The sequence below is a fragment of the Pseudorasbora parva genome, chromosome 20 (assembly GCF_024679245.1).
Source record: "Pseudorasbora parva isolate DD20220531a chromosome 20, ASM2467924v1, whole genome shotgun sequence".
NCBI lineage: Eukaryota > Metazoa > Chordata > Actinopteri > Cypriniformes > Gobionidae > Pseudorasbora > Pseudorasbora parva.
This window is the reverse complement of record NC_090191.1, coordinates 13,930,858-14,002,946: the sequence shown is the minus strand read 5'-3', so window position 1 is coordinate 14,002,946 and position 72,089 is coordinate 13,930,858. Positions and strand designations below refer to the sequence as shown.

General features: G+C 41.7%; 3 protein-coding genes and 1 long non-coding RNA gene across 7 annotated transcripts; 2 read left to right on the top strand and 2 right to left on the bottom strand.

Annotated features, from left to right (window-relative positions):
* Positions 1-21,045: 21,045 nt before the first annotated feature.
* LOC137049081 (uncharacterized) lies at positions 21,046-22,170 on the top strand. The gene has a single exon (XM_067427468.1). The coding sequence runs from the start codon at positions 21,046-21,048 to the stop codon at positions 22,168-22,170; it is 1,125 nt and encodes a 374-aa protein (XP_067283569.1).
* Positions 22,171-30,180: 8,010 nt separating this feature from the next.
* On the bottom strand, positions 30,181-46,768 carry LOC137049723 (uncharacterized). The gene is made up of 3 exons (XR_010899688.1): positions 46,505-46,768; positions 30,398-30,527; positions 30,181-30,293 (listed from the first exon to the last, which is right to left on the bottom strand). It is a non-coding gene; the product is annotated as an uncharacterized lncRNA (long non-coding RNA).
* LOC137049919 (uncharacterized) lies at positions 36,488-41,191 on the top strand. Its single transcript, XM_067428665.1, has 2 exons — positions 36,488-37,609; positions 40,921-41,191. The coding sequence occupies exons 1-2, from the start codon at positions 36,488-36,490 to the stop codon at positions 40,921-40,923; spliced, it is 1,125 nt and encodes a 374-aa protein (XP_067284766.1). The 3' UTR covers positions 40,924-41,191.
* Positions 46,769-60,565: 13,797 nt separating the features above from the next.
* On the bottom strand, positions 60,566-70,864 carry LOC137049680 (protein NLRC3-like). 4 transcript variants are annotated; one of them, XM_067428283.1, is made up of 8 exons: positions 70,796-70,864; positions 69,173-69,303; positions 68,921-69,031; positions 66,065-67,951; positions 65,755-65,928; positions 65,485-65,658; positions 64,214-64,260; positions 60,566-61,333 (listed from the first exon to the last, which is right to left on the bottom strand). In XM_067428283.1, exons 2-8 carry the CDS (start codon positions 69,220-69,222, stop codon positions 60,801-60,803), a joined length of 2,976 nt encoding a protein of 991 aa, XP_067284384.1. In that variant the 5' UTR covers positions 69,223-69,303; positions 70,796-70,864; the 3' UTR covers positions 60,566-60,800. The 4 variants fall into 4 exon arrangements, with proteins under 4 accessions (XP_067284384.1, XP_067284385.1, XP_067284386.1 ...); XM_067428284.1 differs by lacking the exon at positions 70,796-70,864 and adding an exon at positions 69,938-70,071; XM_067428285.1 differs by lacking the exons at positions 68,921-69,031; positions 69,173-69,303; positions 70,796-70,864 and adding an exon at positions 68,542-68,862.
* Positions 70,865-72,089: the final 1,225 nt, after the last annotated feature.

The following is a 72,089-nucleotide window of genomic DNA, read 5'->3' as shown; positions in this document are numbered from 1 at the left end:
TCATGCATTTAGAAGAAAAGAGGAACTAAGAAATGAAATGTCAGTCATAATACACAATACCAAGTAGGTTTATTATAGGAAATAATAATAAAGTGCTAAAATGATTACAATTAAACAAGATTTTGACACACACAATTCTTATTAAATCCTTGTATTCCAGAGAATCACTGCAGTTAATATAATTTGATGACTAATACACAATAAAACAATAAGATTCGTTAACACCTGGGAGTTTGCTGTTCTTAAATGAATCCGTGAGTAGGGTACAGTTTTTACAAACCCGTGCGTACGAATTGTGAAAGCATGTGCACGGATTATGAATTTGTGGAAACGGATTTAAAAACCTAGGGTACTGTTTGCAAAATCTGAGCGCACGGATTGAAAATTTGTGTGTACGGTTTGTTAATCCGAGGAAACAGTTTAAGAATTCGTGATCACGGTTTATAAACTGAGGGAACGTATTGCAAAACCGCTGGCACGGATTGTTTTTTTCTCCTATAGGTGACGTGCAGGGCTCCGTACAAATCCTCACAAGCTGTTGGAGGAAAACACAGAGGGGGGGTTGCAGATCGTCAGCAGTCACGGTCTGAAAAGTTTGGGAACTCTGTTTGGTACCATAGTGAATGAACTGGGCTTAGTGGGCTAAGCTAAATGTTATCAGAGCGTCAGAGTGATTAAGTGCACGCACTGAGACAAGAGAGGTATGTATCAACTCGTCTTAGTTAAGGGACTAACATAGTTTAATTTGAAAAAGAGGTGAAGTATCCCTTAAAGGAAATCCTTGTTTTTTGTAAAAACCAGAGATTCGTCAAACTGTAGTGAAAAATATTCACAGCGTGACCAGTCCTCGACCCTTCTGGTCACTGATGCAGGAGTGAGATGTACAATATGGTGCGGTTTTTGTCGTCTTTGTTTTTGAAATCCTTGAAAATAATGTCTGCAGTAAGACCATTGCTGCCTTTAATGAATCGCCATCTGTAAAAGGCTTTTTGTTTTTAGCCAGAAAGGGACTTGCATGAAACAATGCTTCAGTGGCAGCCTTTGGCGGAAGCCGTCTTTAAATTTTGGGTGGTTAGTGTTGGGGTGCCGCTCCAGATTTCCTTGTTCTTTGTGGCACAACATGCATATAAACATAGCTTTCGCCAAAGACACACATTTGCACATACAAAAATGCTACAAAGAATGTTTGAGGATATTTAACAAACTATGATTCAAACAATGGATGAACAAACAAAAATGTTTTTATAGTCACACTTAGTCAAGCAAATTAGGACTTGAGAGATCAACTGTTATAAATTGTTAATACACAAATGCTAGAAAGAATGTTCAAGGATATTTACCAAATATTAACTACATAAACTGTGCAAAAACACTCTCAAGCACATGTAAGGACACTTAAGCAAATTATGACCCATAAACTGGATTAACTATATCCTCTACAAACAAAAGTGCTTTTATGGATACACTGTACTTACCACTACAAAAGGAAAATATTTAAGTTCTTGCTTGTAGCTTGTAGCTCTGTCTCAAATAATAAAAGATGATCAGTTGTTTCTGGCATTTCTATTTACCTTCAAAATGGACACAGCATTAAAATGTGACTCGTCTGAACTTCCTAATGGAAAATTAGTTGATGGTATCTTCAAATTATATTTTACTTGAGACCTCTTGGTTGATGCTCATCAGTGCAAGTCCATTGAGGCGTTCTTGAATCATTGTTGACCTCAGGTAGGACTCAGCTTCTTTCAGCAGAAGCAACTGTCACAGGTAGATTGACCACCATTCTTAGGGCCACCCACATATTTAGAAAAACTTAATTTTTCTTCTTCGAGTAATTCAGAATTTTCATTGTCGTCATGCCAGCTTTTTGCAACACTGGGACATTTTTCAACTCAAGTGCCAGTTTCCTCCCGTCAACTTTATGGTCACCGTGGCTCAGTGTTTCGCAGTCCTTTGCAAGTTCTTCCTCTGGCAAGTTAGGAAAGTTCACCAACACTCCAAACTTGTCCTTAACATCACCCGAGAGCTTGAAGCGCTCTTGCAGTGATGTAACTGACACATCAACAATGACATTGAAAAAGGAAATTTCTCTCTCTTTGGCTCATCAGTCTTTTGTTTTTTCTTAGCCTCTTCTGCTTTAGGAAAATGTCCACATTCATCTCCTCACAGAGATCTCTTGCTTTAGGATGGTCCACCTTTGTGTGGAGACAGAGAATAGTGTAAAAATTCTCTGTTGGTAATTGCATCTGTGGAGCTTTTTGCTGCATCAGCAACGAGATTTAATGCATGTGCTCTGCATGGGACAAATAAAGCCCTGGCAATTTGTTTCAAAAGTCTGGCTTGGATGCCTTTTGGCAAGTTCTCTGGAACCTCTTCTGTATCAATACAATTGTTATTCCTCTTACATCTTGCGTTTTTACTATTCCTTCCTTAAAATCAGTCAACGAACACTGACAATGTTTTCAACTCTTGTGTGATTTGAATGTGCCATAGACATTTTCTTTAAATGAGCACATAACAAATTTCATAACGTTATAAGGTGTATAATCTCTTAACATGTTTTTATAACTGTCACAAGCAAGAAGGATCCAAAAGCAAAGGTGATATAATTCAATGTCTTTAATGTCCAAAAACAGTCTATAGACAGACAGCTTAGAAATAGAACTCAAAACGGTGCTCTCAGGAAGACGGCTCCTCCGTGGATCATCTGCCACAAGTGCTAATAACAAACAGAAAACTCCTCTCAGTGAGAGGGACCCCAGACGACGGCAGTAGAGCGGATAATTCCACAGGTGAGGCTAGCCAGGGCGGGCAACGGGAGACAACAGGGCGAACGCTGCTTCACAAGGCAAGACACAGGTAAGATGTACAGTTGACACAAAGAGAGAGCGTTACTCACATAACTTGAACAATACTCCGACACAGAACAGAGAGAACAAACACCAGAAGTAGACTAAGTAATTAGACAAGACACGACACAGGTGTGGGCACAAAGCAGCGAGAGCGCTGATGGTGATGAACAACAGGTGAAGACAGAGTGTGACACATGACAGTATGTGTGTGCGCTGGGGAGTGAGAGAGATGGGTGTGTCAACGAGTGTGCGACAGAGTGTGGTGGTATGAATGAGGGGAAACAGAGAAGCAACCCAGATCCTGACAGTACCCCTCCCTCAACGAGCGCCCCCTGGCGCTCCTAAGGAAGAGGCCTGGCGGGACCGATAGAAATCCTCGATGAGCGAGCGATCCAGGACGTCCCGAGCCGGAATCCACCGCCTCTCCTCAGGACCGTAGCCCTCCCAGTCCACCAGGAACTGGTGGCCACGCCCCCGAGGACGAACATCAAGCAGCTTACGAACTCTGTAAATGGAATCCACCTCGTTGAGAGGAGGAGGAGGGGCGGGACGGGTGGGAACGCGAATGACAGGCTTGATACAGGACACGTGAAAAACAGGGTGCACCCGACGTAACTGACGAGATAATTTTAGTTTGACTGCAACCGGACTGAGGACCTTTACAATAGCAAATGGACCAACGAAACGGGGCATAAGTTTCTTAGAACCCTCGTGTATCGGTAGATTCTGGGTGGAGAGCCACACCTTCTGCCCGCAAACGTAACGAGGGGCCCTAACCCGACGACGATTAGCCGCTCTACGAGTGCGGGCTCTAGTACGACATAACGCAGATCTCACCCTCTTCCAAGTACGCTTGCACCTCTGGATAAAAGCCTGTACGGATGGCACGGAAGTCTCAGACTCCTGCGACGCAAAAAGTGGAGGTTGGTAACCCAGACAGCTCTCAAATGGGGATAACCCAGTGGCGGACGAGGGTAGCAAGTTATGGGCATATTCGGCCCAGGCTAACTGGTTGCACCAGGATGCTGGGCTCTGTGAAGTCAAACTGCGCAGCATCCGTCCGAGAATCTGGTTGGTCCGTTCGGCTTGACCATTGGTCTGGGGATGGAATCCTGATGACAGACTGGGGGATGCCCCAATCAGTCGGCAGAACTCCCTCCAGAACTGAGAGGCGAATTGAGGCCCTCTGTCAGACACAATGTCCGAAGGGAGACCATGAATCTTAAATACGTGATCTACCATTACCTGCACGGTCTCTAGGGCGGACGGTAGTTTAGGAAGAGGAACGAAATGTGCAGCCTTGGAAAAACGGTCGACTATAGTAAGAATAACCGTGTTACCGGCGGATGATGGAAGACCGGTTACGAAATCTAAAGCAATGTGCGACCAGGGGCGTGACGGAATGGGAAGTGGTCGGAGGAGACCCGCAGGTGGGGCATTGCTCGACTTAGTTTGGGCACAGACAGGACAAGACGCTACAAATCGACGGATATCACGTTCTCTAGTGGGCCACCAAAATCTCTGACGAATAGTAGCCAAAGTACCCCTAACACCAGGATGGGCGACTAATTTAGAGGTGTGGCCCCACTGGAGGACGGATGAACGAGCGGTCGTGGGAACAAATAGCGTTCCGGTCGGGGCGCGAGGGGGGTTGACCGTGAGCGCAAGAGCCCTCTTCACCGTCCGCTCCACCCCCCAGACGGCAGCTCCGACCACGCAGTGTGGAGGTACGATTACCTCATTGGTCGAAGCTGCCTCTGTGGAGCCAAACAGTCGCGAGAGGGCATCGGGCTTAATGTTCTTAGAACCTGGCCTAAAGGAGATGGAAAAATCAAAACGACCAAAGAATAAAGCCCAACGGGCCTGACGAGCATTAAGTCTCTTGGCGGAACGGATGTATTCGAGGTTCCGGTGGTCAGTCCAAACGATAAATGGAACACTGGCTCCCTCCAACCAGTGCCGCCACTCCCCCAATGCTAACCGAATAGCTAAAAGCTCTCGATTACCCACGTCATAATTATGCTCCGCCGGAGAAAGGCGATGGGAAAAGAAGGCGCACGGATGAACCCTGTTATCCAAAGCGGAACGTTGCGACAAAATAGCCCCAACCCCTACATCGGAGGCATCGACCTCGACTATGAATTGTCTCTCAGGATCCGGGGTGACTAAAATGGGCGCGGAGGTGAACAGCCTCTTGAGTCGATCGAATGAGTCTTGTGCCATCTCTGACCAAACAAACTGAGACTTAGTCGAGGTGAGGGCAGATAGGGGTGCGGCAACCTGACTAAAGTTACGGATGAACCGTCTATAAAAATTTGCGAAACCTAAAAATCGCTGGAGAGCCACTCGAGAATCCGGGACGGGCCAATCGAGAACCGCCCGCACCTTCTCGGGATCCATGCTGATACCCTCAGCTGAGACCACCGAACCAAGGAAGGTGACCGATTGAGAATGAAAAACGCAATTCTCTGATTTAACGAACAGACGGTTCTCGAGTAGTCGTTGTAAGACCCGACGAACGTGTTGAATGTGTACTTCGAGTGAGGGTGAGAAAATGAGGATGTCGTCCAGATACACGAATACGAAGACATTTAACATGTCGCGCAAGACATCGTTGACCAACGCCTGAAATACCGCGGGAGCATTGACCAGCCCGAAAGGAAGGACGCGATATTCAAAGTGACCAATAGGAGTGTTAAACGCGGTCTTCCACTCGTCTCCTTGCTTAATGCGAACAAGGTGGTACGCGTTACGCAAGTCCAACTTAGTAAAGATCTTTGCGCCCTGCAAGATCTCGAAAGCCGACGACATAAGGGGCAAGGGATAGCGGTTCTTGACCGTTATGTCGTTCAACCCCCTATAATCGATGCAAGGGCGCAAGGATCCATCCTTCTTCTTAACAAAGAAGAAACCAGCACCAGCTGGCGAAGAGGATGGGACAATAATCCCAGCGTCGAGCGACTCGGAGAGATATCTCTCTAAAGCCTCTCGTTCGGGCGCCGAAAGAGAATATAATCTACCGCGGGGTGGCGTGGTGCCAGGTAGGAGATCGATGCTACAATCATAAGGGCGGTGAGGCGGGAGAGAAACGGCCCGGGAACGTCTGAAGACCGCCCGCAGATCGTGGTACTCCTCCGGAACCCCAGTCAGATCACCAGGCTCCTCCTGAAAAACAGACACAGAGGAGACCACAGGAGTAGCAGACACCAAACAATTGACATGACATGATAGACTCCAAGACAAAATGGTATTCTTGGCCCAGTCAATATGAGGATTATGCCGGACTAGCCAGGGATGGCCTAACACAATGGGGGTATAAGGGGACTGAAAAATGAGAAAGGACATAGTCTCTTGATGGTTCCCTGAGATTGTGAGACTCACCGGACTGGTGACACGGTGGACATTAGAAAGCATACTACCATCCAGGGCAAAGACGGTGGTGTTCCCCTTTAAGTCCACCAGAGGGATGTTATGCTCCCGAGCCCATCTCTCGTCGATAAAGTTCCCCTCAGCCCCCGAGTCGATCAATGCGGGGCAGGAGATGGTAGAACCGGCCCAACGAAGGACGGCGGGCAAGGTGGTACAGGAACTTGATGGAGAGGACGTAACAGTCGCGCTCGCCAGTACTCCTCTGTCTACTGGCGAGCTCTGGCTTTTACTGGGCAAGACGCTGCGAAGTGGCCAGCCGTGCCGCAATACAGACAGAGTCTGTTGGAGATGCGGCGTTGTTTCTCCTCTGGCAGAAGACGAATGCTACCCAACTGCATGGGTTCAGGATCAGGTCTAGCAGTGACAGGCATAGAAGGGTCGCGAAGAGTGGTGGAGCCGGCGCGAGCCCGACGCCGTTGCTCAAAGCATCTATCCAGGCGAATTGCCAGCTCTATCAGTTGGTCGAGCTGGGTCGGTGAACCGCGAGCATAAATCTCCTCCTTCAGACCCACATTCAGACCCTCCAGGAAGCGTGCGACCAGAGCGGGCTCGTTCCACTCAGCTGTGGTAGACAGGGTGCGAAACTCAATCGCGAAATCCGCCACTGTTCTCCTCCCCTGGTGGATCGTGGTGAGAAGACGCGACGCCTCCTGTCCGAAGACCGATGGTCGAAAGTGGAATAGCAGGGTTCATGTACAGTTGACACAAAGAGAGAGCGTTACTCACATAACTTGAACAATACTCCGACACAGAACAGAGAGAACAAACACCAGAAGTAGACTAAGTAATTAGACAAGACACGACACAGGTGTGGGCACAAAGCAGCGAGAGCGCTGATGGTGATGAACAACAGGTGAAGACAGAGTGTGACACATGACAGTATGTGTGTGCGCTGGGGAGTGAGAGAGATGGGTGTGTCAACGAGTGTGCGACAGAGTGTGGTGGTATGAATGAGGGGAAACAGAGAAGCAACCCAGATCCTGACAATAACAGATTCGAGGTAAATATAGCAGCAGGGTATAAATGTCCACAGAGGGAGAGGAGGAGCAGGTGATCAGATAAAGATGTCATTCAATCAATAACATAAAATAGGAAACAGTATAGAAAAAACACTGTAGCTTTGTAAAATTAGGTTATATGTAACATTGTCAATGTTTTGTTGTTTAACATCATATAGTTCCCTTCAGCAGGTGTCTTAGAGGGTTTTAACAAAGAAAGGGAAGAAGACTGGTATACAAAAAATAATCTCAATTTATTATCACTACAGGTATGATTAAAATATTGAAGGTTGGCAAACAATACTGTTCAGCGGCACAACGGCAAGGCCTCACTATCAAACGAACACACAGTGCATTAAATACTTCAAACTTAGTTAGCACCAGAGGTGGGTAGAGTAGCCAAAATCTGTACTCAAGTAAAAGTAAGGTAAGGTAAATGGACAAGATGAACAGCATCACATAATAGGAAATGATGGGGGGGGGAAGCATCTCAGGATTGAGATAGATAGATAGATAGATAGATAGATAGATAGATAGATAGATAGATAGATAGATAGATAGATAGATAGATAGTCCAATAACAATACACATACAAAAAAAATAAAAAAATAACAGGCAACATACTAACGTTCAACCCCCCAATGTTCAAACCAAATCAACGCCCCTAATCTTATGGGTCACTTATTATTATCAAATAATACTTTTGCTCTGTTACATCAAATATAATTTTACTATTTTAGACTATGTGGACACCCTGCTGAAGATACTTTTTGAAGATGTTGTTTCCAACCCTGGCTCATACCAGGAACATATGAGTGAACTGAATGTCCCTGACAATCTGTGTGCTGTGTAACCGTGGCAGTTGGTATCCTTGGTAATGTTCAGAAGGAAATGTAGCACTTTTCCCCAGGTAGCCCCAGAACCACCTCACAAATGTCCTGTAGGCGGTGTGACGGTATTGTCTGAAAGTGGAATAGTAGTAAATTTGTCAGCCAGTTATGATTAGCAAATTGAGATGTGAAATGTACATTTCTGTCATCATAATCATCATCGGCATAGTACTTGAGCATTGATGCATACTCAACTTGCAGAACCCATGGATTGAGATGGACTGCTTTCGAACCCACGGTGTGGAGTCATTCATCCAGGTTGGGGGTGAGCTTCCAAAAACATTTGTCCATAACCTTTAAAACGGGGAACTAACTAATTTGCATATGTGTTTGGAACAGAGGGGAACATGGTCGCATTTTCAGCAGATATATGCTGCCCATCTTAAATCAAAGCACGAGACAGACAGGGGTCTGAGGAGAATAGCAGAAAAGGTGACAGAATGGACAAACGCAGCCGAAACCCACCCAATTGCAACTCATAAGTAGCCCAAAACAAGCCCAATCACGTTTTGGCAAAAGTGTGCATTTCCGGGGCTAAATATCACATAATTGGGGTCGCTTCAACCCACGGACATGAAAAACAGCCCGTGGCAAACGTGTTAAAGTAACCCACTTGTGGGAAAACACTCCAGCTTCCTTCCAGCGTGTGTGGTTTGAAACTGATCAGCAAAACGTTTCTACGGTCAAGTCAGCATGTCAAGAAAGGAATTATTTCACAATATAAGATAGTCCTTCAGGCAGGGCAGTGATACATTTTGGTAGCCCGACTGGAAAACACCGCCCCGGGATGTCGGGCAGGCAATTTTTGCTAGCCCTGTTACGCCGCATTCACACGGGGCGTAGGCGTTAACGCTTGACGGAGGGCGTGGCTGAAGCTGGGTGCTGACGCGATCGTCATAGTGACAACAGCCAATCACATTAACTTGCCGCTTGGACCAAAACACAACACAAAAAAGCGCCTTTTTATGACAGCTAGTCTGTGAGACGAAATGGATGCCGATTTTGTTGTATGTGCGAGTGCGATTGCCCGTTTAGTTGTTGTCAGCGCACTGCACAGGTGCACGAAGCTGTTAAGTACATTAAATCCTGAAAAAGCGCAGGGAAGAATATCACGTAGTGGTCAAGGAGCTGCGTCTGGATTTTTAACAGTCTGGATGGTTCACGGAGCAGTAATGAACGCAATTGGCTAGCGTCTGCTGTAGGATATTTGCATACGGCGATCTGATTGGATGACGCCTGCGCTGGCGCTTGAAAAGTTGAGAATTCTTCAACTTCTGCCGATTGCAACGCGAGTGAAGCGCCGCGACGGAACCCACAATTCAGTTCGGCAACGGATGATGTCACCCATTCAAAGTAAATGGGAAGCGTTAACGCCTACGCCCCGTGTGAATGCGGCGTTATTAATATGTTTTGGGGGAAATTCTAGTCAGAGCTGGAGCTTAATCAGCTCCAACCTTGGAGAGACTGTATCTTTGTATGTGTGCAATATTCTGTTACAGATCAGTGTTGAGAAGGTGTACAATGGACATCCTAAGCCAGGGTTGCTCAACCAGTCGATCGCGGTCGACCAGTCGATCGCAGGCTGCTTTCCAGTCAATCGTTTTGCCCTTTCTCTCTGTTCACCGTCCCACGTCTCAAGACTTATAAATATTGAGTAAAGAAAATGCTGTGCTTGTTTTAACAACAGTTCTTTATTTACAAGATCTGTGTATTATTATACGTTCAGCTCTGCGTTGCGCTGTGTGTGTGTGCCGGCTGCATGCGGGAGTAAGGAGGGCCAAAGCTATGAGCTGTGAGGATTTGCGTGACAGTCCAGTGGCTCTTTATGAATGCTCATTATGAATGTTTTGTATTGGTTGTTAAAAAACTGTTAAATCCACTGACAGACATAAAGGGTGACCAATAGCTTTGCTTTATGAAAAAATGGTAACACTTATAAGGCACTTACATGTTGTCAACATTATTATTAGTGTTACTATTTTTGTCAATTATGAACTAATGTTACGTCCCTCGTTAAGTAGATGTAAAAATGTCTAGCATATTATCAGACATAACACAATAGAGGTGTGTGCGTGACAGATAGTGAAAGGGAACATGCAAATGAATGAGCGACACTTCTTCAATCTCATTTGAAAAGTATTTAATGTGAATATTATTGTAAAGTAATTTAGTGAAAAGTAAGGATATAGAAAGTAAATTAACAAGTGTACGAGCAGTCAGGATCAAACAGACATCAAAAGTGGGGAGAGAGAAGGAGCAAACGAATGGTGCTTAAATCAAAGAACCAAACATAACAAAACTTCTCTAACTAAAGATTCAAAGCAACTAAACTAACTAACAACAAAAGATGTGAAAAAAAACATCTTCGACGTCCGCAAACGCCATAACTAAACTTCCTAACTAAACCAAAATCAAAACATACATAACAGCACCACTCCTGTGAAGGGGGGAGTTGGCCGACACCCTTGCCTCTTCATCATATGCATCTTCATCATATGCATCTTATCCTTTTGAATGATTTTTAATAACCTCATGAATTTAATAATCAGTTATTATCCTTTCAAAATAATGAATTATATTGACAATCAATTTTATTTGATCATTAATACATTTAACTATTATTTAATATGATTTTGACTCTATGTCTGCTGTATGGTGTCTAATTTGCTTTCCAGAGACAGTCTGACCCCTATCTATGTGCCCTGACATTGATAGCCTGACCTCTATCTCTGGGTCCTGACCAACAGGGCCTTGGAGAGAAAGTTAGAACTTCCAAGAGGTGAATCCTGCCTGTTGTTAGTAACCCCAGGACAGGAAGGGGTGGGAGGATTTGAGTCTCCCAATTTTGATTTCTTCCCATTTATATAGTGTGATTTTTCCCATTGATAGAAGTACATTTTTGTCTTTATATTTCTTTATATTTCTTTATAGAATGAGGTAGATGATATTAGTCATACTTTTCTTTCTGGAGATGCGTTTGTCATGTGGTGTTGATATCTTGTTCTGTTGATAAGCTCACTGCTGCGCTAACCTTGGAGGAGAGATGTGCCCTAGAGTCTTGTGTGTGTGTGTGTGTTACATGTGCAGGTCTATGGAAAGGATTGGACCGCTTTTCTCACACCCTAGACCTCTTGGCGTCTTTCTAGGACTCCCCTGAAGTCAACACTACCCCAATCTTGGGATTGTCTGATGTATACATCCTGATTAACAACAACAACATCTCCTATCTATTCTCGTGTGACACATTGTTTAGACTTTATGCCAATCAGTAATATTCCACGTGTTTGTAATGATGTAAATCATGCCCTTGAAATTGGTATAACTGGTGTGGTAATTTTGTGTAGAGTAGAGTCTGGCCTGACACCGCCCTGAGAGACTCTGAAGCTGACTCTACTGATGAAACTGCAAACTATTCTTCAGTAAAATTCTCTCCGATGATTGAACATCCTGACTCCTGGTCTTCATTTCGCATATCTGGTCTATGGGTCAAAACTGTAACCCCTAACACCTGAGCCTGGTGTGTCTAATACATGATTTGAGCTACGTGTGTGTGAATGTAGGTCGCGACCTGCTTACTGGCTCACAACCTCTCTTACCCCTTTCACTGCGGGAAGTGAACAGATGACAGAAGACTCAGAAACTCTTATTAAGTAACCAGATTTGATTAGACTCTCGGACTGGACTCTCGAACGAGAGACCGTCGTCACCGAGCGTGCTCTCTCTCCCCAAAGTCAGAGCACCCCGTCTCTTTCAACTTGCTCCATTCATAAAGAGCCTCGCGACCGCTGATTGGTGGTATCCGCCTGACGTCAGCGTGACGTCCGTCGATTTACAAGCGATCGTCCACTCACGTTCCAGCTCTGAAACAAAGGCAGCTGATACAAATACATACTCACATATCAGGCCCAGCGTGATCTCAAGACAAAAATACGTAACCATGTACGTAACACACAACATGTATACCTATGTATAACAAACAAAAAAAACTACGTAGCACTGCGTACGTAACACTCACCCTCTTAAGATTTTTCCTAAGGCAGCTATTTCATGATTTACAATTTTTCTAAGATAACTTACAGCACATTTGTAAATCGTTAGTACACTAATAATTTATTAACACTCACGTTTTGTAAATGATTAATTCATCAAAAATTATTTATAAATGTCATAACTAATAAAGCATTTATAAATTGTAATCATTTATGAATGTATGTTTTTTAAACTATTAACTCAGAAGCAGTGAGAGTAATATGCTAGTACACCAATCTGAATTTAGCCAGGGTTTTAGCTAGGCACGTTACGTTACGTTACATATACGTTGTTATTATTAGGGACTCGCTGTTAGTGGAGACATTAAAGGACAACTCCGGTGAATTTTTAAGTTTATCTTGATCGTTATATCTTTGTGAGTACAGTCTATAGAAGAAAAAAAATTGAACCGGATTGGTGCTTGCAAAATGGAGTTATTACAGTTAATGCCCAGAGCCCCCCCCCCCCCCCCCCCCCTCAGCTAAAACGGCAGCTTTGGGGGCATACATGTAAAGGGTGTCTTTGTGCCTCTTAACAGACACAAAATGCATTAAAATGTCTGTCCAACATGAACAGATACTGCACATCTTTCCTCAAGCCGTGTGTGCCCAAATGGAAGGATAAATAAAGTTTACATTACCTCCACAGTGGCTGCACCCGTCTTTAACCACGGAATGGCATTATTCTTCAACCGGCCCGGCTGTGTTGTGTCTTTGTAAGTTAGTCAAGTGTTCGCTGCAAATTTATACAATTCGGAAAGGCACAAACGCGAACAATTTCTTCTTCACTCGTGAGCCAGATCGAATCATCAATCTAGTATGTCCAGAGATCACGTGACCCGCCGGTAGAAATGGCAGTGTAGTTTGATCGCTCCCTGACTCGGTATCCTTAATATATCTATCCTCTCAGTAAAACAGTTATTTTGGTTAGTGTTGGTTGATCCGCTAACGGTGCACCGAATGAAGATGGCAAAACGCCAATTAACGCTGGCTTCCCCGGAGAAAAAACGAGTTAAAGATCCGAATGTTGTTCCTGAGGGAGATCTTCGCTCCATTGTCGCGGACGAGCTAAAGATGCACCTTAGCTTCGTTAGGGAACTATTCAAGGAAGAATTCGCCCCGATCGCGGATAGACTTGGAGTCCTGGAAGAGGACGTTCGGCTGATAAGAAACAACTTTGACAACATGCAGGCAGCTCTCCGTAACGCAAAAAAAGACACCATGGAGGTTAAGCTGGCAGTGGACTCCCTTCAGGAAAAGCTGGCGAGAATGGAAGATAAAAGCCGTCAGTCTAATATCCGTTTAGTGGGGTTTAAAGAGGGTGTAGAAGGAGATGACCCTCTGAGATTTATACAGAAGCATCTTCCCAAATGGATCCCATCTCTTTCCGGCAAGCTGATGGAGATTGAAAGAGCTCACCGTATCTACAGCGGGGAGCGCTCCAAATCTACCCCGCGCACATTCATCTTTAAGATGCTGCGGTATCAAGACCGGAATGCGATCCTGAATGGAGCCCGAGCTGCTGGACAAATTCTTCACAATGGATCTCCGCTGCTTTTCTTCCCAGATTACAGCACTCACACTGCGTCCAAGAGGAGAGCGATGGCTTTGGCGAGGAAGAAGCTAATTCCGTTGGGAATATCGTCTTTCCTGATTTATCCCGCGGTAGTGAAGGTAACTCATCAAGGGAAGATTTCACTTCTCGAGACGCCAGCCGAGGTTAAAAAATTCGTTCTCAATCTGGATCCCGTCGCAAAACCTTCACCGAAGGCAGCTGTAGCGATTGTGTCACCAGAATCCGAGGTGAATGAGCACGAGTCTGAAGTTCCCATGGAGGATCTTAACGAGAAGTTCTGATCGATCTTTTGCGTCCGAAAAATGACCGGGTCAGGTGTTGACGCATGAGCCAGACTGCTAGGTTGGCCGCGTATCCAAAGTCGGTTACTTTAAGGGCAGATAGAAGAGAATGTTCTAACTCTTTGCTTACTGCCTGCTTTGTTACTGTTCTTTTTTGTTTTTTTCTGTTCCATGCCCAAATTCACCCACTTTCTTAGGGATCACCCCCCCCCCCCACACACACACACACACACACACACACACACACACACACTCACTCACACACCCACGTTAAATATGGTTAGTCTGGATATTGAGGTTACGCAATAACAATAGATATGGCTATAAACATATTGTCATGGAATGTTAATGGGCTGAATAGCCCTGTTAAGCGTACTAAATGCTTAGATTACCTAAAAGGTAAAAATGTTTCTATCGCCCTTATACAAGAGTCGCACTTGAAATCAGCTGACATACATCGCTTTCAAAACAGACACTTCAAAGTGATTTCCTCCTCGTCGGCCGCCAATAAAACGAAAGGGGTGTTGATACTGTCTAAGCGTCAAACGGATTTTTCAGTTATACGTTCTGGTGGAGATACAGAAGGCCGAATCACGTATGCTGTTGGCTCTTTAAATAATACCAAATACGCCTTTGTGTCGGTATATGCACCCAACGATGGTGATCCTTTATTTTTTCAAGAAGTATTGCGTTTATTGGTGAATTTTGAGGACTGTGTCGTGGTGGTAGGGGGCGATTTCAATGCTGTGCTAGATCCTGAGCTAGATAGATCTCATGTCTCTAAGGCCGATTCAATAATTTCTGGTTGTTTCAAGTCATTTTTGCAACACTCTAATTTATGTGATGTTTGGCGTTTGCAAAACGATGGTGCTAGGGATTACACATTTTTTTCAGCTCGTCATAAAAGCTTTTCAAGAATTGACTATCTATTTATGTCCCCCTCTCTTATTCCTTATATTAGTAAAATTGATATTCTGCCACTTCTTTTGTCTGATCATTCCCCAATAATTACTACTTTAATCCCTGTATCGTTGGGCCCCAGACGCAATCGCTGGAGATTTAATACTTCCTTGTTACAGGACAGTACATTTGTGGCTGAATTGCGCAGGTCTTTAAAAGAGTTTTTGGAAATTAACAGTGGTTCAGCCTGTAACCCTCAAGTATTGTGGGAAACCACTAAATGCTTTATTAGGGGTAAATGTATAAGTTTTTCATCCTTTAGTCAAAAATGTAGAGAGAGACGTAAATTCGAATTAGAAAAACAAATTAGTTTACTAGAGAAGGAGCTAAAAGATACATTTTGTGAGATCAAAATAAAAGAAGTGAATGCTCTTAAATCAGAATTAAAATCTATATATTTGCATAGAGCTGAATTTATCATACATCGTACTAGACAATCTTATTATTTTTATGGAGAACGCCCCTCTAAGCTATTGGCTTTGAGACTGAAGGAAGGTGAATCTAAGGCCAGCATTTCTGCTGTAAGGCATGATGGGTTGATATACACTCAGCCTAAGGATGTAAATAAAGTATTTGAATCTTATTATCAAAGTTTGTATACCTCTGAGTTCAATACTGACCCAACACATATTGACATATTTCTTAAGCATTTAAATCTTCCCAAATTAAATGATTCTCAACGGGATACACTAGATAGTCCTCTGACAATCGAGGAATTAAAATCTGCCCTGGATTCAATGAGTCATAATAAAGCCCCAGGATTAGATGGGATTCCCCTAGAGCTATTGAAGATATTATGGGACATAGTGGCTCCTTTATTACTTAATTCCTTTAATTTTGCTTTAGAAAAAGGTGCCCTGCACAGGGACCAGAATACAGCTTTAATTACTCTTTTGTTGAAAAAGGGGAAAGATTCCCTGGAATGCTCTAGCTACAGGCCAATTAGCCTTCTGTCCACAGATTCAAAGTTGATGGCAAAAGTCTTGGTTTTAAGATTGAATCAGTGTGTAGGAGACTTGATCAGTTATGATCAGTCAGGCTTTTTACAGGGGAGATTTGCTGCTGACAATGTGCGTAGGCTTCTTCATATCGTTCAGCAAGCAGACTCCTATACAGCTTCCTCTCCAGTCCTTTCTCTGGATGCAGAGAAAGCTTTCGACAGAATTGAGTGGAATTTCTTATGGTCGGTTCTGGAGCATTTTGGGTTTGGCCCCTTTTTCTTACAAGCGGTCAAAACTATCTATTTTGAATGTTCAGCCAGAGTACTTACTGGTTCTCATATTTCAACTTCCTTCTGTCTTGGCAGGGGTACTCGTCAAGGATGTCCCCTGTCACCCTTACTATTTAATTTATCATTAGAGCCTTTGGCTCAAGCAATTAGACAATGTTCTGCGATAGTCCCTATAAACTGTATGAGTACGTCTCATAAAATCTCACTTTATGCTGACGACATTCTGTTGTTTTTGTCAAACATAACAAATTCGGTTAATGAATGCCTACAACTCTTTGATACATTTGGTAAAATGTCTGGTTATAAAATTAACTGGAGCAAATCCATACATTTGCCCCTTAATTTAGCTGCTAAAGCAGAGGTTCAGGCTTTACCCACTATTATTCCAGTCTGCGATCAGTTTAATTATCTGGGGATTAGAATTTTTTCTTCTTTATCTCGCATTTCTAAATGGAACTATCAGTCTCTTCTTGATAAGATTAAGAGCAATCTCTTGTGCTGGTCTCCACTCTGTTTGGCTCTTCATGGCAGGATGGCCACTATTAAGATGAATATACTTCCGAGGCTAAGTTTTTTATTTTCAACATTACCTCTGGCACCACCTTTGGGTTTCTTTAAAGAGCTTAATACAGCAGTAACAAAATTCTTATGGAATAATAAACGGCCTAGAATTCGTCTCAAATCTATGCAAAGGTTGAAACCTCATGGTGGCTTATCGCTACCAGATTTCTGGTCCTATTATTTGGCGTACCAAATGAGATCGCTTAGGGCTTGGATTGAGGCCGATTCCCCCGTGCCATGGCGGGCTTTAGAAAATAATATTATTCAACCATTACGTCTTCAGGATTTACTTTTTACTGGTATATCTAAGAAAGTTTTGGAAAAGTTTGGTCCAATCATATGTCATTCTCTTAAATCCTGGAAAGCGGCAGAAAAGATCATGGGAGCATTAGATTCTTATAGTGATTCCACCCCGATTTGGCATAATAGTAATCTCCGCACAGGTAACAAACCATTTGTTTCTAATTGCTGGGCTGAGTGTGGTATTCATACCCTAAAAGATCTGTACAATGATAGTGGGCTTAAGTCCTTCCAGATTCTAAAAGATGACTTTTCTCTCCCGGGATCTTCCTTTTTTCTCTATTTAAGATTGAGATCTTCGTTAAAAGCTTATGGTGTACCCTGGTCGACTAAAATATCTCCTCATCTTTTGAAAATCTTGAGATGTACCTTTATCTGTAAGTGTGTGTATGTAGGTATGTATATTTTGCTTATTTGCTTTCCTTCCTTTTATTTGTGTCACATGGTATACTAATCTTTCTAAATGGATCCATGTTAATAATTTCAAGTCTTATTTTTACGTCTTGTGATCGTGGGTGTATTTTGGGCTCTGTTGTAAATAGTTAAAATGTAAAATGTCTAATAAATAAAGAATCAAAAAAAAAAAAAAAAAAAAATCTAGTGATGTCCGGTCATGAATGAATCGTTCTTTTGAACCAGTTCTTTTTAGTGAACCAGGCAAACCAGTTCACCAAATCGGACTGAATCGTTCTAAACGGTTCGCGTCTCAAAGCAGCGCTGATCGCACAAGTTACTTTAGTTGCTCACTTTCTGACATGAGTGATAGTCCCTCCAAATATAAATAAACGAATGTCTTGAATTATATGTTGTAACTGAACGTCTGAAGATGTTTTGCGGAGAGATCTGATGAACTCACAAGCCACTGATACTGAGCATGCACGAGTAACTGAACGAGCAGCGGTCCTCAGGATCAGCAGTACAGAATCGAAAACTTTCTCTCGGACACGTTCAATACTGAGAACTGTCGAGCCGATGAGCAGAGCCTCTTCATACACACGACGCTCTTCCCCATTGGACTGTTTTTCCGTCTACCGCAGGACTTCAGCGCGAGACACAGCTAGCCGCCTAAAACAGGTGAATTTAAACAATGGCTAAGTGGCTAAATGCATCTTGTTGTCATGTAAGGGACCTGTTCATGTTGGACAGACATTTTAATTGCATTCTGTGTCTGTTAAGAGGCACAAAAGACACCCTTTACCTGTATGCCCCCAAAGTTGCCGTTTTAGCTGAGGGGGGGCTCTGGGCATTAACTGTAATAACTGTGTTGCAAGTACCAATCCGGTTCGTTTTTTTCTTCTATAGACTGTACTCACAAAGATATAACGATCAAGATAAACTTAAAAATTCGCCGGAGTTGTCCTTTAAAAGAGCTGTGACTTCAGCAACGCAAAACACAACTATGACAGAAGCCAAAAAAATGAAAACATATCATTTTCATTCATTTTCATGCAGATTACCCGGCTAAATCAGCTCTATGCACTCGAAAAGTCCGGGAGTTGAAGGGGCAGTTAGCAGCACAGCAGTCCATTTTTACAAGGCCAAACACGAAGGGTAAGGCTGCAACTATAGCATCTTATTGCGTCAGTCACGTTCTTGCAAAACACCAGAAGTCTTTCAAGGACAGCGAAGTTGTGAAAGAAGCTGTGAAAGGCTCTAGACGCATGTATTATGTGACTTTAAGAATAAAAGTTGAGATCATTAAGGATGTGCAATTATCCCGTGGCACTGTTACACGGCTAGAGGACTACCAGTGGCTACTGGATTTAGCGATCCTGACTGATCTCACTGGCCTGCTGAATGATTTTAATTTAGAGCTGCAGGGTAAAAACAAACATGTAATTAACATGATCAGTTCAGTGGACACATTTAAAAGCAAGCTTCAACTGCTTTCAAGTTGGCTGCAACACCATGACCTTCAGAACTTTCCTCACATGCAGGCAGAACTTCAGGGTCAGAGCAAAGCTCAATTATGGTGGTAAGAATGGATAGGAACGGGGCACATCAGATATCTGGTGTCTCCTCTGAATTTGCCTCACCGGCACATCATCCTCAATAAACTCGCCTCCGGCGCATTAACTTCGATCTTTAGTATTCACATTCTTGTGTAATCGGTGCGCCATCCTAAATAAACCCATCTCTTGCGCGATACCCAAAATTTTGAATATTCCTATCTAATATGATTTATGACCAGCAAGGTTGCCAGAATAATAATGATACACTGTTTAATAATAGGCCAGAACTGCCACCCCAACTGAGTCTGGTTTCTCCCAAGGTTTATTTTTCTCCATCATGCCCTGATGGAGTTTTGGTTCCTTGCCACTGTCGCCTTTGGCTTGGCTTGCTCAGTTGGGGACACTAAAATTAAGATCCAAGTTATTCAAATAAATAAACAAATAAAATTGATTAATTAGGTCATATTTAATTCTATAAACTATCCAAATCAAACTATCCAAATCAAATTGTGTCCTGTTTAACACTGTGAAGCTACTTTGAAACAATCGTCATTGTAAAAGCACTATATAAATAAAATTGATTGATTGATTGATATACCATCTTAATCTCCTTAAAACAAATGGACTGAGGTGAAGTCAGTGATGTTGGTATCTAGTGAGGAAGATCTCGGGCATGAAGTGAGCACCAAATGTCGCTCTGGCCCCAGGAGGAGACCACTTCTCGCCCTCTCAGCTCACTGATATGGCCAGGTTGCAGGCAGATTTACCTGATGTGTTCTTGACATTACCCGGTCAAACAAACCTAATACAGCACCATATTGAGAAGGAGCCAGACATTGTTGTGCGCACCCAGCCCTATCGATTCCATGAACACAAGAAAAAAAAAGTTTTGGTAATACTGTGGCGATTATCGCAAGGTGAATGCTGTGTTGAAATTTGACGCTTATCCAATGTCGAGGGTTGAGGAGTTGTTTGATTGGCTGGGTATGGCCAGATTTTATTCAACGATGTTAATTAACAAAGATTCGGGAGGAGGGCTTTCAGATAATTGACACAGGTGGATAGCACCAGTGACATCCAGCTGCCGCTGGACATTGGAATCGAGCCCCAGGCTTCTTCGCGCGGCCGCGCACCTGCTCGATCAGGCTTGCGCCCGCCAAGACGCCGAGGCAAATCTTCAGCACCCCCAGCAAGACTTCCATCCTCCTCCCCAGCCTCCTCCTACCGCTCGGCCGTCCCGACAATCCCACCTATCGGGAAGTGGACCGTAGCAGGATTGAGGCAGGCGCTGGGTAACGCGGACATACAGGCTTCGCGAAAATTAAACAAAGCAGAACTGTATAATCTTTATGTGTCTTTGCAAGAAACTAACCTCTCTCCTAAGCCCAAGTCGGCCCAAAAGCGGAGCAGAGCCCGCAGAGTGCAAACACCACCATCGGATTCCCGCACAAGATCCGGCTCGCTCTGCCCTGCGAGCCGCGACAATAGGCATTCAGCTATCCCGCGGGAGCTGGGCCTCCCCCACTGCCCGACGCGACTCAACTCTTCACCGCGGCTTCTGCTGCCGCAGCGCCGTATGCAGCCGGGCACGCCGGCCTTCCCACAGCTTCTCAGGTCTATGCTCCCACAGTTCATAACACTCTTCCTTTCCAGTGGCCTCCAGCGCCTGTAGCAGATGCTACCGCTAGGCGAAACCAGCTAGCGGCACAGGCCCAAACTTTCCAAACATTCTATCCAGCAGGTTTTAACCCCGCCCACAGCCAGTGGCCCGCAGCTCCGGTAGCGCAAACAAGCGCGAGCACGCCCCCGCTTGCAGTTCAAGCGCACACTTCACTCTACCAACCATCATTTCCTTCCTTTCCTCCGACTAACTTTTTTTTCCCAAGCCACAGAGGGTAATCAAAGCGGGAGGCTGCCGCCGGCGTATAACCATCCCAACTCTTCCTTGCAGGCTAAATCACAACACACTCTATTCACAGCAACATCGATGCCCGTGCCATCCAACGCACTCGCCTTGGAACCGCCTCCAGTGGCACAAAACATCCGTGCACAGATCCTTGCAGGAATTCAGGACGCTGGCTCCAGAGGCGGACAAATTCCCAACTCCAGTACCTCACTATTCGCAACTAATATTCCCTTAACCCACCCGCTAAAACCCCTCCTCAACCCATCGCTCAACGCCATCCACCAAACGGTGTCTCCTAGGACCCTCCAATTCTACGTGACCGCTTGGAGAAATTTCAGAGCATTCCACATTTCCTACAACATACCGTTCCCCGATTTCACTCTCCTTTCAATCACCTCGTTTATTTCCTACCTCAATACCATTAAAGGCCTCCAAGTTGGGTCTATTAAAGGTTACCTGAGCGGCATTCAGTTTTTCCACAAACTGATGTATGGTGCTCCTTCTCAGGAGATAAATAACTCACAAACCTCCCTCCTGATCAAAGGGATTCAAAAATCCCAGCCCACCCGTCCTGACACCAGACAACCCATAACACTAGACATCCTCAACAAATGTATCCGTACCCTCCGCACAGGCTACCAACCTCTCCATACCGCCCGGACACTCGATGCCATGTTTATCCTAGCCTTTTTTGGGTTTCTCAGATGCTCAGAACTCGCTATCACTTCAAAATTTGACCCCAAAAGCCATCCCACCATCTCAGACTTATCAGTACTAGATGGAGAAACAATCTCCTATTTGATTAAGCGAAGTAAGACTGACCAAACCAAAAAAGGCCATTTTATCTACATTTTTAATCTCTCATCACCAATTCATCCATACCAGTCAGTTCTGGCTTATCTCCAATGGAGAAATTCCCAAGCTAAATCTCCCCTGGAACCTCAATTCACAGACGAATCAAACAAACCCGTGACACGCTTTTGGTTCCAAAAACATCTAAAATCCGTTCTCCAGCAGTCAGGTGTCCCAGCAAAAAACTTCTCAAGCCATTCATTCCGCATCGGTGCTGCAACCACAGCAGCTCAAAAAGGCCTCTCCCAACAGCAGATCCAAGATCTCGGGAGATGGTCCTCAGACGCTTTCCAAAGTTACATCAGGACCAACCGTTTCCACATCAAAAAAGCCCACCAAACCCTTATCAGCTAAAACCCTCCGTGTCGCCCACCGGCCCAGCGGATGAAGCAATTAATCTCCCAGTCAAACACTCATGCTGTTCTTTCATGTTTTTCAGCGAGTCACCGGGAAGTTCCCACGCAGCACAAAAGAGAGTGGAAAGTTTCCACGCAGCACGAAAGAATGGAAAGTTTCGACGCAGCACAAAAGAGAGTGGAAAGTTTCCACGCAGCGTGAAAGAGTGGAAAGTTTCCACGCAGCGTGAAAAAGTGGAAAGTTTCCACGCAGCGTGAAAGAGTGGAAAGTTTCCACGCAGCGTGAAAGAGTGGAAAGTTTCCACGCAGCGTGAAAGAGTGGAAAGTTTCCACGTAACGTGAAAGAGTGGAAAGTTTTCACGTAGCGTGAAAGAGTGGAAAGTTTCCACGTAGCGTGAAAGAGTGGAAAGTTTCCACGTAGCGTGAAAGAGTGGAAAGTTTCCACGTAGCGTGAAAGAGTGGAAAGTTTCCACGTAGCGTGAAAGAGTGAAAAGTTTCCACGCAGTAAGGAAATGTTTTATTGTTGTTGTTTCTCTCATATTTCTCTTTTCCCGTTTTTCTTCTTTTAGACAATCTACCACCTACGCACACCAAACTAACATCAGGGGCCCCCTGGTCAAGCAACCGGGCCCTTTCCCGAATGCCAGCCCGCCAAGCTCAGCTTTTTGGGGGGTAATTAGCCAGGCGGCTGTCCTATGCTCTCAGCATTTTGGGGGGTACTCTGGGTTCGGGCCAAGTTCGAGCTCGAATCCCTCCCCCCGGACAGCACGCCAAATACGCATTTATATTACTCTATATAATTATATGTAAGTGTGAACTCGTGAAACGATGTTAATTAACAAAGATTCGGGAGGAGGGCTTTCAGATAATTGACACAGGTGGATAGCACTCAGCTAATCAACGAGAGGTACATATATATACACAGCAGTCTTACCTCCATTCTGTTGACAGTTTATCAGCATCCCTCCTCCACCCCTTCTCCACATTTTGCTCTTTTAGTTCTAACCACTTACACGAAGGGGGGGGTACTCTGGGTTCGGGCCAAGTTCGAGCTCGAATCCCTCCCCCCGGACAGCACGCCAAATACGCATTTATATTACTCTATATAATTATATGTAAGTGTGAACTCGTGAAACAGTGGATTTAACTAAAAGGTATTGACTGACGCTGCGTACTTGGATGATATAATCATCTATAGTAATAATTGGCTTTGCACTTGTGTCACCGATAGGCAGTCCCCAAATTAGTAAAACAGCAGCAATTGCAGCCTGGCCACGACCGAAGACCAAAAAGGAGGTGAGGTAGTTCCTGGGGATGGCAGGATATTATATAAGGTTTGTACCGAATTAGACCTCACCAGCTCAAAGTTGATTCAAGTGATTCTTTGCCCATATGGATGTAATAAACATTCCTTCTCAATGGTGCTGTACTTGGTCTCTCTCTTTGAGAGCTTCTTACTCATGTACAGCACCGGCCATTCCTCTTCCTCTATGTCCTAAAACAGGACGGCACCTGGTGTTTGACTGGCTCACTAAAAAGAAAACACCAGGTGCCGTCCTGTTTTAGGACATAGAGGAAGAGGAATGGCCGGTGCTGTACATGAGTAAGAAGCTCTCAAAGAGAGAGACCAAGTACAGCACCATTGAGAAGGAATGTTTATTACATCCATATGGGCAAAGAAAAGACCTAGGTTGTGGTATAGTGTGTTGTGTTACCCTTTCAAGACAAGCAGCCTAGCAGTTCCAGGCTTTTCAAGGTATTTGCTGGCTACGCAGTCAAGATTTCTTTTGGAATCGTTCATAAACGATCCTGATTTCACATCGATTGAGTGTGAGGATGCAACATTAAATGGGATTCCACTATCTAACTTGTTATATGTCACCCCCTTGGGGAATATTATACAGAACATTTCTATCCTCCATTCCAACAGATAAAGAGTAAATGTGCAATAACGTTTATGTCCAAGTACCTGCAGGGCTGGAATTAAATTTTTTCTCAAATTAAGAGAATGCTCAGGTGGCTTTGGAACCTCACCTATTGAAACTTTAATAACAATTTAATTTGGCGTGTCTCACAAACACTTTTTGGCAATGGCGCTTAGTCATAACGAGTTGTCTGAGTCTATTATTATTTTAAACAACATTGTACAGTCACCAAGTACAATTACTTCACTTGAATCAACTTTGAATGATTAGGGAAGTAATGTTTCCATAAATAACAAGGCTGAAATTAGAAATGTTTTGCGTTATCAGACTCGCCAACGGTTTGGAGCCTGGCATGAAGAAAAAAGAAATAAAAAGAGGCGAGTTCTGGCCAGCGTATTCTTGAATATTAGATTATATGTACATGTGTATATTTGCATATATATGTCATTTTAATGTAGTATGTGAGATTAAAGTAAAGTTAATTATTCAATACATGTAGTCAACCACCTGGATTGACCCTTGTGTATCTGGATATATAATAATTTTCCCTTGAACGGATCGGAGTCAGAATTAATCTGGTCCGTTTTAACCTTACAAATACCCAAATAAAATAGTAAAAACAAATTTTACTGGAGTTAAAATATAACTCCAATAAAATAAGTAGGTGAACTCATTTTAAAAATTCCTTGAGTGAAAGTACAACAGTTAATAAGTTATGTAATTAGAAAGCATTTTTTTAGTCATCCACTAGTACTAATAAGACAGATAAGTGCAGACATTTAATATGTATCCTACCTATTGATCTGCAAACTGTACTTACTGTACAGTAAACTTGACACATTTTTACAGCAGATTTATTTCACAAATAACTGAGTCATGAACTAAATTAGATTTTTATTTGCAATAATAGTTATTATATTTTAAACTTTTGCACCATTCAAGCTCTGGCAATATCACGGTAACCTAATATTTGACCGGATCATTGAATCAGTGCGTTGTTGACGTGAGAGCAGTTGCAATGGATTGTGAATAAACATTCATTGTGATTTGTGAACAACTTTATGGAAAAGTTGAGTTCATCCTGTTGTATTGTGTGGGAATTCATTTAGTTTGAAATAATAAGGGATGATGTTTTTTTTATGAAATTGAGATGATAGGATTTATAAATTGAAGTGGAGTAAACATATCATGCTTTGGAATGTAGTGAAGTAAAGGTTTCCACAAAAAAAAGTAGCCTACAGATAAGCCCTCCTTCTTGGTGTGATGGAAAAGTATGATTCCTTGCATAAAAACAAATTATTTTATTTCTAATGTTATGATCTCGGGGCAGTAAAGTAAAAAGATATAACAAGTTTAATTTTAAATAATCAGTAGGATACAAACAAGACTTTTAGAAGGGGAAACGGCCCACTTAAATTAAATTCCTACTAATTCTTACTTCAATTCTTAAGTAAAAGACAAACAATTATTCCTTCCTCTCCATTTAAACACAAGCGAAGACATACATACTCAAATTAAATGGCATCCACCACCCTACAAGTGATTCCACAAGAAAGAACCAATTAAAGAGTGAATTTACTTAAAAGAGAGCCTGACCACATTGGCTACTACACGGAAAAAGAAAACCAATGAGGTTACTTTAACACTTCAAGTAGTTAATGGTAACTATAAACTAGGGGTGTAACGATTCGTTTTAACGATTCGATTCGTATCACAATTTGAGGTTGTCAATAAGATTTTAGGACAATATTGGTTCATTTAGAACGATATGATCTGAAACGATTCAATGACTTGAAAACTTTTTAGCCAAAATTTTAAATCAGTGTGACTGTTTTATTGCAGTCGAATCGAATCGTTACACCCCTACTATAAACACAGAGTTACCATAATCACACAGAAATTAGCATACATATCTACTTTAGCATTCACTTGACCACTACAAGCTACATAATGAAAGTGACAAATGCTGGAACTGAGCAATGACATCTTTGGGTTCTTATCCGCTTGTTAAGTCGTGACGTAAGGAAAGCCTCAACTCGTTTCACTTAGGAATGCCATTGACGCCCGTTTATGAGCGCGATTTATTCATATTAAACATCAAACTTTAAAAAAGTTTTACATTTTAAATACTTACAGTCTACACAACAGTCTCTGTGCTCACAGCGTCACATACATTAATATTTTAACGATTTAAAAAAGATGAATCACTGTCTGGCCATCTAGAATTTTGGTATGGAGAAAAAGGTTATGATTATAGCTTTTTTTGTAGTATCACACCACATTGTGTGTGTATATTTGCACCGTTTGTAGTTTTTCTTGTGGTATAAGATAGAGCATTTGGACCCGGAAGCGCTGCCGCGTGAGGTCAGCCTTAACAACCGGATAGACTGCTCCACTCACACCTTAATGAGCTGGAACACAGATCAGGTGGCACTTGAGTGGAAAGTGGGGGGAGCAACAGGGAATCCCAAATAGAAGCTGTTACTAAATATGCATTCTTAAAGGATTAGTTCATTAAAAAGTTAACAATGAAATACTCTACTCCAGGCCACTCCGCAGTGCAGGAGGTAGACAATATGCACAGCCGTATTGAAAAGGCAATGGCAGTGTCTGAATTCTATTTACCACTGTCTTTCTTGCGCATTTTACTGAAAGTGAACAGGAACAACCGATATGAAATCATACAGATGACGAGTATAGATTTCGATGACTTTCAGGCATGTTCCAAGCTGTTTCAGTACAACCAGGTTCCATATTTTGAAGTGTCACAGCTTGTGTTTGATCAGTGTCCATAAACTTTTCATTACAGAAAATCACATGCAGAGCCAAGAGTTAAAGTAGACATGAGAGGACCAAGGAAACAAACTGAGGAGCCTGGCATGCACCTACATCCAGCTTACCCAAACCAAGGGTACTCTCCAAACAAAGCATCATCTCAGAGGTGAAGATGAGTGACATTAAATCCATGTTTAAATTCATGCCACTAGCAGAAGTCTGTGTTTAAAAAAAAAAAAAAGGTCATAGAGGGTATAAGTCTGTGTTTTAAAAATGAGTCTCAGAGTATTATAGTTCTGTTGTAAAAAATTAGTCATAATCCCTATTCGGATGGGATTAGATTAACATGGGGACATGGGAGTAATTTTACCTCAGGACGTCTGTAATATTAAGCCAATTCGCACGGGATAAGACATCTCAATAAAACTAGGAGAAGCGGGAGGAGTAACTCGCTTTACGCACCACGGTAACCTCCATGTCGTCATGTGCGTATGACGTTGCTGTTATCAGGTGAGCAAAGTATGTGTGTATATATATTATTACCCAGAATTTTGATTTCGGTGCATCCCTAGTCGAGACGACAATACATAAAAAGGAATAGGCTATAATAGTTTATCTTTGCCAGGGCTAATCAAATGGCGGCCCCCAGATCATCTTTATTTGGCCCTCCAACTCGTTTTTGACCAGTTGGAACCATCACAGTCTGATATCAAAGTTAAGCAAAGGTTTAGTTTAGTGTATTCATAGGCAACAACATTCAGCGGTGAGTTCAACAACGCTCAATTACAGGTATAACTGCATTCAAAAGGTGAGTTAAACAACGCCCCATGGCACATGCAAGAATGCAGTTTAAGCGTTTTCTTACCATAAGTAAGAGACACTGCTGTGTAATGAGTTTAGTTATTTTTTTATTATTATTAAATCCTCTAAATTAATAACGAAGACGTCACTGTATGGGGAGATCCCAAGGTCCATTGATTTTCCACTCGGTAAATAGAAGAGTTAATAAATAGAGATGGATATTATTCTGACATTTACACATCAGCAACTATTGAATCAATACAAGGAGCTGCGTTTAGAAACTTTAGATGTATACTGTGGCAAGTTCTTATGATGGTAAATGATAGAAGACAAAAATATAGCATGCTGCACCCCATGTGCAGTGTATCAAAGTTAGTTAATTGAATTCAAGGTAATGTTTGCCGCATATAATCATGCAAGGTACATAAAGGGAATGTAAGATTTTTTTGTATTACATTAGCTCATTTATTAGCTTAACATTATACGCTCAGATGAAGAACGGTGTTGCCAGATTGGTTTGTTTTCCTTCCCAGTAATTGTTTAAAATCCATGCAAAATGTATGCAAGTAAATCTAGAATAACAATACCAATTCATTCATAACTACAACATTGTGGCAAATCACAATTTTTAAATCTCTATAATTAATGTAATATCTAATGCTGTCATAATTTATTTACTGATTCTTGAATATATATATATATATATATATATATTATATATGCACTGTTGCTTTGTTTGGAACTATTTTTGTTTGCAAAATAGAGCAAAACTTATTTTATTTAATGAAAAATTACTATTATCAGTACCACACACGCACACACACACAAGCACTTTTAAGAGCCACATCTGTCTGGTTAACCTGTACTTATCAGTCTCTCTGCAGCTCTCTCTATATCTCCCTCTCAATATTTAGATAATCAGTATATAGATCATCAAGAACTGGAGGATGAGCTACAAAGTCTTGATGACCTTCTTGGTGAGCTGCAAGAAGAGGAGGCTACAGCAACAGTAAAGACATCTGAGCCGAGGGTGGTATGGAGAAAAAGAGACATTAGTGGAAATAGTGTCTATGCGAGGCCAAGATCAAGCTGGAATCAGTCAAATAAGGGTCAACATTGTTTTTCATTCAAGATATTTTGAAAATCTACATTTTTAGGCCGTAATGAGTGTATGAAATCAAAATAATTTATGTATAGCTTGATATGTCAGGAAAACAATCAAACCAATCATTTGATTTCTGACAGAAAAAAGTAGATTAATTAAAGATGTCACTAGTCTTGGTGCATAATTTGTGTATACAAATTTGTTTAATTGTGGGCTGTATTGACATTGGCAGGAAATCTTGTCAATATGGTTATGTTAAATGATCTAACCTGGTTACCATCATACTACATCTCTTGCAAGTTATTGGTCTTGGCAAGGCTGTGTTTAAAACAGTTTGTTCTTCAGAGTGTGTTGGCAATTGGCCACCCATCTTGTTTCTTTTTTTGCTGTCATCATGTATGACACCTTATAGGCAGATCACAGACTGTAATCACTGTCCACGTTAGGGTTTGGGAATTAAAAAGTACTAGTATTTCTCTATAGCTATGTGTTAAACAGTGAGCTTGCACCACTTCAGGCTGGTAACCAGGTCTTGTGACAAATTTGAGTGTTATAAATATTGATTTATGTTGTTTTTATCCTCTACAGCTGATGACATTCGCAAGACTGATCCTCCCGTCAATGCTCCTGACACTAACTGTCAGGTGTCCTTTTCTCCAGAGACTGTTGGTGTGTACTTCATTGTGTTTTCAGTAACCTGTGTGTGTGTGTGTGTGTATATGTCTATATCTGACAGTGGATTAGAACTTCTGCAGAGGAGGAGGCCCTCATTTTGTTTATTTTCTGGATGGTGGACCATGGGTTCCCAATTACATGCTCCCTGGTCAAAGTGCTCCATGTTGGTATCATAAAGGAGAGTGGCGGATCCCAGACTACCACAGTGAACCTGGAGAAGGGGCAGAGTGATGTTTGGTGGTCCAGATTTAAGGCCCGCCATTCTGAGCTGACATTAGGGACGGCAGATTCCCTGGACCGAACCAGAGTTCATGGTAGTACACCACAGGCCATTGAAGAATTGGCCCCAAAGGGGCGGCAGTGGCTCAGTGGTTCATGTAGGTTGTCTACAAACCAGAAGGTTGGTGGTTCAATCCCCGGTTCCACCTGACCAAGTGTCGAAGTGTCCATGAGCAAGACACCTAACCCCAGCTGCTCCCGACGAGCTGGATGGCGCCTTACATGGCTGACATCGCCGTCGGTGTATGAATGGGTGAATGTGAGGCAAAAATGTAAAGCGCTTTGGATAAAAGCGCTATATAAATGCAGTCCATTTACCATTTTCTATGCTTACCTGCCCATACCACACACATTCAGCCCCTGGATATTGCGGTCTTCAATCCGCTGAAGACTGCTTTATCCACCATGGCTTCCAGGATGGGTCTGGTTCGTGGGGATCTTTTTGTGGGGAAGAAGCAGTTTTTCATCTCTCCTAAAAAATGTGTACCCCCACCGCTGTCACAGCCCAGAACATCAAGGCTGGGTTCCGCAAGTCTGGGATCTTTCCTCTGTCCAGGGGTTCTGTGGACACAACCCAGGTAATTTTAACATTAATACAATGATAATTCATCCTTTAAGCTATCTGTATTTCTTTTCAAGTGTGCTAAAGATTTTTTATGTTTTACTTTCTAAGGTGGTGAGAGTGCTCCCATCTGCCACTCCATTCGTAACTCCTTCAGCCACATCATCCAGGACTCACGCCACATCATCCAGCGCTCCCGTCACTCCCTCCACCACTCAAACACCTTGCCCCACCTGTAAAAGAGTGGCTCCCAAAAATTACCTGGTGGCAGCAGGTATAATCCCAGAGTCTGGCTAATGTCCTCATGAGTCCAGGTCTGGAGAGGAAGGAGAAGTTGAGGTGTCGCATTCCATTGCCAGTCAGTGTCATCACCAGTGACCAGAATTATAACATGCTGGTAGAAAAAGAAGCTGAGGAGAAAGAGAAGGAAGAAAAGAGAAAGCGCAAGGAAGGAAGGGAAAGAAGAAAAAAAAGACAAGCCCAGGAGGCCAAAAGGCAAAGAACTCAAGCAACTCCTACGACTGAAGATGGTGGAGAACACTGCGTTCTCTGCCGTAGAGTGGTCCCACCTGGCTCTGGAGATGAGGACATTGATGATTGGGTCCAGTGTGAGCTGTGCCACACACATCCTTATTTATAGTTTGAAGTTCTCACATTTGTTGTTGTTAATCATTAAATATTTTAAATCAATCCAAATTATTTGCCCTTCTTCTGTCTTTATTCACTAACGTTTCACATGTTTCATAATGAACATCACGACACAATCATGCCTAACTCGCATGGTCTTCTAGCTTATTAAAGCAGCAATTAACTTACATTTTAACCAAATAAAAAGGTATTCACCTTTATTATTTTTTAAACGATGTTTCCTTCAAATAAACAGCCCAAAATCGATCCGTTAATTGTCCATTTTCGAAGTAGAAATCAAGTTATGCGCTCCGTATGGAAAATCATTGTAAGCCTGTACGGAACATCGTTAAAACTCATCATCTTCCGTACAGGTGCTGAGGAGGTACTTTTCCCAACTTTTCTCATATACTATTGGTCCAAAAGTACAGAGCCCCACACATGACATGCAGTAAAAAACTTGTAGGCTAAATCGTGCGCACTGTTAGGGGTTAACAGCTTATGACCCAGGACCAGTAGTGAAGAAATGAAGACAGAGTCAGGATTGCAATTAATTAAAAGAAAAATTTACTTAGAATAGTTTGCAGTTTCAAAAGCAGAAGCCAGCTTCAAGTCTCCCAAGGAGTTCGTAGGCCGCGCTCCCTCTCTCACCGTCTCGTTGCCTCGCCCTATCATACATACAATTGTCCCAACAGTTATACCGTTTTCAAGGTCTATCCACGTCATTACTGCAATGTGGATGGTTCTGATTGGCTCAGAGACTATGCACAGTCATGGTAAATTTCCACTCATGTCAGTTAATCTGATGCACGTTTCCATAGACGTGTCACTTGTTGACGCTTTCACCCCAGAATCAGGCCCGTAGTAACCTTCCCGATCTGGAGCAGGCGCCAGCTTGCCCAGAACAACAAGTCCATCCATCTCTTAGGGTGCCCACTGTACACCATTCTGATCTGTAACATAGAATATTGTGCACATGCACAGATACACAGTCTCTCCAAGGTTGGAGCTGATTAAGCTCCAGTTCTAACCAAAACATACTGATAACATGTGCTTTCTTTCAGTGAGAGGGACACACAATAGTACAAGCAATATTCATCTTGAGTCTTTAGTGTTTCAGTAAAAGGAAATATAAAAGGAATAAAACAAATTAAATGAAAGACAATTCCATATTTCATATCTGGAAGCCGGGCTAAGTGAGCAAACGCTGTTACTGCACTCCTGACATGTTAGGGGTGTGTGATACCTCGAAAATCTAAACACAAGACCTTGTTGCCAGTGTTTAGTGACACATCACACATCTCTAGGCCAGACCCTCAGTCACTCCTCAGAGACCAAATACACACTTTAGAAAACTAGAAACTAAAAGCAAAATCATAACTGGAAAGAATCATTATAATATAGGTAATATAGGAAGATAAATATTAATTAAGGTTTTGATTATGAAGTTAATTAGGATATAAATATATACAGGTATATTGAAGCGGCAGTGGATTTTAGAATCCCCCTTCAGCACGTTTTACTATTTCGTTCCCTCGATTTATAAATCGTGCGCACAATTAAAGGGGTACTTCAGCGCTGGGAAGATGAATCTGTATTTAAACTGGGTCATCAATGCAGTAGAAATGTGAAATTATTTTTGAATTTGGTGTCTTCTAGACTGAGAAAAGACAGAAAATGTATTTTTGTCCCATGGGGATGAAAGACTACAGTTCCCAGAATGCTTCGCTACCCTGTGAGGCCATTCCCAACGCCACCAACTTCATTACAGTGACTGAGTTAGAGAAGACACTACAATTAAAAACTGAACGTGTCTGTTCAATATAATGAGTCACCGCGCGAGTCTCACAGCACTGAGCACTAACTGCACGAGTGATGAGAGCTGAGGTAATCGCGACTACACTCGCAGCATACATTCACAACTCGAGTTCAATCTGGCGTGTTTCAGTTAATGCCTTTGCAAGCTTAACTTTCATAGAAATGAATTTGAGAAGTTAAAAGACTTACATTGCTGCTCACCATAGCTCCGTTTAAATGATCCTGTCTGCAAGCTGAGCTCTTCCTGCAAGCTGAGTGTAATCTCCCATCCCCCAATGCCGGATTCAAAACATGCGAAAATGGCTCCCTCTGCTGGCTGTAGTCTTTAGCCTCTGGGCAAACATTCCTCCTATGATGCAAAAATCGTCATTTTGCATCATAGGAGGAATTTTTCCAGAAATAAAATGCATAAATCTCTTATCTCAGGAAGATATGAGGGGGGAAAGCACAATAATTTGAATATTCTCCAGGGTTTCTACTGATACAAAGCCATATGCTAATCGCTGAAGTAACCCTTTAATAGATCGAGGGAACGAAATAGTAAATAGTGCGCACTATTTACCTTTATTTTTTGCATGTCATGTGCGGGGCTCTGTACAAAAGACATTAAATCAAAGTGTGGACTGTCCAATGGGTATCCACCCAGGGAATGATCACACAAACATGCTTGTCTGACTCTCAAGTGCGGAGGAGTAGACGTTGCCGTGCGGTGAATAGCGAAAAGTGTACGGAACATGGTTAGTCTACGTTACCGTAAATGTTTGTGTTGTGTGTCTGAGAGTTTGACTTGAGTGTTCTCTGAATTCAGTGAAGTCTAGTTCCAAAAAAGCTAAACTGTCTCTCAGTGGACGGTCAGATTCGGTGTAGGTGAAAGAATCGCTGGGACGTCCTCCTCAGAGTCTATGTTGTCTGCATGAGGCTCGTTTGTCTCCTCCTCTCCTCTGGCTTTCAGCAGGGGAAAGATCTCCTCAAATAAGTTCAGGCTTGCCTCATTGCCTTACATGAGGAAGGTGCCTTTAGTATAGTAGATTATGGTGAGAATAGGGTTGTCTGTGTCCAGCATTTAATCTTTACATAAGCCCCTTTTCCACCAAAATTACCCGGAACAATTTGTACCAGGAACTTTTCTACAGGAACTTTTCTCCCCCCCAGACCTGCAGCTGTCTGCGTTTCGACCGCGATAAAGTTCCGAGAAGATTAGGCAAATTAGTCTGGTGATGTAGGACTGCGAGTACTGCTCCTCCAAGCCAGTGACAGACAAGGCTGTCACTTTTTATTCAATATTCGAATATCCATTCGAAGATGACGTGAAATATCCGTAATCGAACTATAAATAAACTATCCGGTTTTTAAAGTGCCATGTAGCGCAATTTTTTTTACTGTCGGTGCGTTTACATGGAGCACTGTAGTTTAAAAGTCCAATCTGAAGGAAAATGCTCCATATAAACACCTCAATCGTAATAAAAATGCCCAAACTGAATGAAATTGTAATCGTTTTGAGATGGGTGGATAAACCTTTTCATGAATCGATCAAACTAAACATTTCACCATGACCTGACCGGATTACTTTTGAGTGTGCGTCCTTATGTGATATACACAGCGCGCGCCTTCACCAAGCATGACAAGAGAGGAAAATACATTTTTCTGAGGGATAAACTTTTTATTTCATAAGAAGTTATGAAGATAATGTTGGCATAATGACACTGTCCCTACGCCTATGTAAGCAAACAATCATTAACTACTTCAACTGCGCCTGACATTAGAATTTATTTTTTCTGAGATGATTATTACACTTTACAACAAATGAATAGCTTTTATAAAACCGTAAGTCCTGGTGGCCGTTGAGAGTTGCTATGGCATCCGTAAACACATTCCAGCTGCTGGAGATGACGGCGTTGTAGATAATTTAATATATTCGAATGCATTGCTTGATATTTTAATTCCGTTCAATTAGATTTTTTTCAAAAATGACAGCCCTAGCGGACAGTAATCATTTTTGTGTGTACCGATTGAAAGATTTAGTGAACTGTTTACATGAGACGTTATCTAAACCGATCTGGTGTTTACATGTGATGACTTTCAATCGCAATCATTTTGTCACATAAGCAGTTTGTCTGCCGCATCAAAAATGTCAACGCTGTTTTCTCCAGCAGCTGGAATGTGTTAACTGAAGCCATAGCAACTCTAAACGGCCACCAGGACTAATACAGTATTATATTATAAGCTATTTATTTGTTTAAATAATCATCTGAGAAAAAAAAATTCTTCTGTCAGGCGCAGTTAAAGTAAAAACTGCCTGGGGCAATATACGCTGTCTCATTACTCCAACATTATCTTCATAACTTACGAAATAAAAAGTTAACCCCTCAGAAAAATTTACTTTCCTCTCTTGTCAACATGAGCGCGGCGTGTAAGACTGATTATTACTGAACGTAGACCGAACCTCGCAAAAGACTTTTAAAAATGCAGAGTTGAAATAAAATGCTGCCTGAGCTCAACCAATCAGCGTGTTCAGCGCCCAAGTCCCGCCCTCGAAAGTTCCTGAACTTTGAAAAAGTACTACCTCGCGAGCAGGGCCGTTTGGAGGGGGAAATATTTCCCCGGAACTTCATTTATACCCTGGTTCCTGCGGTCTAAACACACGAAGTACCACCCAAAGTTCCTAGTTCCTGGGTAAAGTTCCTGTGGTGGAAACGGGGCTATATAGTTAATCTTCCACCTCGACGATTCCTTCTTTAAAAATGTGCTTGTATTCCTCACAGATCGCTGTTTTTCTATGCAGTAATCAGAGTGGTGTAGAAAATTGGGTCGTTCTTGATTTTTTTTCTTGTTTAATTGAATGTAGTCAGCATACAAAAGATCAGGGTTGTCTCAGAGTTTTCTCCTTGTGTTTTTTTGGGGCCTGAACACTTCTGCACTTCTCTGGGTAAGACACCTCCCTGCACTCTGTGATCAGGGTCACCATGGTGATCAGACTGGGCACCAAGACAAAACTGGAGCTTACTTTAGCTTTTAGTGATCAGTGATTTTACTAGAATAACATCAAAATGTACAGTTTTTTGTCAGATTGAGCTCACCTCTCTGTTAAGTAACTGGAGATCAACAATTGTGTGGTGTTTTTCAGCTGTTGTTCCTTAAAAAAAAAATCCTTGTGCGTTTTGGAGGAAAATCTGCAGTTAGCTGATAGAGTGGTGATCCAGCAGTCAGACACTAATCCACAGGTTCCAGTCTTCTTTCTTTTATTAAAAAGTCAACCCGAGTCCAGGTTGTTCCTCTGTTGTTTTTACTTGTTTGTTGTCATTATCTCACTTTTTGGCTTAATCTTTGTGGCAAGGGGGGCGTGGTTCAGCGAGGTCTGCAGCGGGAGAGAGAGCCGCGGGACAAGCGGTACGTGAGTGGGTTGGAAGCAGATTAATAACACCTGTCTCTTGTTCTAGTAATGAGCGCAGAGAGGGGATAAAACAGCAGTGGAACCGGAGATCGAGGAGAGAGAGAACCCGGACGGTTGATGCGAACCCCCATGTTCAGAGACTGAGAAACCGGAACCCGGAAGTGCCGACCCGGAAGTGATCGAGAGATCGTGTTATGAGATTTCACACTTGACTGTGTGTGTTGACAAAGTTTATTGAGAAAATAAAGAGCAAGCATCAACCGTCCAGCCGACCCCTTGTCCTCTTCCTTCCTCCTTATATCGAACTTTACTACAGTGGTGGCGAAACCCGGGAGGAAGTAGGACCGCGCCGCCGCCATGACTACTCCAACGCCCTCCGCCACGCCGTTTGCGGACATTATCACCTCTCTCGCGGCCCTCCACCAGGAACAACATCAGTCCATGCTGGAACTGCGGGTGGACCAGGAGCGCCGATTCGAGGCCATCGTCCGCGGCCAGCAAGAGGACCGCGAGAGGTTCCGGAGCTGGATAGACCGGGAGGTTCGCACCGAAGCCGCCGGGCTCGCCAGCGCACCGGTCCACGTGCCCCTACACAAGATGGGGCCACAAGACGATCCCGAGGCCTTCATTGACCTGTTTCAAAAAGCGGCGGAGGCCTGCGGGTGGCCCCGGGCACAGTGGCCGGTGCGCCTTATTCCACTGCTCACCGGAGAAGCCCAGGCGGCCGCCCAACAACTGCCGGTGGCGAACCTCCTGGATTACGAAGATCTGAAGAGGGCCATCATCCAGCGGGTCGGTCGGACCCCCGAACAGCACCGTCAGCGTTTCCGCTCGCTGGAGTGGGGGGAGACCGGCCGGCCCTTCGCGATGGCCCACCAGCTCCGGGACGCCTGCCGCAAATGGCTATTGGCCGGTGGAAGCGACGTGGACCACATCGTCGATCTGGTGGTACTGGAGCAGTTCATCACTCGGCTACCCAAGAAGACCGCCGAGTGGGTCCAGTGCCACCGGCCCACGTCGCTGACGACGGCCATCAACCTGGCGGAGGACCATCTGGTGGCGTGCCCAGGGGTCGGCGAACCCCGACTAACCTCTCCCTCTCTCTCTCCCCCCTCTGTCTCTCCTTCTCACCCTGTCCCTCTCCCTAGGTCCCGCCCTCCAGGGCCCCCTCGCATTCCCCCCAGAGGCCGGGGTGGAATGGGCCCAGGGCAGTACGGGAGTTCGAGGGCCCCGCCCAGGGGGGCGGGGCTGCTGGGGTCGGGCGGGGATAACGGTTCCGGTTCCACCCCCCCTCCGCGCTCATATTCCAACCCACTCCCCGCCGCAGGGGCGGCGGGCAGGCCTGGGCTGGCCTGCTGGCGGTGCGGCGACCCGGACCATTTTGTGGACCGATGTCCAATGATGGACATCGGGACAATGATCCGGGTCCCGGACGTTCAGCGGACCACCCCTGATCAAGCAGGAGAGTACCAAGTTCCTGTGAGTATCAAGGGGGGTACATATCCGGCCTTGGTGGATTCAGGCTGTAACCAAACCTCGATCCATCAAAGCCTGATGCAGCCTGGGGCATTGGATACAAGCCGCATGGTTAAGGTGCGGTGTGTGCACGGGGATGTGGTGGAATATCCGGTTGTCCCAGTCACGATACAGTTTAGGGGAGAAAATCATAGTGTTGAGGTGGCGGTTAGTCCCCACCTCCGGCATCCGCTAATTCTGGGGACAAATTGGCCCGCCTTTCCGGCGTTATTGGGGTCGATATGCGCGGATGCCGCTTGGGGGAACAAGGCTAGGAACGGGGCGGTGCGAGTGCAGGTTGGTGAGACTGATACGGGACCCTCGGGAACTGCTTCAGAGGAACCGAGCGGGGTCGAGAGACTGATTCTCTCGGACCGCGATGACTTCCCTCTGGAGCAGTCTCAAGACGATACCCTCAAACATGCTTTCCACCAGGTCCGCACGATCGACGGTCAGTCCCTTCAACCCGCCTTGCCCGTCACGTATCCTTATTTTGCCATAATTAAGGATAGGTTGTATCGAGTGACCCAAGACGCTCAGACAAAAGTGGATACAACCCAGTTGTTAGTACCAAAGAGCCGCCGGGAAATGCTTTTCCAGGCGGCTCACTCTAACCCTATGGCGGGCCACCTGGGACAGGCGGCCACGCTGAATCGTTTAATGACCCGATTTTTTTGGCCAGGCATTCACGACAATGTGCGCAGGTGGTGCGCGTCTTGTCCTGAATGTCAGTTGGTGAATCCCCTGGCCTCCCCAAAAGCGCCATTGCGCCCCCTTCCATTAATGCAGGTCCCCTTCGAGAGAATTGCGATGGACCTCATTGGGCCATTAGAGCGATCCGCACGCGGACATCGTTTTGCGCTAGTTATCGTGGACTACGCAACACGATATCCGGAAGCAGTGGCTCTCCGCAACATCTCGGCGAAGAGTGTTGCGGACGCACTGTTTCGTCTAATCTCCCGAGTGGGGATTCCGAAGGAAATCCTCACTGATCAAGGCACGGCGTTTATGTCACGCACGTTAAGCGAATTATACGGGTTATTGGGCATCAAATCGATTCGGACAAGCGTCTATCACCCACAAACAGACGGCTTGGTCGAACGATTTAATCGCACTCTTAAATCCATGATCCGTAAATTCGTACAGGAAGACGCCAAAAATTGGGATCGGTGGTTAGAACCCCTCTTATTCGCTGTGCGAGAGGTCCCGCAAGCCTCCACGGGGTTTTCCCCCTTCGAGCTTCTCTACGGACGACAGCCCCGGGGGGTGCTGGACGTCCTACGAGAAACTTGGGAGAAGGGGCCTTCTTTGGCCAAAAACGAAATTCAATATGTGCTGGACTTGCGAACAAAACTCCACACGTTGGGGCGGCTATCTAGGGAGAATTTGTTACAAGCCCAGGACCGCCAAAGCCGGTCGTATAACAGGGGTACGAGACTACGCAAATTCACACCGGGAGAGAAAGTGCTTGTATTACTCCCGACATCGAGCTCTAAATTAATGTCGAAATGGCAGGGGCCGTTTGAGGTCGCTCGACAGGTTGGAGACCTCGATTATGAAGTGATACGGTCCGATAGGAACGGAGCACGGCAAATATATCACCTCAATCTCCTGAAGAAATGGAATGAGGTCGAATCAGTGTTGTTGGCGACAGTGATCGGGGGAGAGGATGATCTCGGGCCAGAGGCGAGCATCAAAGCACAATCGGTCGCACTGGCCCCTGGGGGAGATCACCTCTCACCGTCCCAACTCACTGATCTCTCAAAACTACAGGCGGAATTCGCCGATGTGTTCTCGCCCCTACCGGGACGTACCGACTTAATTCAGCACCATATCGAGACCGAGCCGGGCGTGGTAGTTCGCAGCCGGCCGTATCGTTTACCTGAACACAAAAAAAAAGTAGTTCAGGAAGAATTAGGGGCAATGCTCGATATGGGAGTAATAGAGGAGTCCAACAGTGACTGGGCGAGCCCGATCGTTTTGGTCCCTAAAACCGACGGCTCGGTCAGGTTCTGTGTGGACTACCGCAAGGTGAACGCAGTGTCGAAATTCGACGCGTATCCAATGCCGCGGGTTGACGAGTTGCTTGATCGGCTGGGCACGGCTCGATTTTATTCGACATTGGACTTAACGAAGGGCTATTGGCAGATCCCCTTGTCTCCATTGTCCAAAGAAAAAACAGCCTTCACCACGCCGTTCGGATTGCACCAATTCGTCACGCTTCCCTTCGGTTTGTTCGGGGCACCCGCTACCTTTCAGCGCCTCATGGACAGGATTTTGCGTCCCCATGCCGCATATGCTGCTGCCTACCTGGACGACATCGTGATTTACAGTCACGATTGGCAGCGGCATATGCAGCATGTCCGGGCGGTCTTGAGGTCGTTGAGGGGAGCGGGGCTCACGGCCAACCCGAAGAAGTGTGCAATTGGGCGGGTGGAGGTAAGGTATCTGGGCTTCCACTTGGGTCATGGGCAGGTGCGTCCCCAAATTGATAAGACCGCCGCAATTGCGACCTGCCCGAGGCCCAAGACCAAAAAGGAGGTAAGGCAGTTCTTGGGGCTGGCGGGATATTATAGACGGTTTATACCAAATTATTCGGACCTCACCAGCCCCCTGACTGACCTTACTAAAAAGGGGCTACCAGATACGGTCCAATGGACGGAGCCGTGCCAGCAGGCCTTCACCCGAGTTAAGGCTGCTCTATGTGGCGGGCCGCTTTTACACTCCCCTGACTTTTCTCTCCCTTTTCTGTTGCAGACTGACGCGTCGGACAGGGGGCTGGGCGCAGTCCTGGCCCAGGAGGTGGAGGGGGGAGAGCGGCCGGTGCTGTACATTAGCCGTAAGCTCTCGAAGAGAGAGGCTAAGTACAGCACCATCGAAAAAGAGTGCCTTGCCATCAGGTGGGTCGTTCTCACCCTCCGCTATTACCTTCTGGGGCGGGAGTTCACCCTCTGTTCGGACCACGCTCCTCTCCAGTGGCTCCACCGCATGAAGGATACCAACGCGCGGATCACCCGTTGGTATCTAGCTCTTCAGCCTTTTAAGTTCCAGGTGGTCCACAGGCCGGGTGCTCAGATGGCTGTGGCCGACTTCCTCTCCAGAAATGGGGGGGGGGGGGCTGCAGGCCGGACGGCTCCCCGGCCTGAGTCGGGCGGTGGGGGTATGTGGCAAGGGGGGCGTGGTTCAGCGAGGTCTGCAGCGGGAGAGAGAGCCGCGGGACAAGCGGTACGTGAGTGGGTTGGAAGCAGATTAATAACACCTGTCTCTTGTTCTAGTAATGAGCGCGGAGAGGGGATAAAACAGCAGTGGAACCGGAGATCGAGGAGAGAGAGAACCCGGACGGTTGATGCGAACCCCCATGTTCAGAGACTGAGAAACCGGAACCCGGAAGTGCCGACCCGGAAGTGATCGAGAGATCGTGTTATGAGATTTCACACTTGACTGTGTGTGTTGACAAAGTTTATTGAGAAAATAAAGAGCAAGCATCAACCGTCCAGCCGACCCCTTGTCCTCTTCCTTCCTCCTTATATCGAACTTTACTACAATCTTATAAAAAATTTCAGAAGCTCATCTTTAGAGTGGCTGATTAGATATCCGGACTTTAAAACAGACTTTATTTGCCTCAAATAAAAGCATATTTACACTGAATCGTTTCCTATCACATATATAGTGTGCTATGTGCCTCTATGTGCCTTTCACCTTGTAGAAATTAGTAAATGTGTTAACAACTGACCGATTGCAGCCACAGCTTCAGCACTGTAGGGCGGGCTTTAGATTCTAGAGAGCATTTTGATTGGACAGAAGATTTGATGAGAAAGTGAAGTCTGCGATGATGTCACCAAAATCTCCTAATTGCAAATTGTCATAGTTTTGGAACATACCAGCTTATTCATAACTTTAAGGCTAACACAGTCATACTAAAAGCTAAAAAAAAACTTAAATTTTGATTTCAGTGGACCTTTAAAGTGGCTTAAAAAAACTATATATTGTAACAGTGGCAAAAAAAAGCTATTTACAGACACAATATGTGCTTCTCACAGAACACAAGCTGGCTTCTTTGCGAAAGCCTTTACAAGAGGCCCGTTTTCATAACCAGTGTTGTGCAAGTTACTTCCAAACTGTAATATATTATAGATTACTTATTACTGCTATTTAAAAGTAATTCATTACATTACAATATTACTGTCTCAGAATTGTAATGCGTTACATTACTCCTGTATTACTTTTGAGTTACTTTCACCAAAATAACTTCAGAAGTAGCTCTTAACATTCTAAAATGTAGGCAGAGAGCATTTTACATCCAGTAGAAGGCGATATGATGAAGCATAATGACATGGGCCATCCAGGCTAACAATAGAGAACTGGCAAAAAAGTGAATGCTCAAGACAATGCAAGAAATCATGACGATCCAACTCTGTTATATTATTTTAGAGGTAAAGTGATTATCTGGCAATATCTGGGAACAGCTTCTGTTCATAGACACAACAGAACTGTGTAAACTCTAAGTTCTGACAATATGCGCATTTGTTCTTTTCTTATTGTTGCAACATAGTTGCGAGATAGTTATTTTGGTTTTAGAAAAAGGTTGTATTTGACTGCATTTGCATTTGACTAGCCTACGTTCTTGTCCTTATCTCTGATAAACTAAGCAATGCGCATCCATCTCACGAATGTACAGTAGGAATGAGACGGTGGGGACATTTTCCCACCGGTTAATCAAAGTGTGATGACATCACCGGTATCTGGGCTTTTAAATCACTAATCTATTTAACCGAAAGGAACATGCGCACTACCGCTTGGGCATTAATAACGGGAGCGGATGCAAAGCGAGTGCTTTCAATGAATTCCTATAAAAGTTAAGCTTCCATATGAACTGAAAACGCGCCAGTGCGCGCACACCATGAATGACAACTCCTTAGTAAATGCGCGCTCACGTGCGGCCAAGCAGATTTTAGTTTCGGTTTAAAATTAGAATATTATTCTTAATGAAATACACAACACAATGACAAACCCCCTTTAATAGGCGCTTTTACATTTCACTTTGAAATCTTCCGCGATCATCTGTCAGCTCACGATCACACGTTCACATCATGCAGCAGACACCTTCCGTTTTTATTTGAACGGCCTGTTCTCTAACTGAACTAAATTACTGTATTACTATAAAAAATCTAAACGACGGTGTCACGGTGTGCAGTAGTCTTATTCTGTCATCTTAACCCAAGTGTTGTTTCACGAGTTCACACTTACATATAATTATATAGAGTAATATAAATGCGTATTTGGCGTGCTGTCCAGGGGGAGGGATTCGAGCTCGAACTTGGCCCGAACCCAGAGTACCCCCCCCCTTCGTGTAAGTGGTTAGAACTAAAAGAGCAAAATGTGGAGACGGGGTGGAGGAGGGATGCTGATAAACTGTCAACAGAATGGAGGTAAGACTGCAGTGTATATATATGCACCTCTCGTTGATTAGCTGAGTGCTATCCACCTGTGTCAATTATCTGAAAGCCCTCCTCCCGAATCTTTGTTAATTAACATCGTTTCACGAGTTCACACTTACATATAATTATATAGAGTAATATAAATGCGTATTTGGCGTGCTGTCCAGGGGGAGCGATTCGAGCTCGAACTTGGCCCGAACCCAGAGTACCCCCCAAAATGCAGAGAGCATAGGACAGCCGCCTGGCTAATTACCCCCCAAAAAGCTGAGCTTGGCGGGCTGGCATTCGGGAAAGGGCCCGGTTGCTTGACCAGGGGGCCCCTGATGTTGGTTTGGTGTGCGAAGGTGGTAGATTGTCTAAAAGAAGAAAAATGGGAAAAGAGAAATATGAGAGAAACAACAACAATAAAACATTTCCTTACTGCGTGGAAACTTTCCACTCTTTCACGCTTCGTGGAAACTTTCCACTCTTTCACGCTTCGTGGAAACTTTCCACTCTTTCACGCTTCGTGGAAACTTTCCACTCTTTCACGCTTCGTGGAAACTTTTCACTCTTTCACGCTTCGTGGAAACTTTTCACTCTTTCACGCTTCGTGGAAACTTTCCACTCTTTCACGCTTCGTGAGAACTTTCCACTCTTTCACGCTTCGTGGAAACTTTCCACTCTTTCACGCTTCGTGGAAACTTTCCACTCTTTCACGCTTCGTGGAAACTTTCCACTCTTTCACGCTTCGTGGAAACTTTCCACTCTTTCACGCTTCGTGGAAACTTTCCACTCTTTCACGCTTCGTGGAAACTTTCCACTCTTTCGTGCTGCTCGGAAACATTCCACTCTTTCGTGCTGCTCGGAAACATTCCACTCTTTCGTGCTGCGTGGAAACATTCCACTCTTTCGTGCTGCGTGGAAACATTCCACTCTTTCGTGCTGCGTGGAAACATTCCACTCTTTCGTGCTGCGTGGAAACATTCCACTCTTTCGTGCTGCGTGGAAACATTCCACTCTCTTTTGTGCTGCGTGGAAACATTCCACTCTCTTTTGTGCTGCGTGGAAACATTCCACTCTCTTTTGTGCTGCGTGGGAACATTCCACTCTCTTTTGTGCTGCGTGGGAACTTCCCGGGGACTCACTGAAAAACATGAAAGAACAGCATGAGTGTTTGACTGGGAGATTAATTGCGTCGGCCGCTTGGGAATTTCTCCATTGGAGATTGTTTCTCCATCTAGTACTGATAAGTCTGAGATGGTGATATGGCTTTTAGGGTCGAATTTTGAAGTGATAGCGAGTTCTGAGCATCTGAGAAACCCGAGAAAAGGCAAGGATAAATTTGGAATCGAGTGTCCGGGCGGTATTGAGAGGTTGGTAGCCTGTGCGTAGGGTACGGATACATTTGTTGAGGATGTCTAATGTTATAGGTTGTCTGGTGTCGGGACGGGTGGGCTGAGATTTTTGAATCCCTTGATCACGAGGGAGGTTTGAGAGTTATTTATCTCCTGAGAAGGAGCGCCATACATCAGTTTGTGGAAAACTGAATGCCGCTCAGGTAACCTTTAATGGACCCGACATGGAGGCCTTTTATAGTATTGAGGTGGGAAATAACCGAGGTGATTAAAAGGAGAGTAAAATCGGGGAACGGTATGTTATAGGAGATGTGGAATGCTCTAAAATTTCTCCAAGCGGTCACATAGGATTGGAGGGTCCTAGGAGACATCACTTGGAGGATGGCATCGAGCGATGCATTGAGGAGGGGTCTTAGCGGGTGGGTTACGGGAATATTAGTTGCGAATAGTGAGGTACTGGAGTTGGGAATTTGTCCGCCTCTGGAGCCAGCGTCCTGAATTTCGTGAATGCTGATCGACGCGGCCCAAATAGGGGGTTTGAGGTAGCTTATAATTTTGAAAGAAAAAGATTTTAGCATTGTAGAACTGCTTCAAGAGGCGTGCGGAGCCGTAGACAGCGTGAGGGGGCTGGCAGGCGGGGCGAATGGTCGGAAAGGCCGCCCGTGCTGATAAACTGTCAACAGAATGGAGGTAAGACTGCAGTGTATATATATGCACCTCTCGTTGATTAGCTGAGTGCTATCCACCTGTGTCAATTATCTGAAAGCCCTCCTCCCGAATCTTTGTTAATTAACATCGTTTATAGGCATTAGGCCTATAGTTTGACTCAGCAGCGCGCGCCTTGTCTCTCGTCCGTCCTTCGACGCGCTTGTTGTTGTGCTATTCTTTGAAACGACAGAGCCTTTAAACCTTCTTTAGCCACTTTTCCACTGGCCAGCGCGAGCACAGGCTGAAATCATGCCTGCGGCACTTCTGTAAAATCCGCAATAAACACGTAGGCCTACGCCTTCACTGGACTATGTCACACCATATCCAAATGTACACCAGCAAGAAGGAGATGAATTGAAGTACTGAATTGAAGGAAAATAAAGTAAATCGCTATACAAAAATATATCAGAAGCTGTCATTTAGTATTTAATTACTAACCTGGACACCACACGCGGCTATTGAATGACCATGAACAGGTAATAACTTGCATTTTTCATGCGTTAATGTATCGCGGCTTTTTTTCCTTTTTCGTTTTATTGTATTTTTTTTCGGGGGGGGGATTGGGGGTAACGCAAGCGTTACTGGAAATGTACCGAGTAAAATATTACTGAAAATTGATTAGTAATGCCTTACACTACTGCGTTACAGCAAAAAGTAATAAGTTACTGTAATGTATTACTTTTGTAATGCGTTACTCCCAACACTGTTCATAACTCACCAGTAGGCAAGCAACAGCATACAGCTGATTGATTTTGACAAAGAGGAAGTGGAATTTCTATGTCAAAGAACTTATGTTCCTTAACACGGAATATTAGACGCACAACATGCACCCTGAGGAGTGCAATTGCTTGAGTCTCCATTACATCACAGGCAGACAAAATACAATATAATCAACTATAATCAAGTTCGTATTTGAAATGAATTAATAGGAGTTATGTTCACCTCAGTCCATTCAATGAGTTCAGTTCAGAAAAATATACCTCAGTCCATCAGAGTTAAGGAGGGGAAAAAAACGTTACCAAGTGGATAAGAAGATAGGAAAATAGAAGATCCAAATTCAGTCTGGGGGGCTCGCCATCTTTCTCTTCTCTCAGCACGGCTTGATAAATCCACACCATGCACGCAAATCACAGTAGAAAATCCAAACTTCAACATATACAACAAAAACTGGCCTGTACAAACAGGATACATTTTTTTATAAACTCATTCTTTTGCAGCATTCAACAGTATTCACTCTTCACACCAGCATTTAACATCCTTTTACAACATAGGCCATAGTTCATAAACAATGAACATATCACTTCATTGCAACACACATATGAATACAACACACACTCTTGTAATTCATCACACATGAAAATAAATCCACAACTCACCGATCCCTTTGAATTAACACTGTTTGTTAATCTTTCCTCCAGATTACACCACAAACTATGGTGATGACTCAACTAACTTCGGCTCGAAGCTCCGGTTCAACAAGGCCGTAACAGGTAAGTTATTTCACAAAACTTTTAAATTAAACCAGTAATCAATCTTTAGTTAACTTTTAGATGCTTTGTTTAGTAGTAGTTTACTAGTTATCTCTCAAAATTAGATCGTTTTTCTCTCTAAAGTCTTAAGCTTTGTTCACACGCGTTTCACTGTTTGTTCTCCTTCTTCTTCTTCTTTTGGAGTTTATGGCAGTTGGCAAACCAACTTAAATGGTGCATTCCTGCCACCTACTGGATAGGTGTGTGGAGCGCATAATGATTGGAAGTTTGAAAAAAAAAAAGAAAAAGAAAAAAATTACAACAATATCCTACATTCTATTGATCAGTCTTGTTTGTTTTAAGAAAATAACTAACGCATGAAATATCCCAGACTTTTTTGATTCATTTCCTAACAGACCCTGCAGAGACAACTGATTAATACCAAGAGATCTTAAGGCTTGTTTTAACTTAAATCTTGCTCCTTCATATGCATCACACTCTATAAGTACATGCTCTACTGACTCTGTTTTACCACATGTATCACAATTTCCATTTTCATGTTTCCCCATTCTATACAAACCCTGATTTAATGCACAATGTCCTAGACGCATTCTTGACATTAACACATCTTCTTTCCTCCTGCCAAACTTTCTTCTTTCTTGCCCTACTTTCTCTTGAATATGATATAAGTGTCTACCTTTTGATCCACTATCCCACTCCTTCTGCCATTTCTCTCTTGTTTTATTTGCAATTAACCCTTTTACTTCTGCTTTACTCAATGTCACCTTAATGTCAATTTGTGCATGCTTCAGAGCCTGTTTAGCCAGATGATCTACCTCCTCATTTCCGTCTAAACCCATATGTGATGGTACCCACAGGAAATTTACCATTATTCCAGATTTTCTTATTCTAAATAAACTCTGCATCACTTCAAATATCAAATCTTGTCTTGTTGTTGATATCCCACTTATTAGGCTATTTAAAACTGAAATTGAGTCTGTACAAATGACTGTTCTTGCTGGCTGTACTTCTTCTATCCACTGAAGTGCTAGACATATTGCTATTATCTCAGTAGTAAAAACAGATACATGATCTGAAATCCTTTTTTTGATTTTGACTTTAAATTGAGAAATATATACTGCTGATGCTGTTTTTCCAGTTTCAGGATCTTTAGAGCCATCCGTATATATGGGTAATATGTTATAATATGATTGTTCAATGTATTTCTGCACCGCTATATTTGTTACCATATCTCTTTCTTTATGTTTTTCTTTATATAGCTGCATGTCAACTATTGGCATAGGGAAAAACCAAGGAGGAATTGCTGAAGTTGCCACAGAAGGAGCAATATTGATGTCACTAATTCCCATATTCTGTGCCTCCTCATTTGCAGTCCATCCAAAGCTTGCTAGCTTTTTGTACTCATATTCCCAGCATTCCTTCAAAACTTTCTTAACTGGATGACTATCCAAGTGTCCCTTTATATTAATCCAATATCTCATCATTAATTTGAGCCTTCTGATGTCTTGAGGCATTTCTCCCATCTCTACTTGTACTGCTGTTATCGGAGATGATCTTATTGCTCCACAACATATTCGCATAGCTTGTGATTGAATTGCCTCGATCTTTACCAGTTGTGTTTTAGGTGCAGAACTATACACCATACTGCCATAATCTATAACTGCTCTTATCAGTGCACAGTATATTCTTTTAAGAGACTGACGACATGCCCCCCATTCAACTCCTGACAAACACCTCATTACATTTATCGCTTTTTTCCCTTTGTCTAGCATTTTCTGAATATGTACTCCAAAATTCAATTTTGAGTCCATCCACATTCCCAAAAATCTAATTTCTGACACCTGCTCCAAATGCTGACCATACATTTTAATATTCATTTTTGGATTGATTTTCTTTTTAGTGAAACAGATCACCTGTGTTTTTGCTACCGAGAAGCGGAAACCCCATTCATTAGCCCAATTTTCTACTTTTTTAACAGCATTCTGCATAGTCTTCTCCACATGTCCCACATTGCGGCCCCTTTTCCACAGCGCGCCATCATCAGCATACAAAGACCTCCCTATCCCTATATCTATCTGATTAAAAATATCATTAATCATCAAATTAAACAGAATAGGACTGCTAACACTTCCTTGGGGTGTTCCATTTTCTATATGATATATCTGAGACAATTCAGCCCCCACCCGAACTTGTATAGTTCTTTTAAACAAGAAATACTTTATCCAATTATACATTCTTCCTTTGATTTCCATTCCTTCTAATTTTATTAAAAGTCCCTCTTTCCACATCATGTCGCATGCTTTTTCAACATCAAAAAATACTCCTACCAACACTTCCTTATTTACTTGCGCTTTTCTTATTTCAGCTTCTAAACAGAGCACAGAGTCCATTGTATTTCTCCCTTTCCGGAAACCACTTTGATATGGTGAAAAAAGATTTTTCTTCTCAATGATATACACCAGTCTGCTCATCACCATACGTTCCATTATTTTACAAAGGTTTGAAGTTAATGCAATAGGCCTGTAATTATTTGGTTGAGTATTCTCCTTGCCTGGCTTTGCAATTGGCACTATAATACCATGCTTCCAATCAGCTGGTAACTTCCCTAACTCCCACACCTTATCAAAGAGACTTAAAACTATACTTAATGATGACTCTGATAAATGCTTAACCATCTCATAACAAATATCATCTCTTCCTGGTGAAGTCTGTTTAACGCCTGCAAGTGCTTTCTTCAGCTCATACAGAGAAAACTCTGAATCTAAAATACTTTCAGATGATCCTTTTTCCTCCAGCAATTGAGGGTTCTTACTCATGATATTTTCCTTATACCTCCTCATTTCATCAGACAAATTTGAACTACTATGCACTTTAGTAAATGTTTCTGCTAGAACCTCCGCTTTTTCTCTGTCTGATTTTACTAGTTTATCTTTATATACTAATACAGGAATGCTACTATTTCTTTGCTTTCCTCCCATTTTCCTAATCATACCCCAAACTTCATACATTTCAATGTCTTCCCCAATACTGTTGCAAAACTCCCTCCAATAATTTTTCTTAGATATCCGGATTACCCTCCTCACTATAGCCTGTGCTTTTTTATAACTAATAAAATCATTATAATTAAATGATCTTCTTAACCTCTTAAGTGCTTTATTCCTATTACTTATTGCCTCACTACACTCCTCATTCCACCATGGAACAGCTTTCTTCCTTTTCCCAGCCTTCTTCTTGCCTATTACCTCTATAGCAGTACTTCGGAGAACTTCACAAATCTTCACTCCTCTACATTTTCCATATACTTACTAACTTCCAACATTCTATTATTACACAACTCCTTAAATTTATCCCAGTTGGCTAATTTAAATTTCCACCGTGGCATTCTATCCACTGTGGTTTGTTCTATATCTAACCCTATAGTACTTCTAATAGGGAAATGATCACTACCAACCGTACTTTGAGTTAATACTTTCCAATCACATTTTCCAGCTAAACATTCAGAGACTAGAGTTAAATCTAACATTGAGTATTTTTCTTGTGCCAAATCAACTCTAGTATAGCTTCCATCATTAATACAAACTAATCCTCCCCGATCTAGCATATCTTCTATGATCAACCCATTATTATCTGTATTTGCACTCCCCCATAATGTGCTATGTGCATTAAAATCACCACACCACACCACTTTTTTACTTCCCTTTCCTCCAAAATTTTCTAGCTTTTCCTTGCTTAACCGGTCACATGGATTGTAAAAGTTAATTATTCTAATACTATGCACACCTTCCCATATTTCCACCACTACAGCCTCTTGCTCCCATTTACCTCAACTTTTCTATACCTAATATTTTGTTTAATAAATGTTGCTACCCCACCACCATTTCCTTTACTCCTATCTCTTCTAATTGCAATGTATCCATGAATTACAAAATTTAATTGAGTTTTAAGCCACGTTTCTTGAACACATATAATGTCTGGACTATTTCTTTGATTTGTAATACATTTTTTGAATTCTTGTCCATTGGCAATTAAACTTCTTGCAATCCATTGCAAAATTGTTAACACCATTATGTACCACCACATGTTTGACTGTTTTCTATCTGACTGTTTGCTGTTTGTGTCTTAAGCCTTTCATTTATCATATCCACTGTAACATCCTCTAACTCCAAATACTTTTCAGCAGCTCTGATGATGATTCTAATTCTTTCTGTCCTGCTTTCAGTTTGGGCAGAACAATTCACCACTTCTGCTACAAATGCTACGAATGACACTTTATCGACAATCTCTTGACTCTCTTTACTTTGTTCTTTCAAAACATTTTTCTGTTGTGATGCAGTTATCCTAGTTTCAACCACTTTGGGTGTTTGTTTTACTTTCTTTATAGCCTCTGCATATGTTATTCCTTCTGCCACTCTGACATTTTGTACTTTCACTGCATTTTTTCTTACTAAACATCCTCCGTATCCTGCACTGTGCTCTCCTCCACAATTACAGCATTTTGGTTTAATACCTTGCCCACACTTGCCATATTCATGCTCACCTCCACACCGCGCACATCTCTGTTTTCCTTTGCAAACTGCCGCTACGTGACCAAATTTTTGGCATTTGTAACATCTAAGAGGTGGGGGAACGTATGGCCTGACATTGTAACTCACAAAACCTAAATATACTCTCTCAGGTAATTTGTTCTCATCAAAGTTTAACACTACTGATAAGCTGTCTGTCTTTTCATTATTTCTAATGCATTTGAGCCGCCTGACATCTTTTACTGTTGCCCCAGTTATATTTCTTTTGATTTGCTCATCTGAAACATCAGTTGGGATCCCTGTTATCACACCTCTAACCCAATTCCTCTCTTCTGGAATTGTGCATACTACTTTGCATCCGATCAATGATTTTATTCCCAAGGCCGTTTTTTGTTGTCTACAGTCTTTGCAAAACAACATCAATTTGCCATCCCTCAATGTCTTTATACTTTCAATCGTCCCTAATAATTCTTTAAGTGTTTTCGTTAATTTCAAAGGGTTAATAACATTAACAGATTCATTAGCAAACTTCAGCAATACCTTGTATTCCTCTTTCCTCCTTCTAGCCTGGTTATTTCCCCTTTCACTGTCCGTTTCTGATATTTGTCCCCAACTTTTCTTTCTTTTCCGGTTTTCTACCACTTTCCATTCATTACTTGCCTTGCCTCCACTATCCGCATCAACCATTTCATCCTCCATTTCCGGATCACTTCCGGAATCTACACTACCTCCTTCCATCAGCGCTCCAGTCACAATCCAGCTCGCCGCCCACCGCCGCGTGTTACTACTGTTAGCTTCAACCTTCTATTGCGACTAACGTCTGTTTGTTCTCCTCTATCGCAGTTTTGCCTGTGTCTCAAAGTGGGCGGAGTCAGCATAGCTGGTGATCACACTCAATTAGACAATATACACCTGCAGTGCAGATTCCAACTCTAATTGGAAACATTTTGCTTCAGTAATTTGCATGTTACTAATATAATTAATAAAGCATTTTAAAATCTCAATTTTTTTTATCATTGTCTCTTTATTCACATATAAACAGTTTTATTAGAAAAATAAATCCGCCAAAAATTAGTTTTTTCTATGGACTGCAAATTGACTAATTTCAGTCTGGGTTACATCAGCTCCGTACAGTGCATAATGATTGTAGTGTCTGCATAGTCCTTTAACTCAGCCGGCAGATGTTACCTTATTTTCTCCCCTGGCATCCAGATCCTCACAGACCCTAGTACAGTGTACAGAAAGTTGCTCCACGTTGTGATGATCCGACTGACTGTGGACTGGTGGATTCCATGGAGTCATGGACTGTCCATGCTTCAATCTCAAGGAGACAACCCTTCACGCTGATGTGAATTTAAGGGTGTTTTCACACTTTGGTCCTCTTTAAAAGAACTGAACCCAGACCCCTTTAAGTGAACCAATAGGTGAACCAAGTGAAAAATGACCTAGTTCTCTTTACGTTCACACTGTCCCTGAAAGAGGACTCGGATCCTTTTTGGTCCACTAAGCACTAAATAGGGTCTCAGACCTCTTTGTGTTCATACTGGGTAGGAATATCGTGCAAGATGGCTGACCTCAAACATTTGTAAATGTTCCTATACATGTTCTTAAAATTAAAAGAGAGAAATAGCCAACACTTTTTTTTTTTTAAATGAAAGAAATCAAAGAACAACACAACAAACGAATTCAGAGGATAAGGAGAAGAAATACATGGCGAACAGAACTCCTGCTGAAGCAGCATTGTTTTTCTCTGGGACTTCACCTTATGCTGCTGACTTAAGTGATGCTGACAAGTGAGCGATCTCCTCAAAGGTTAGTTTTTTAAGTACAATCAAAATTATAAATTTATTAAAGTGACAGCGAGTAAACAAAAAGTTTCTGAGCTCAGGATTCAGAACAGCCAAGACCAGCATCAGGGCAGTCCTGATTGCTTCACTATGGCTGCCCACGAATGACTTCATAACTTTATCATGCATATTTTATATTCTTGTTCTTCTTCCCCTGTACCTTCTCCTCCAATTGGGGTGTCCCGCGTCATCACATACACACACACACACACAAAGAAAGTACATCTCCGGTATTTTTTTCTATCTTAGAGATCCCCTACCCCCTCTGTCTCACCCTTGCTTGACCTCGTACCACGTCGTACCACCTCTGCTTATCCTTAGTTTCGTTTCACACTCTTTATAGCGTCCTGCAAAAATCTCAGCACATTTCCTAATCTTCGGTACATAGTGAAATCATCATAAGCAAATTCAATAACAATTCAATTCATAATGAACATCACACTCAATCATTAATACTTCATGGTGAAAAACACAATACTGTATACTTAAAACTTTATACTGTGAATCATAATATGTAACATGATTAATACTTCATATCATAATCAGCAACTACATGAAAATAATGAACATATCATTGAAATAAATGAAAATATCCTTCAACTTTCATCTAAACACACTACTATTTTGTGTTTTTACCACATGACATCACAGTTTCATATAACAACTTAAGATGGGCATACACTGTGCGATCTCTATGCGTTTTCAGCAAGGTTACCTACTCACACTGAACGAGTAGATCGCATGCGATGTAAAGCCAAAGCTCACGATTGATGTGCTCTCACTGTGCGGTCTGACCGTCGAGCGTGTCTTGACTGCTCACACTGTATGGGTGAAAAATGCGCAATAAACCCCCGTGGCGACGATAGACCATGGTGTATTATAGAGAGGTAAATGCATCAGCTATTGATGTCAAGAGGATTTAGAATTTATGTATAAAATTATTATTATTATTAGATTAGGCCTACTTTTATTATTAAATTGATATTACATTAATTTGCCTCCTCCCCCCAACAATAATGCATAATCGACACACTGCATAATAAAATAATATAGATTACTCCTCACTATTTAAAAACATTTAGCCCGATTAAACAAGGAATTATAGGTCTAATTATATGATTATAATGTCAGAACACTGCAATAATAATGTCTGTCTCAATGAAAAGTAAGAGCATGTTTAACACAAAATGGGCCTACTTCTCTTCTGTTTTTTTCTCACAATATGGACCAAAATAGAAATATTAAGAAAATAAATAAGAAAGAAAAGGCAGGCTACGTTATCAGTATGTTGAATTACATTTATCAAAACATTTATGCGTTTAAACTGCGCATTGCGTGATATCCACTGACTCGCGTTCATGAAGAAAAAGAACACATTGCAACATGACATTGTGTCAATATGGACAACGGTTCCCACTTTCCGTCATAATAAGATTAAGTAGGCCTAGGCTAAATATTAATTAATATTAAAAAAATTAAAATTAAAATAAAATGTGAAAGTAAAACAAGTAAATTAATGATCAACTAGCTAAATGAATTTGCACTGGATATATACAACACAAACTGGAGTCACAACAGTTTACTTAATTTCTGCTATTTGATAGCTGCATACATAATTAAAGATCTCCCTCTTTTCATTTTCTTCCTTAATGCTTTTAAAAATTAAATGGTTGAACTTCTGCTTTCACGCAGGCGCAGTGAGGGGAAATAGGGCAATCAGTTCGTGGCTTTGCTTCAACTGTGCGATAACCTCACGAGGGGCGAGCCGAATTTCTGACACGCCAGAAATTCATCCGACCATCTGATTCCCGATCGTGAGAGGTTTGTCGCCTCTCGTTTCCCCCTGTACACTGCACGAACACCTCACGACAAACGACGCACGATAAACCTGAAAATCGGCCCGACACAAAAAAAAGAGTCGCACGAGTCAGAATTCCGCTTGAAATCGGATGAAAATCGCACAGTGTATGCCCGGCTTTACTGTTGAATATTTTAAAGATCCTGATGGACCAGAAACCGATCACGCCTTTGGTGGGAGAGCACCAAGTCTTGGTCTGACTTTGATTGGAACAGAAACTTCAGGATGAGCAGGGAGACATTCCTGTTTGTATGCCATGAACTAAGACCTCAACTAGTACGGACAACGACACGCTACAGAAAACCTTTAACAGTGGAGAATCAGGTTGCAGTCGCTTTATGGAGAATATCTACTAACACAGAGTATCTAACCATATCTCACCTGTTGGGATGGGAATCTCTACAGTGTGCATAATAACAAGAGAAAGTTGTGGAAGCAATTGTACAAACTCTGATGCCACAGTTCATTAAAGTGCCACAAGGAAATGATTTGAGAGATATTGTTAATGGTTTTAGGTACAAATGGGGTTTTCCCCAATGTGCTAGTGCCATTGATGGCACTTATGTGCCGATTTGTACAACCGCAAGGGTTCTTATTCAGTGCTGCTTCAGGCTGTTGTGGACCATAAACTACAGTTTTGGGATATTAATGTTGGATGGTCTGGAAAGGTGCATGATGCACGTTTTTGCAAATTCTAGCCTTTTTAGAAAAGGTCAACCTGGAAGGCTTTTTCCAACATGGACTGAAGATTTTCAAGGTGTACCTGTACCTTTAACAATCATAGGTGATGGTGCTTACCATAGATATCCATAATAAAGGCTAGATGTCTCGTGCGCGCTGTTGGCCAATGGAGGTCGCCGTCTGCAACTTGCGGCCGACTTGTCACAGGCAGCTCGCTCACTCGTAACAGTGTGTTTTAATGGTGCATGTACTTTTAAATAACCAAAACTTGCTCAAATTTTTTCGTTTGTTATAAACGTCAGAGATGTAGTTATGCCACTACATACTTAAAGTAACATTAAACAGAACAGGTGCAATGAATATACACACAAGGTATTTATGTTAAATATATACACAAGGTATTTATTTAAGAGCTCCACCTCTGTCATCAAGTTTGCGGATGATACTGTTGTCCTGGGCTTCATTTCCAACAACAATGAGACCGCATACTTGGATGAGGTGGAGCAACTGACGTCATGGTGCCAAGACAACTGTCTCCTTCTGAATGTGAACAAGACCAAAGAACTGATTGTGGACTTCAGGAAGAGACAGCAACGGTCATATTCCCCTCTCATGATCAGCGGGACACCAGTAGAGAGAGTGAGCAGCTTCAAATACCTGGGTGTCAACATCTCCGAGGACCTGACCTGGACTGCACATATCCAGTCTCAGGTGAAAAAGGCCAGGCAAAGACTGTACCACCTGCGCCAGCTGAGGAAATTCCGGGTCTCACCAGCTATCCTGAAAACGTTCTATTCAGGGGCGATAGAAAGTTTACTAACTCAGTGCATCACAGCGTGGTATGGTAACAGCACCAGTCACGATTGCAAAGCCCTGCAAAGAGTGGTGCGCTTGTCTGAGCGCATCTCAGGGTCAGCTCTCCCGTCTCTGCAGGACATCTACATCAAACGGTGCAGAGGCAGAGCTACAAAAATCATCAAGGACATTAATCACCCGGCCAACCCACACTTCACCCGGCTGCCTTCTGGTAAGCGCTTCCGTAGCCTGATGCATAACTGAGAGACTCAGGAGGAGTTTCTTCCCACAGGCCATCAGACTCCTGAACGCTGTCACTTAACAACATGTGACTTCACCTCACTTCAGTACTAACAAACTCACATACTGATATTGCACTGCACTTTATTCTTGTGTTCCATGTAACTACTCATTATAATGCTGTTTGCACATTACACTCCTGCACTTCTGTTATCCACGTATTTATTTTTATAGTCTCCAGTTTACTTTATCTCACTTATTTTATTCCACATCTCTTATTTCTTTTACTTGATTTATTCATAATTCTACATATGTATATATATAGCACCTTATCCTATTCCTATTTTATCCTATCCCTATTTTATAATTTATTGTGCTTTTTTTGTTAATTGTTATTTGCTGTCCATGGAGCGGACCTGTTTACATTTCACTGCCGGTTGTATTCTGTATAACTGTGTATGTGACAAATAAAACTCTTGAACTTGAACTATGTTAAATCAATATATAGGCTACTAAAACTGCAAAAACTGCAAAAAAAAAATAAAAAAAAAAAAAAAAAAAATATATATATATATATATATATATATATATATATATATATATGTATGTATATATATATATATATATATATATATATATATATATATATATATATATATATATATATATATATATGTATATATATATATATATATATATATATACACACACACACACACTTTATAATAAGAATATCACTATTATAATAAAATAATTTGTATTTAAAAAAAAATATATATATATATATATATATATATATATATATATATATATATATATATATATATATATGCAAACTAAGTTTATTTTATGATGGATATCTATGGTGCTTACCCTCTTTTGCCATGGTTATGGAAACCATTTGCAGAGGGACAAGATTTCACTCAACCCCAACAACTGTACAACTACAGATTAAGCCGTGCTAGAATGTGCGTTGAACGGGCTTTTGGAAGACTAAAAGCTGGCTGGTGGTGTTTGCTCAAAAAGAATGATCACAGCACCAACATACGCAATGCAATAACTGCTGCTTGTTGCACTCTGCACAACATATGTGAGAGCAAATGTGTAGAGTTGGAGCCAAATCTCATTGAACATGAAACTGAAGTAGCCAGCACAGAAGAGGATAAACTAGGGGTGTAACGATTCGTTTTAACAACGATTTGATTCGACTGAAATAAATCAGTCACACTGATTTAAATTTTTGGCTAAAAAAGTTACTGAATTGATTTCAAGTCACTGAATCGTTTCGGATCATATCGCTCTAAATGAACCAATATCGTCCTTAAATCGTATCGACAACCTCAAATCGCGATACGAATCGAAGTCAAAACGAATCATTACACCCCTAGGATAAACCTATTGCAGATGAGATAACAGGACAAGACATACGCGCAGCACTTGCTTCATATTTTGCTTAACTCCGATCGGCGGGCCAAGTAATGAAAAATAACATTCCAATTAATTGCGGGTGGATGAGAGATAGATCATTGTGTTTGTTTGATAAAGACATTTTGAGAACCCTGTGAGAGAATCATTCCGGTTGCTGTTTTCCTCCAATCATTTTTCTCATGTGTACTTAGAGGGGAGCCGAAACTCATTATTATGCAAAACTGTTATACAGTAGTAGTGGGAAGTTCGGATCATTTTACTGACTCGGATCTTTGAGTCTCGTTCAGCAAAATGAACGAATCTTTTTTCGAGTCATTTCGTTCATTAAATGTAACAGAAAACACAATCAGGCCTGTTTGCTATGGAAAATAAAATAAATGTCTTCCCAAACAATTCAGAAAGTCTTTTCCATATGTTCTAGGTGTCTTTTTTTGTCTCTTTTTTTCAAGAAAAAGTCAGCTCCTTCCGGAAAAAAAATATTGAAGAGGTTGAAAAAATAGGAGAAGAAGGAAAAAAATAGAACTAGTCACGTGACTAGATCTAATCATTTTTGTTTCCGGACCTGTGTCACGCACGGTCCGGGCGGCCCAGCCCCCAGATCTGATCAGAGTCAGACACAGACGAGTCCACAGCTAACGTCTCGAGGAGTCCGAAGACACGAGAGGCGGAGTAACGTTACATACGTGATAAATATGAAGTTGCAAAAGAAAGAATGTTTTGGATCAGGAGGTGAGGTGAACTAACAGAGTTAGACTGCAATAGCCTGACCCAACAATTAATCAATTAATAAAACATTTCAGTTTCTTATAATTTGGCTTTGGTTGCAGTACCCTATAGTTTATTTTTATTTAGTTTTAAAATGTAATCAACATTTTCATAAGTACTAGATGTCTTGGGCTATTTAACATGTCATTTTGGTGAATTGAACACAATGACTCGAAAAAAGATTCGTTCATTTTGCTGAATGACTCAAAGATCCGAGTCAGTAAAATGATCCGAACTTCCCACTACTAATCTGGAATAGCAACTTGAGAGGTTGGATCCTTGAAAACAACAGTTTGGGATATACAATCATTCGAATATACGCCAGGGTTTCTACTGATACAAAGCCATATGCTAATCGCTGAAGTAACCTTTAACTATATGCTCGAATAAGGCCGTGTGCATCAGGTTCTTCAGGAGACCTTTATGTAACACAAGGGATGACAGTGTCTGAAATGCAGGGGCAGGGGTTGTAGTCCATAAACAACGCCTTCTCCAGACAAAGAGGGAACTGCTTCATCTTTTAAGAATAATGTTTCTGTGAATCCGGCATTAAACTGATTGAGATTGAGGAAGCAGTCCTCAGCAAAATGTGCTGCACATAGTTTTAAATTGTGATTATAATTTTCCGGAACCGAGTTAACCATAAACTGTAGCCATTGAGCTCTACGTACATCGTCCGTGGGAAAGGCAAACAAAGGTGATTTGACTCCGGGATGAAAATAACAGCGTTTCAATGGCATGGCGACAAACACACTATACAAAAACAACGCTTCCTATTCTCGACCTGCGAGAGCAAAAGGACCACGCCCCCGAATTTGCGTGTTCTTGTCAACAAACGGTTTTAGTTGCGTCATTAAAGCAGGAAGTGCAGGGGTGTAGTCCAAACCGGCCGTTCGCTGTAGGCTTTTAAAGGGAACTTCTGTTAAATTAAATATCTCGCTTGGCTTTGAACTTTGAGCTTTATAATTTTACAGGTATTATTTATGCTCTAACAGCAACATTACACACTAACTAAAGTTTGAAAGATGGAATCGCAAAGAATGGGACCTTTAAATAAAAGTTATTCAGTCAAAATCATTGAGTGATTTTCTTTTTTTCTTTTGTTGTTTGATTAAAATTTTGTGACAGACAGCACCATATTCACCAAACACACAGATCCAATACACTAATACACATCAAACATTCTCACAACTGTTTGCATACACTTAAAGGGATAGTTCACCCAAAAAAAGAAAATTCTGTCATCATTTACTCACCCTAATGTTGTTCCAAACTCGTATGAGTTTCTTTTTTCTGCTGAACACAAAATAAGATATTTTGAAGAATGTTTGTAACAAAGCAGATAGAGCAACCATTCACTACAATAGTATTTTTTCCCTACTATGATAGTCAATGATTGCTCTATCTGCTTGATAACAGAATTTTATTTTTGTGTGACCTATTCCTATGTGACAACTTGCCAAAACAGACATTTTTGACACAATTTTGTGTGCATCTACCACCCAGGACATCATTTTGACTGGATCTCTTCCCAAATCTATCCCTCCCTAGCATTTCTGTGTCATTTTATTTGTTTGACGAAAATATAAATAGATTTATCATAATGGTGACAAGTTATTCGTCAACAAAATTAACACTGCAGCGCTGTTTTGAACTTATTGGTGGAATGCATTTGCTAAATGGATCATCAGACTAAACTCTTCCTGAGTTAAGTGGCTTAAAATGATCTGATCACAAATAGAGAAGCAAAATCTGTAGATGTAACTACATAACGTTTATTATAGAAATTATATAATTTCATGTGCTTCATTCATTTGATTTGCATTAAAATATTTTAACACGTTAAGTATTTTTAAAGGAATTGCATGTTAACACATCAATGTTGACAGCCCTACTCACAAAGCAATTTATGTTGTGAATTTGTTACAAGCAATGAGCTTAAAATTGCAACTATTTATTAAAGTCATAATTTTAAGAAAGAAAGAATGTGTCAATTAATTTAAATGTATTTTTGCTCAGAGGTGGGAATGGGCTTCAGTATCTATTCAGTCTCTATTCAGAAACACTGAAGAATCAGGATAAACTACAAATCCAGCATAGACGGGTTCTGTGAATGTAGTGGTAAAAGTGTGTAAGTGTGTGAGTGTGTGTGTTTCAGAGACGCTGTAGAAGGACAGAGTGCCAGCCGACCAGTCCAGATATACTCCTACTATTTTAGAGGAGGGTGAAGTGACAGGGATGTTAGTGTTCTTATTATTATGCCAAAAAGTGTACAATTTATCACAAAAGAAAAGACTCCAGGACTTTTCATTGCGTCCAAACCGATAGTCGCTCCCTTCTTTCCTGCTGTTTTTTTCTTTATGTGTCACTGCTACGTGACCCGAGCCAATCCATGTAACCTCCCAGTAACAACGTCCAGTCAGACTCTCTTGACACAGAACCTGCTCATTGTGCACAAATCTCTCTGGATGATCAGGATATGGATGATGCCCTTTTTCACTTGTTGCTTTTCTGTTCCCTTCAGAGAGAACGAGTTGATTATGTGCTGTGTTTGGATCCAGTGTGAGATCACAGACATCTGAAAACAGAAAGACAGATCAGAACATGACAATGACATCATACATATGTCTGGTCCTTGTAAACTATTTTATTTGTCCCCACAAAGATGGGAATTTTCTGTCACAAAGAAAAAGGCTTTTGAAGACTAAATATTGTATTTTATAAATAATTTCATATATATATATATATATATATATATATATATATATATATATATATATATATATATATATATATATATATATATATATATATATATATATATATATATTTATAAAGAAAAAGCTTTTATTTGAAAACATAAAGGAATAGTTCACCCAAAAATGAAAATGTGATGTTTATTTGCTTACCCCAAAGGGCATCCAAGATATGCGTTTGTTTCTTCAGTAGAACACAAATTAAGATTTTTAACTCCAACTTTTGCCCGTATAATGCATGTCAAATGGGGTGTATTTCTATGAGAGTAAAAAAGACATAGACATACAAATCCATATTAAACCCTGCGGCTCGTGACAATACGTTGATGTCTTAAGACATGAAACAATCGGTTTCTGTGAGAAACCCAAAAGTATTTATTTTTTTACCTCAATAAGGTAACATAATCTCAAATAATCTTAATAATATCAAATGAGATTACTTCCGTCAAGTAAGGTCAAAAACCTGCCATATATATATTTAGATAGATGCCTCATTCGACCGATCTGCTCCAGCCGTGCAGGCACTAATGAGGACTAATATATAAATATAAATATATATATGCAAGGTTTTTGACCTTATACAAAATACAGATCGTTTCGTATCTTCATACATATTCATGTTGCCACGAGCCACAGGGTTTAATATGGATTCGTATGTCTATGTGTTTTTTACTCTCATAGTGACTTTCATAGAAAACACACCATTGACATGCATTATATGGCAACGTTTGGAGTGTTCACATATGGGACAAAAATCACATAAACCTTGGTTAGACCCCTGAAAAAGACCAAACACCCTTATGGTGTGTTCACACCAGACACGAATGAAGTGTTAAGTGCGATTAAGTTATTTATATGTTAAGTCAATGCAAAGACGCGAATAGACATTCTGGAGTTCAAATCAAGCGTTTGATACACGAAACGTGCAAATTATCTTCTCTTCCGGGTTTGTTTTCCATCCGCAAACAAAGATTAGAACGGTTATGAATCAGCTTATTGTTTCATGATTCGGATTGCGTGACAAACTGCCAAACTGTTGAAATCATGTGACATTGGCAATCTGAATCATGAATCATGCTGATTCATACCGTTCTAATCTTTGTTTGCGGATTGAAAACAAACACGGAAGAGAAGACAATGCTGAATAAAGTCGTAGTTTTTGTTATTTTTAAACCAAAATATATTTTTGATGTAGCCTAGAAATCTAGATGCACCCTAGCGGCAGTAAATCTAATCTGCCCGCGAGTGTCGTCTAGCAACTCTCAATACCCTTCTGAGCTGTAAACGCCTAACTCTTGCTGGGCCAATCACATCGTGTATAGAGTCGGTGGGCGGGGCCATAATGACGACGGCCGAGTTGTGTTTGCGTGCTTCTAGTAAACAAAGAAACTGGCGAACGGCGGTCTTTCGAATCAGCTTTGACAGACAGGAAAGCTCTCAGACTAAATATAAAATAAGTGAGTGCCTATTTGAAAATTTCATCTGACATTTTCAGAGGTGTGAGTTCCAGGCGATCAGCAGTGCTCAGCACTCATTAATCCCGGCGAGAGCATCCTTAACTCTGCTAGTCCTTCTAACGACTGCTGCTGGCTGGCAGAAGCCCCTCCTATGAAGCAAATTTGCGACTGTCGTGTAGGGAATGTAACACGCGAATGAAGCAAATAGTTTCAAACTGTTTACATGTGCAACTGTGCGCCTGGTGTGAACGCTACATTAGTGTTATTAATAACACTGGTTGTCTCATTCAGCTCTCTAGTTCAGTAGTCAAGGCACTGATCAGGGAGTCGGCCACATTCATGTACTATACAATTCACAACCTAGGGACCTGATTGAGAATCTTTTGCTCTTGCAAACTTCTAACTAGGGGTGTAACGATTTGTTTTAACAACGATTAGATTCGTGTCGCGATTTGAGGTTGTCGATACAATTTAAGGACGATATTGGTTCATTTAGAGCAATATGATCCGAAACGATTCAGTGACTTGAAATCGATTCAGTAACTTTTTAGCCAAACATTTAAATCAGTGTGACTGATTTATTTCAGTCGAATCGAATCGTTGTTAAAACGAATCGTTACACCCCTAATTCTAACGTTACCTGACACACTGTTTCTTGGCACACTCATTTTTTGTGCTTGTGGCAGCACCTGTTGCGGGGTGTATTATTGACATGTAAAGTCTAGACCATATATATATATATATATATATATATAAGACAAACCATTTTTTTTCAGATGTATTTTTAAGAAAAGAAAATGTATTCAAAACAATACACTACCTGATGTTTTTTGAAAATGTAAAATGCAGAATTATTTTTTGTGGATAGAATATACAGTTTGTACAGTATAAAATTCATTGTGTCTATAAAAATGTTTATATAAATCATGGAAACCCAACATGTCTCTTTCTGTGCGTGTGTATGTGTGTGTGTGTGCGCGCGCATGTGTGTCCTTGTTTTTATTACGTTGTGGGGAACAAATGTCCCCATAAGGATATAGTAAAACCTGAGACCAGCCAAAACCCTACTTTTCAAAAGGCTTATAAATCATACAGGATGAGTTTTTTGAGAAAGTAAAAATGCAGAATGTTTCCTGCAGGGTAGGGGGATAGAATGTACAGTTTGTACGGTATAAAAAACATTACGTCTATGTCCCCATAAAGATAGTGAACCCGATGTGTGTGCGTGCGTGTGTGCGTGCTTACATTTTTTTAGTCCTGGCCTGACCCTTGAATGTCCTCCATGGTCCAAACTAAAGAGAGACAAAAACACTAACAAATAAATGTTTAGCAAAATGATGCATTAAGAGTTCCTTTCACTGGAAATAAGGGGCCAAAGCCAACCCCTGAAAACTACCCCACACCACAATCCCCCCTCCACCAAACTTAACACTTGGTACAGTGCAGTCAGGGAAGTACCATTCTCCTGTTGACATCCCAGACTCATCAATCGGATTATCAGCCAGAGCGACCCATTCTTTTACATATGTTTGTAGAAGCTCTCTGCATGCTTAGGTGCTTGAGTTTAAACATCTTTGGCCATGGAAAGTGATTGGAAGACCTGAATTTAATGATTTGGAGGTGTGTTCCAATACTTTTAGCAATGGTGTATAAGTCATAACACACACACAGAGAGAGAGAGAGAGAGAGAGAGAGAGAGAGAGAGAGAGAGACAGAGACAGAGAGAGAGAGAGAGAGAGAGAGGAGAGAGAGAGCTAAATAATAACACTATTATTCACTGGTTTGAGCTGGTTTGAATATGTTTCATAATTTAAAATTTAGCAATACTAACATTTTATTGACCTATTTATTACTGTGAGGCTGCTTTGAAACAGTCTGAATTATATGAAGCGCTATAGAAATTAAGCTTACTTGACATACACTTTGAATTTTAGTCATTTACTTAAAAAAAAGGAATTTACATTTCATTTAAATGTGCAAGTTTGTAACTTTTCTTGGTTAAACATTATAAAATAAGAACATAACCAGCCAGTGTTCAAAACAATCTCCTTACCAATCTCTCCCCCTAAGTCACAATGGTAATAATATGTTCTAATTTGAGTGGCACTGGTAGCTTTCTACAGGAAATACGAATACTTTCATTACGTCACGTCTGTATACATAAAGGAGTCCGGGCTAGTAGGCTATATCATGTGTGTAGATGCTGCAGGTTGCAGATCATTTTTTGGCCTCTCCTTACAGAAGCTGGAATGTGTTTTTCAATTCATTTTGATGGCGGCTTGTAATCCAGAAAATTGAATAGACAACCCACACATGCACTTCAAAAGTTTAGATTCTTCCGTGCTGAGCTGCTGACAGGGTTAAAAAAAATTATGATAAAGAGGTAAAACTTACAGACTGCAGCTTTAAGTGGGCATGATTAAAAGTCTATTTTTTGGTCTATTTTAAACTAACTGAGATAACCAGTATTAGCAATATATTGTAAAACCAATTAACACTCTTACTGCTACACATACTTTAGTATCTTCAGTTTGTAGTTTGTGTCCTTCAGTATGTTGTTTAGCAGCTTGACTCCTGATTCTCCTGGGTGATTGTAGCTCAGATCCAGATTTCTAAGGTGTGAGGGGTTTAAACCCAGAGCTGAAGACACATAACCACAGCCTTCCTCCGTCACCATACAGCCAGACAACCTACAGATACACAGTCAGAACTTCTACAGACAGACATCAACAGACACATTAACATTTCGACCGGCTGATTACATTATCTCTATATATTTTTAATACCTCAGTATCTCCAGCTTACAGTTTGCACTCTTCAGTCCATCAGAGAGCAGCTTCACACCGGAATCCTGGAGGTCATTGTTACTCAGGTCCAACTCTCTCAAGACACAGTTTGAGGATTGTAGAGCTGATGACACAATTTCAAAGGAGTGACTAGAGAGATCACAGCCAGCGAGACTGAAAAAGAGTAAAATCAGAATCAGCTATATTCCATTCTAAAAGTAAATGACACTCAAGATCCCTTGCCATGACAACAGAAACTGTAATTACATTCATTAAGAATTTTTGATGAAAGACATGATTAATAACTCACAGGGCTTTTCTGCAATTGATCACAGCTGGTATCAGTCGTCTTCTACCCTCATCTGATGTGTTGTATTTCTTAAGGTCCAGCTCACCCAGTACCTGCTCTGACATCTGAAGCATGTAGGCGATTGTTGAACACTGAGCAGGAGAGAGTTTATTCTCTGAGTGTTTGTCAGATTTCAAAAACTCCTGAATCTCTCTGGGGAGAGTCTGATCTTTTAGTTGCAGCAGACAGAGGAACAGATTGATGGATCTTTCAGTGGAGAGTCCATGTCCATCTTTGATCTTCTCTTTTATGTACTGTGCGGTTCTCCTGATGCACTCTGAGCTGTCCTCTGTATGTGTCAATAGACCCTGTAAGAGTCTCTGATTGGACTCCAGTGAGATGCCCAGCAGAAACCGCAGAAACAGATCCAGATGTCCATTCTCACTTTCAAGGGCTTTATCTATTGCACCTTTCAGCAGATTATGCATTAAATCAAATACCTTAAGGGCCTCCATAGTGCTGCTTAAATAACAGTAAAACACATAGAAAGCAGCAAGAAACTCCTGGACACTCAAATGAATAAAGCTGTAGACTTTTCTCTGATTTATCACAGATTCCTCCTTAAAGATCTCAGTGCAAATCCCAGAATACACAGAGGCATCAGTTACGTCTATGCCCCTCTCTCTCAGGTCCTCCTCATAGAACATCACATTGTGCTTCATCAGCTGATTAAAAGCCAGTTCACCAAGTTTCACAAAAATTTCTCTGTTGGATTGCTGGAGCTTCTCTGGATCTCTCTCTTCATACTTTTGATTCCTCATGTTGATCTGAATCAGCAGAAAGTGGATATACATTTCAGTCAGAGTTTGAGGGATTTCTGTACTGTCATCTTGTTCCAGGATGTTTTGAAGCACAGTGGATAAGATCCAGCAGAAGACAGGAATGTGGCACATGCTGTGAAGGCTTCTTGCTCTTCTGATGTGTGAGATGATTTTGCTGGCTTGATGCTTGTCACTGATTCTTTTCCTGAAATATTCCTCCTTCTGAGTCTCATCAAATCCCTGAATTTCTGTCACACGGTTGATGTATTTGGAAGGGATCAGATTGGCTGCTGCTGGTCTGGAGGTGATCCAGATGAGAGCAGAGGGAAGAAGCTCTCCTTTCATAAGGTTAGACATCAACACACCCACTGATGAAGTCTCAGTCACATCAGAAATTTTATGAGCATCTGAAAACATCATTGTCATTCTGCTTTCATCCAGACCATCAAAGATGAACAAAACTTTACATTTCTCATAAATCTTTGAGTCCAGATCTTGAAGTTCAGGATAAAAGTCCAGCAGAAGTCTGTGAAGACTGTACTGATGATCTTCAATCAAGTTAAGCTCTCGAAATGGAAGCACAAACATGAAATCTACATCCTCATTGGCTTTTCCCTTGGCCCAGTCGAGAACAAACTTCTGCACAGAGACAGTTTTTCCAATTCCAGCAATGCCTTTAGTAAGAACAGTCTTGATTTGGTCTTTCTCCTCAAATCCTGGTTCAGGTGAGGCTTTAAAGATGTCATTGCCGTAGATTGGAGTTTCTTGTGAGGGTTGTGCTCTGGCTGTTTTCTCCAGCTGTAAAACCTCATGTTCTTTATTCACTCTTTCTTTCTCTCCCTCTATGATGTACAGCTGTGTGTAGATCCTGCTCAGGAGGGTTTCATTCTCTTGGAGCTTGTTTCCCTCAAATAATCTCTCATACTTGTTCTTCATGCTGGTTTTGTGCTGCTCTTTGACTCTGTGGAGGTCTCTAGTCTCCAGTGTGTGTGTTTGCAGGACTGCTTCAGTTTCATTCTGTTTGATGTCGGTCTGATAGTGGGGTGTAGTGGGCAGCACAGATCTAATTGATTCATAAATCTCATTCCTGTTGAAATTAGAAAAGTTAAAAAGAGTAAAGTGTGAAGAGTAAAAAAATGACATTGACAGTGATTACAATAACCATTATAGAGACAAGTTACATGATTTTATATTGTACGCAAATGCGCAAGTACATTTTGTTAAAGGGGTACTTCAGCGCTGGGAAGATGAATCTGTATTTAAACTGGGTCATCAATGTAGTAGAAATGTGAAATTATTTTTGAAATTGGTGTCTTCTAGACTGAGAAAAGACAGAAAGTGTATTTTTGTCCCATGGGGATGAAAGACTACAATTCCCAGAATGCTTTGCTGCCCTGTGAGGCCATTCCCAACGCCACCAACTTGATTACTGTGACAGAGTTAGAGAAGACACTACAATTAAAAACTGAACGTGTGTGTTCAATATAATGAGTGAGTCACCGCGCGAGCGCCACAGCACTGAGCACTAACTGCAGGAGTGATGAGCGCTGAGGTAATCGCGACTACACGGCATACATTCACAACGCGAGTTCAGTCTGGCGCGTTTCAGTTCATGCCTTTGAAAGCTTAACTTTCATATAAATTAATTTGAGTAGTTAAAAGACTTCCATTGCTCACCATAGCTCCATTTAAATGAGTGCCTGCAGCTGCAAGCTGAGCTCTCCCTGCAAGCTGAGTGTAATCTCCATCCCTCATGAGCGGGTTCGAAACATGCGGAAATGGCTCCCTCTGCTGGCTGTAGTCTTTAGCCTTCGGGCAAACATTCCTCCTATGATGCAAAAATCGTCAATTTGCATCATAGGAGGAATTTTTCCAGAAATAAAATGCATAAATCTCTTGTCTCAGGGGGATATGAGGGGGGAAAGCACAATCATTTGAATATACTCCAGGGTTTCTACTGATACAAAGCCATATGCTAATCGCTGAAGTAACCCTTTAAAGAACTATTCATATGAGATGTACTACAGTGAATGTGCAATTTTAAGTTTATACATACAGAGGGTCGGATGGTTTATCACTGAATTGAAATGGGTGATCCATGGATGAGTAACTCTTCACAGACACACAGCTGGGTTTTGGAGACTCTGATCTCTGTCTCCTGCTGATACTGACAAAAGACAAAAATGACATGTTAGAGCACTAGCTAAACTATGAATGTAGCGTTTACATGTACTTTTACTCATGTTTAACACTGTACATTAAGTCTCTTCAGATAAAACTGTTATAAATGTAAAAAATAGTATCTAACCTGGGGTCAGAGGTTACTGCATCACCGAATTCAAGGGGAAGATTCATCATGGATTAATCACTCTTCAAAGATAGTTTGATTCAGGAGATGGAGAATTAATTTTAAAGTTAGCATCCTCTAATTCCCATTTCCTGAAAATAGAGGTTGTTGTTAGAGCTTTTATGTTTTACATTTTTTTTGTAGTATATAATAATGCTTTAGTGTTTAAATGTTTTAACCTATAATATAATTTTATATAATATAATACAACTAACATACAGTTTAATGTAGTATAATATTTTTATATTAAAAAGTATTTGAATGTTATATTTAAAACCATCTCATCTTATTCATTAGGGGTCAGGGCTCTTTATTCCTGCCCTTTCTTGTTTTTGGTCTATAGACATGTTTGCTTTTTCTTAAATTTAAGACACATGTGACTGCACTAAAATTTGGTTTTCTGCCCAGACAGACTAACTCGCATGACTTTGACCAAAACTGCACGATCAGCAGAGGAACTGAAACTAATAATAGACCATTAAGACACATACAGGACTTTAAAAAATATTTCTCAGCCTTCATTTTCTGATCTGTGGTTTTTAAACTGAATTATTATTTTCAATATTCAGACAATGTTATATATTCAGTTTAATGTAATATATAGTCAATGTGAATATTTATATTAACAAAAAATTATAATAAAACTAATGTTAGGTGTAAGTGTGATTAATCACATTTAAAGCTTTAGTTCACCCAAAAATTAAATTGAAGTCATTAATGACTCACCCATATGTCGTTCCACACCTGTAAGACCTCCCTTCATCTTTGTAACACAGTTTAAGATATTTTATATTTAGTCCGACAGTGTATCTAAGTGTAAGCACACTATACTGTCCATGTTCCGAAAGGTAATAAAAACATCATCAAAGTAGTCCATATGTGACATCTGTGGGTTAATTAGAATCTCCTGAAGCATTGAAATTACATTTTGGTCCAAAAATAGCAAAAACTACGACTTTATTCAGCATTGTCTTCTCCGCGTTTGTTTTCAAACCTCAACTAAAGATTCAAACAGTCATGAATCAGCGTATTGATTCATGATTCGGATTGCATGACGTGATTTCAGTAGTTTGGCACGCGATCCAAATCATGAATCAATGCGCTGATTCATGACTGTTTGAATCTTTATTTGTAACTGATGTCACAAATGGACTACTTTGATGATGTTTTTATTCCCTTTCTGGACATGGACAGTATAGTGTGCCTACACTTAGATACGCTCTCGGACTAAAATATAAAATATCTTAAACTGTGATCCGAAGATGAACGGAAGTCTTACGGGTGTGGAACAACATTAGGGTGAGTCGTTAATGACATAAATTTCATTTTTGGGTGATCCAACCCTTTAAATAGCAATTTGTGATTTAATTAGTTAATTGTTTAAAATTGATTGACAGCACCAATATATACAGTGTATCTAGGGTATAGGAATGTATGTGTCTTTTCAAACATTTGTGAAACATAATCACCAATTACAAATTAATTTGTAAAATAAAAAATAGTAAAACTACTTTAGTTTCAAACTACTTTACCATCAGACTTTTCTCATTCTGTATGGATCTAGAAATTAAATGATGTACTTACCACAAAATATGCAGCTGTTTAAATGCAGTCTTAACTGTTTAAAACCTCAGAGTATTGTCTCTCATTTCACTTTTGTTCTGAGGTAAATTCATGTCAACAAAAAGAAACACAAAGGAAAGAGGAAAAACAAGAACAGAAAAAAATAAGCAGAAACACAACCAAAACTGACTTCCAGCCACAGCCTTAGGCTTGTGACACAATAAACGATTTTTAAAGCTTAAATGATTTTAAAACTGTGGGAGTCCACAGACATAAGGACAGTTTCAACCATTTTTTAATGTATATCTGTAGTGATTTTTACTTTTGTCCACCCAAGGACACCAAGTAAGGTAGTGATTGGTACTCACATCACCGCTGACATTGTGATTTTTGGATCACCTGTCACTTAAGGTGTGGTTATGAGTACATCAGATGACCAACTTCCCCCTTCTTAGTTTTGGACGCTAGTCAAGCTCTTTTACCTAGGTTATATCAGAACACTCCAAACAGGAGCCTGTCCAGTCATTTAGACTGAATGTAAACGGGGAGAGTGGGTCAGCTGATTTATCTGAAAGATTGGGGAAATTTCTAACTTGTAGAGCCTTTTCTGTATTATCAGCTAGTGACGCAAAGTCCGATTCATTTCCGCGAACCGGTTCTTTTCGGACAATTCAGCTCAATGAACCGATTCAAAAAGCCGATTAATAGGTTCCTGATGTCATCATGCAATGATGCCACTATGCATTTCTTTTATGCATTTCTCAGTGTCATGTTATATCAAGGAAACGTTCAAATAAAATAATCTGTGTCAATGCATATTGAAACTATCAAATAAAGTTATTTGCGTAAGTGCATTTGCTGATTATTGCCTTTTATTCACTTAAGTTAATGGTGTTTGTGTACACAGTTCACAATTCATTTATCCTTCACATCGGATTCAACAGAAATCTGCACGACTACAGCACACATTACAGGCACTGATGAACAAACGCGGATTTTATGTCTAAAGAAGTAGAACGAGTAAACCAACTCCTTGTTTATTCTCCTGAAAGGGTCGGGGGCCGACACCCTTGCCTCTTCATCATATGCATCTTCATCATATGCATCTTATCCTTTTGAATGATTTTTTAATATATATATCCTCCTCATGAATTAAATAATCAGTTATTATCCTTTCAAAGTAATGAATTATTGACAATCAATTTTATGTGACCATTTAATGCATTTTAACTATTATTTAAATATGATTTCGACTTTTTGTCTACTGTATTGGGTTTCTAATTTGCTTTCCAGAGACGGTCTGACAAAGACATTC

Coding starts and splice junctions, on each gene's coding strand:
- LOC137049081 (XM_067427468.1), top strand. CDS start 21,046: ATGCCCGTGCCATCCAACGCACTCGCCTTGGAACCGCCTCCAGTGGCA.
- LOC137049919 (XM_067428665.1), top strand. CDS start 36,488: ATGACTACTCCAACGCCCTCCGCCACGCCGTTTGCGGACATTATCACC.
- LOC137049680 (XM_067428283.1), bottom strand. CDS start 69,222: ATGATGAATCTTCCCCTTGAATTCGGTGATGCAGTAACCTCTGACCCC. Junction 65,929..66,064: donor ATCAATTGCAGAAAAGCCCT/GTGAGTTATTAA, acceptor ACTCTTTTTCAG/TCTCGCTGGCTGTGATCTCT. Junction 61,334..64,213: donor CAGGCCAGGACTAAAAAAAT/GTAAGCACGCAC, acceptor TTCTGTTTTCAG/ATGTCTGTGATCTCACACTG.